The sequence below is a fragment of the Lissotriton vulgaris genome, chromosome 6 (assembly GCF_964263255.1).
Source record: "Lissotriton vulgaris chromosome 6, aLisVul1.2, whole genome shotgun sequence".
Lineage (NCBI taxonomy): Eukaryota > Metazoa > Chordata > Amphibia > Caudata > Salamandridae > Lissotriton > Lissotriton vulgaris.
In genome coordinates this window covers 1,881,228,161-1,881,300,249 of record NC_141694.1, presented here as the reverse complement: position 1 = coordinate 1,881,300,249, position 72,089 = coordinate 1,881,228,161, and positions in this window count along the sequence as shown.

Genomic DNA, 72,089 nt, shown 5'->3' with positions numbered 1-72,089 from the left:
ACTCAACACCCTAGAGGTGGTAGAATCTATCTTGCATAGCGGCACTTGGACTGCACAAACACCTATTAGTTTTATAATGGAGTGTGCACACATTGCCCTCACTGAAAACTTTTTTCAACACGACAAACATCTTTTCCATCAAAAGCAGGGTACCTCAATGGGGTGTACCTTCGCCCCTAGCCTGGCATGCCTTTACATGTCAGCCTTTGAGGGGGAACACATCCTCACTGACAATAACCCCTACGGCACCAACATCCTACTATGGCAATGTTACATCAACAACATCCTGATTTTCTGGAAAGGCCCAACTGACACCATTGCACTCTTCCAAGTATGGATCAACGGCCTGAATCCATTTCTGAACTTCACGATACATAGTTCAACGAGCGAAGTCCCTTTCCTAGACCTTACGATCACAAGGCAGCCCAACACACTAACAACAAGAACATAAAAAAAAAACACTGACAGTCACTGTCCCCTACTCTATCACAGTTTCCATCCCAAAGCTCTCAAAGAGAACCTTCCCTACGGCAATTTCTTAGGCTGAGGCAAAATTGTACTGAACTACAGGACTTCAAAAACCAAGCCCTAGAACTCAGTACTAGTCTAACCAACCAACAATACCCGCCCAGACAGGTCAATCAGGCCCGCAAAAGAGCACTTTATACTCACAGATTGGCGCTCTTAGAAAGACAAGAAAAACCCTCTGATGAAACCCTCACCTGTGTGACAACGTTCACCCAAGAATCCAATCTGATCAAAAAAGCAATTAACAAAAATTGGAATATTCTCCAAGTGGGAGAGAAATCCTTCCAAAAACCCAGATTCGCCTTCAAAAGAACATCTAATATCAAGGATATAGTGGTAACCACAAGACCCAAAACATCTAGCGCTCAGATGAACACTTTGTGGGACTTGCCCCCAGTTTCAGGCCACTACCCCTGTGGACAATGTGCAGTTTGCCGATTTACGAAAGCCACTAAAAGTATCCCCCTCACTGACTCCTGGGTTTGGACACAAAAGACACACTCCAATTGCAATACAGCCAACTGCACATACTTGCTAACATGCCCATGCCAACATCAATACTTTACCACAGTGAAGCGAGTAAGAAGCTGTAGCAAGTTGGAAAGAGTGCACGGACGTGAGAGCAACCCGAGGGGAACAACGTGACTGCCCGCAGGTATAAATATCGTGAACATGAAGTGAGACGCCCCTAAGTTATCGGCGGATCTATAAAGGTCACAAGGGATTCCGAGCCATAGGGGGACGCCCAGATACAGATAGAAACAGATCGCAGCTCAAAGACCCAGATTCAGACATAGGAGTGAAAATGGCTACACGAAAGATAAAAGTGACAAGGCCCTGAGGAGAACCCATAACTGTTGTATGGTGTTCGAAACGCGTCTGCAGAACGGAGATAAAAACTAGAACTATTCATAATTATTGATTCATAGAACTATTGCTTAATATCTCTGGTTGATTGTGACTTTGTTCACTACTGTTCTCATTATTGTAATCACTGATGGTTAACAAGGCGAAGAGCTGATATTTGCCTTTGGAACAGTTAGAAATAGTAAAGCATAAGTCATGCTGTGTACTTTGAATGTATAATTGTATATATATGTAATAATGTTTTTGGTTGGTAAATGTTTTGTATAAGCTGATTCATTTATATATGTGATATATGTGTTGTGTTGTCTTTCTGACATAAACCAATGATTTTTTTCAACAAAAAAAAAAAGGATTTAAAGAAAAGGTAAAAATAAATATACCTAACAGATCAAAAATAATATTGATGTGTTGCTTATGATTCATAGCAAACTAAACAGAGTGGGTTGGCATTTTCTCCTGTTCATAGAACATCAATACGTTGGTATGACCACCCGCATGATAAAAACCAGGCTCACTGAACACCGCAGCAACATCAGATGTGCAAAAACCACGACAAAACTGTATACACATTTTGTGGAAGCATCTCACACGCTAAATGACATCCAATGGACAATCTTGGAACATAATAAAAACATGACCATAGACTCCCTATTTAGGAAAGAACAACGCTGAGTCTTTAACTTTTCTGCTCACACACGCGGTCTCAATGATGAAATTCCATGGGCTTCTCTAAATTATTCCACGCCATGAGATAAGGCAATTTTAGTCCCTTCAGCCCCTGAATTACATCCATCATTTAACAACTGCAGGATTTATGTCCTTTGAACAGTAGCAGCCCCCTACTGTCTTTTCTTATTTTAATTATTTTATCTCGGATGCTTGTATCATATTGTTGAAACGCACATTAGACCTGGCCAAATGCCAGGGTGCTGTTTACTTACAACCTTTTTGATGCCCTAAAAAACGATACAATTGTTTCAATTACATCATCGGTTTTTACACATCATATTTTCCATAAAGGGCACAGCCATATCATCACACCCATACTATTGCCTAATTTCTCCCAGATCTTACTCACAGCGCAACTCCCTTACTAATGTATGGCCGCCTAACACTCTTAATGAAGTTCTAGTTTGTCCCATTCACACGATGGCGACGGAGGTTGTCAGTCTAGCCCCCGTGCGCCTCTTCCGCGATACGGGGTTGAAATAGTACCACCCCGGAAGTGTTCTGTATGGGGACCTGGAGCACGGGTAGGCCAGCCGGGGAGTTGCCTGAAAGTAAGCGATAGCTGTCTCTACAGTAAGTGATCCCCCCAGAGCATTCGGCTCCTTGACCTCTAGATAATGAGACTCTCAGTTTTTTCTTCACTTTAAGGTAAACGGAGCAACATCGTGCTCTTGCTTAACCCCCGTCAGGCTGTAGTTACTGTCACCGGGGGTAAGTGCAGTCGCTTTCATATCGAGTGATGAGGCTAACGGGCACTTAGTATATCCCACCTGGCCCAAGAGTCACGATCACGCCACATATATAGGGGAAGTAAAGCACCACCACAGTGAGCTTTGCGCTCGTAAATAGTGACGCCCAGTCCAATTTTGCAATAGCGCGAGTGTTCACATGTATGTTTTCCTTACTATCAGCGTAACCTATAAACCGGCTCCCTTACACAGTTAGCCAATAAGTAAGTTTTTCACTAACTAAGTACGTTTTTTCACTCAAAAAATTGGCATTATGGTTTCTGGGTGAGTGCGCCAGCATTTGTTTAATTACCAAGCACACTTCCTACCCTGATGTGTGCACACTACAATAACATTTTCGTAATCAGTAGAGTGTTCTAGGACCTTCTTGCCCTACCATGAAAATGCAGTGTGTTTGTGTGCAAGAGTGACTGATATTTATTCAAGCTTATTCCTCTCTGGCTATAAATAAAATTTGGCTCATTGTAGCGTGATGAAGTAGCTGGGTGCTGCTGGAATACCTAACGTACCAGCTTTTCTCCTCATCTAGTACTACTCGCACGCAGCAACACACCCCTCACCCATGGTGATCTCCCAATGAAGACTGCTCACAATGTAACAGGCTTCCCATGATCGTACGTAGTGTGCATGTTCTCCCCCAGGCGCTAACGCGTGCTACCAATTCCATTGTAGATATCTAACTGTTTAAAATCTTCATGCACCGTTTTTTCCTACTAGCTTTATTCACCACTTACAGTCTTGTGCTTTAAATGTCTTAACCTTGGATCATTGTCATGTCTTTTTCCACAGGTTGAATTTAGCCCGGTACAGGACTACTAGGCTACATTGCAGGTTATATCCAGAAAATTTCTTTTACCTGCCTTTCAATGTTTTGTCCATCCATATCCTGCACTTAATTATTATAATATTTCACTTATAGGTCCTGAAGAAGTGCCAACCGATTCTCTAGGAACATTGGGCACAAAACATGTCGACCCTACACCAGTGATAGCCCTGTCAGATCATTGCAATCCACTAGGGCTTCCTATATATTTTTAACCAGGCAAGTTCTACCTAATCAATTAAAATAGATTGCACCTAGGACTGACCCTGACCTTTTTTAAACCACATCTCCACGTGCACTATCTCCCACTCTGGCCCCTTACCCTCACGCACCAAACGGCTTCTACAAAAAAGATCTCCGATAAAGTGCCCTGGAAACGGTGAGCCCGTCGAGCATTGCAGCGCCGGCCCGACGAGGAGCAAGGCCCAATGATGAAGCATAGCACCTCTCGGGGTGTGTGAGGGCAACAAGACAAAAGAATTGTCTTTCCCATCCCTTCCCTAGGAACTGCTCACCCTTGCTGTACATGATCCTAAAAGGAAACATTCCATTCTTCCTAGCAGCCTGTAGAACTGCTTCCTTGGTTTTGTAGGAGTGGAATTTGGCGAGCACATCTCGTGGTTGCCGCCAGACTCCTGGGTGCCGACTCGGTGGACTCTGTCCAATTTTATCTTAACCGTCTGTGGACTGAGGATTTCCGTGGCTCCTTCCTCCAGGTCGCAAATGCATAGTTTCTCTCTTCGCACCCTGTTTTTGAGGTCCTCGGCCTTTAGTTCCGTCAGATGCAGTTGGGTCTGGATGGTACCCACATCGTCTCGCAAGCTGGAGGTGTGTTTGGTCAGATCTTGGGTTTGCACTTCCAGGTCTACGACTCTCGTGCCCACTGAGTCCACATCTTGTTAAGGATAGTGAGTTGACCAGTGAGATCAGACCGCAGTTGGTCGATTGAAGCCTTAAGATCGCGGCTCAGTTCGTCCCAGAGCTTTCGCTTAAAAGCCCGTAGTGTAGCTAGTAGGTCATCTTTAGTGAGAGCCATGGCGCTGGTGTCCTTGTCTTGTTCACTGGGCAGGCATTTCTTCGGTGTTGTGAAGAAGTCAGAGACCTTCTGCATTGCGACCTCCAATGCTGTGGCAGGTGGAAGGAGAAAATTTAGCATTTGATGGCACAGGGCTTCCCCTTATTGGGGGTTGAGCGGGGTTACCCTATGTCAGTGTCCGCTGCTACCCCTCGGGCAGAGTGCGGAATGGGCCCCGAGTCAAATCATGCGGTCAAAGGCAGATTGCACCATACTGCAGTAGCCTCTCTAGCATGTAACGTAATGACCTGGTGGCGCTTTTGTAGGTGCTCCAGGTCCTAGGGTGGTCTCTTCTGGTCGAGTGGGTGGATTGAAAAAGGATCCTGATTGAGAAACTAGTTTGTGGTAGAAAAAGGAAATTCCACTCTCGAGCCCAGTGACCTTCCCAGCTGCTAAATAACCCTTCGCCGGAGTCCTTTTGGCTTAACCCGGAACAGCTGACCGTGTTGGTCTATTAAGGAGTCGGCAGTGGAGAACACGCAATCAGACCTGAGTGCACCAGGTGAGTGAATTGTATTGTTTGTCTTTTGATGTCTTCGGAACAAGCACTTTGAAGAAGTGGCTTATTGAAACAGTTAACTGCATTTGGAATTTGGTAGTTAGTGAACCACAGGGAATTTGGGGGTCTGACGTCGCAGTGGAGTAACTGCACGGGCAGATGCCTCACAGACTTGTTTGGTGATTATTTGGGACAACATCGGACGCCTTAGTGTTGCACAGGGGGTGCTCACTCGGCCGGATATTCTTTGGAAAAGCCCTAGGAGCAACTGGGTAAGCTTGGGGTCTGGAGATACGCGCCCAGTCGTTCCGGCCCAACCAACGCAGGACTATGGGATGGTCTGTAAGAGGGTTCGTGGTTAGCCTGTCTGATGATCTCAGGGTAGTCTTTGGACTGTCTCTTTTTTGAATCTGTGTGGTCTGGCATCCGGCGTGATCAATTCCCCGAACAGGAGTCAACGGGCTCTGTTCGATTTGGAAGACATGTCATTTTGTATTTTGGAAATCGTTGCCTTGTATTAAGAACTGTGACTGAATTGCGTTTATCAATCGAAATTATGAAGTTTATGTATGAGTAGTGAGTGAGACTGGATGATTTAGGAGCGAATGAGTATGAAAGAAACAGGGCGTCCATGTGAGTAAGTCCAATTGAAACGGTATGAGTTATTGAATTTATAAACATGTTGTGTTTTAGTAAATTGTGTTTTGGATGTTGCTGTCGCCGAAGTGGACGTCTGGAAGAAAGACAGCCTGCTCCTCCAGAAGGCAGCCCCAGTTTTGATATGTATGTAAAACATGGTATCTCTCCCATTTTGTTTAATACACTTTGGAACAAGTATACCAAAGATAATTCGGAGCTACAATGGCCTTTAACGGGGTCTTTAGATAAAAGAAAAATTACCTATTTACAAAACAAATTGTTTATGAAGAAGAGCCGTCAAACTATGTTTGATTCCTTGAACCTATGGTTAAAGGAGGTGAAACAATGGCGAATAAGAGAAGAAAAGATGGAAAAAATTAAAGCAGGACAGACTGTTACCCAAAAAGCAGTAACGTATGAAAAAGAAAAAATATTGAACAAATGGAAAGACAATTTTGATTAAAAACAGATAAGAGTTATATGACATGAACTGAGGCAGAAGATGATATAGAAGAATTATTAGAAGCTCGTCCGCCACCTCCATATGCCCCTCAAGGTTTATATCCTGCGGTGCCAATAGCTAGAACGAGGATGGGTGGAGCCCCATCTCCCGAATCGGTGCCCCCAGTCGCTACCGCACCGGTAGCCGTGCACCCTCCGGCTCAGTTGTTTCCTCCTCCTACCCTTCGTCCAACTACCTCAGATTTGATTACTTTGGTACCTCGGCCGGTTGCTGCTTCCCCATTACCCCAGGTAGTTTTAACACCCCCAGCCATAGGATCAGCGGTCTCCCCTATAGGAATGACCACTGCCTCTTCAGATGCTATGCCACGGCGCCCCGTGGGGGGTTTGGAAGGCCGACAAGTTTTTACTTGTTCATCCTTAGGATCTAAAGAAAAACGGACAATAGTGATTCAGGCATCCCAATGGATGTGGAATCCAATTTCTACTTTAGAAGATATTTGGAGTACTATGAAAGATCTTGAGCCAGTTGCGCAACAATTTGCATTAGAACACATTGCAATCCGATTATTTCCTTATGGGAACAATGTTTTGAAGAGGGGCTGGCTCCTCAGATTCTATGTGATATCAGGGATCGAGCTTTTAAGTTTGAATTAACAGTCCAAGAAGTATTTCAGAATTTCGAGACACTGGTACATTATTGGTTGCGCATGCATAGGAAATGTCCAGACTGGGGGGCAAAACATCCTATGATAGAAGTGCATCCCCTCTTCCATCCTTAGATTCCCGAGCTAAAAGATGTTGGTGGAGCAGTGATTAGAAATCGTATAGAGTCGCGATTCCAAGAACAATGGGTTTATACCCCTTGCAAGCAAAGTAAGGTACTTACATTGAAAGCCCAACTTCCTGACCCATGTAAAAATACTACAGCCTATTATAAGGAATTAACCGAAGCCGCAAACTCGGCCGCCAATGACTTTAGCTGATATTGAGCTATTTTTTTGCCTTTTGATCCCAGTAGATATATGGAGACAGGTACATGGCTCAGATCATGCTGCAGAACTTGGAGGGACCTGGGATCAGAATAAAGTTTGGGATAAAGATCGGAATTCGGGTGATAAACCTAAAGATGAGATTTTAGCTATACCCGCCCGTATTATAACATACATGCAAACTCGTATTTCCCCAAGAAAAGTGGATTGGGATAAATTAATGGCTTGTAAACAGAAAAAGGATGAAAGTGTGTCTGATTTCTTCACCCCGTTCAAGAAGGTATTTATTGATTTTAGTGGGCAAGACTTATCCACAGAAGGTGGCATACGATTATTTGTGAATAGATTTGTCACTAATTTGTTGCCTGAAATAATGACACGATTACAGGCTGCTGAAAGTACATGGACCACTTCGACCCCTTCAGTATTCTTAGCATGGCCCAGTATTATGAACATCGGGAAAATGAGAGAAAGGACAAGTGTGATAAAAAGGTTAAAGAGTTAAAAACCTGAGTGCTGCTGCAACAGGTTAGCAGAGGACATAATGCTGGAAGGGGAGGAAGAGGTTTATTTCCAAGAAGGGCAATGATGGGACGAGGAACAGGAGCGGGTCCGGCTCCTGATATAGGGATAAATCAGTGTTCCAATTGTAGACAAGAGGGACACTGGCGAGCTCAGTGTCCATTATTACATGGACGAGGCGCTTTTAACAGAAGAAGAGGAAGAGGACGAGGTGGTATTAGTCAGAATAATATGAGACGCAGGGACATGTCCGGTGGTGAGTCAGGAAGGAACTATTTTGATGATCCTCAAGGGAGACAATACTACAATGAGGATTATTGGGAGGATGGGCATGAGACAGCCAGGGACAGAGCAGGGGCTACATATCAGTACCAGTTGACCAACAGGGGCCTTATGTAAAGGGGCAATTGATGGGGACATCTGAGAAGTTTTTTGGTGGATACTGGATCAATGAATAGTTCTGTTGCTCATTCACTGGTCCCAGGGGCTGCTCTGTCTGGGCAAAATAACATATCAGTGGTTTTCTCAGGAATCCCAGTAGTAAGCCCCATTTCTAAGACACTTCCATTTGCTATCAGCCCAATTACTGTGGACTCTCCATTTTTGCTTACTTCCAGTTGTGGCGAGAATCTGTTAGGACTGGATATATTGAAGAAATTGCATGCTCGTATATACACTTCTCCTGACGGTGTTTATTTAACCATGCAGCCTCCTACTAAATGATTGTGTCAATGTTTTGTCAAAAATGACCATCTTCCACCTGAATTTTCCAAAATTCCTCAGACCCAGGCAACAGGGGACACAGATGTGGGATTGTGAAAAAAAACCCTGTATCAATTACCTTCAAACCGAATGCACATTTGCCACGTATCCCGCAATATCGAATTTCACCAGAGGGTGAATAGGCCTTATTACAGATCATTTGTGACTTGATTAAGAAAGGAGTGGTAAGGGAAACAGCTGCTAATGTTTGTAATAGCCCCATTTTACCGATTTTGAAAAAGGCCCCACTGGATGGGGACCCTGATTATAAAAATACGGATCGTTTTGTGATTGACTTAAGAGAGGTTAATAAAATAGTGATTTCCCAATATCCTGTGGTTCCGGATATCACTGCAATTCTTTCTATGATTCCCCCTACTGCCCAAAATTTCTCTGTGATAGATTTGAAGAAGGCTTTCTTTGGCATTCAAATCCACCCTGACAGCCGTCATATTTTTGGATTCTTATTATCTGGCCGCAGCTTCAGATTTTGTCGTGCTCCTCAAGGCTATACAGAGAGCCCTAGTATTTATAGCCAAGCACTAAAAGCAGTATTGGATGAATTAGCCTGGTAATGTTCTTATCCAATATGTGGATGATATACTGGTGGCGTCAGACACGGCAGAAGGTTGCAAAGAGGCCACTGTCAAACTATTGACTCATGTAGCGGCTAATGGTAATAAAGTATCCTTATCTAAATTTCAGTATTGTCAACAGTAAGTGACCTACTTTGGTCATTTACTGTCGAAAGCAGGGAGAAGGCTAACTCCTGAACGAATAACTCAATTCAATTCAATTCAAAAAGTGCTTTATTCGAGTATTACTCATAAAAGCAAGACAAACATACATACAATTAAAAAAGCAATTAAATTTACATAATCAATCAAACAAACAAGCACATACATATTTTGACAATTTAAAAACAATGACACATCATATGTACAGGTGCAAAAATCGTTACCGTCGACAAATAGAGACCAGAGGGGAATGATCATAATAACAATGTAAATATCCCCAGGAGATCATACATTAAAAAAAGAATTCATTGCATTAAAAAATCAATATTAGGCCAATGACAGATTACATAAACAGAGAATAGACGAGTGTCTAGCAGTCTCTGGTCAGTTAAAAAATTTACAGAGAATAAACATTAGTTTAGCAGTCTCTGGCTATTTACTAAGCAGTTACAGAGAATAGACAAATGTCTAGCAGTCTCTGGGCGACTTGATGGCAGTATTTAACTTGCCAGCAGTCTCATCCTTAAAACCCACGCCCATCCCAGGTACTTTGCAATTGCAATATTGATCCATTCTTCAGTAGTAGATTTTACTATACGCAGTGCCACCATACTACTTTTTGTACCTAAATTCCTACACATAGGAGCCAACCAGGCTTGCCTTGGGGCAGAATATGCTGGGCAACAAAACAGAAAATGACCTAGGGTTTCTTTTCCTACCCCACAGGCTGGACATAGTACTGCCCCCCCCGATTTCCATTTAGCTGTTAAGTTACAGAGGGGGAGCGAACCTACCCTCATTTGAAATAACAATTTCCTGTCCAGGGGGTTCATTATGTAGTCCCAATACTTTTCATAAATGGGGAACATTTTAGTTTCTAAGTAGCCAGTGGTCATAGTCCCACTGTTGGTGTTAAGTAAGCTACTATTAGCTACGTGTTCCCAAAATATGTCTTTTAACACAGTCTTAGAGGGAAATAAAGCCCCAGCAGGATCTGTCCATAAGGCATGAAGTCCTAAATTGAACAGTACAGTCTTTAATGTTTTAAACCACCTGATTTTATTGTAATGATCAGCTTTAATGACATCAGAGAACCCCTCCGCATAATGAGAGAGTTCTGGTGTGGTCCAAAGTCTGCGCCAGAATAATATCGGGCGCAGTTTGGCCTTTTCCGTAAGCTCTCTTCTACCTAACTCGTAACGCAGGGGCAATAGTGGGCTGCTCTGTGGAGTACCCGTCAATGACCTCAAAAATTTATTTTCGGATAGTTGGAGTTCATGGAGGTTTTCATACCCCCATAGCTCCGCACCATACAAGGCAGACCCAATTGCTTTTGCCTCGTATATTATCAGTGGTGGTTTAATTGGTTTAGTCATTGACTTCCTATGCTCCTTAATTATAGCCCCAGATAGCTGCTTGTGCCTTAATGTAGCGATGTTAAGGTGTTTCTGCCACTTATTGTCATTGGAGATCAAGATCCCCAGATAGGTGAAGGATTTTACAACTTCGAGAATGCGGCCACTCATGGTAATATTCGATTTAAAATTTCTATGTGGGTTAAAAGCCATGAGTTTTGTCTTGGTCGCATTCACCTCAAGTCCGTGGTCAGTACAGAACCCGTCAAATATTGCCAATGCTTTTTGTAAGCCACTGGGGGTTTTTGATAAAATTAAAGTGTCATCGGTGAACATTAAAATGGGGACTTTCTCCCCAGCGAGAGAAGGGGCATCCACAGCCCGAGATTGCATGCGGGAAACAACACCATTAATAAAGAGGGTAAACAAAGTAGGGGCCATTGAACATCCCTGCCGAACCCCGCGCTCAACAGGAAATTCGGCAGTGTTGTTCCCGTATCCTCCCCATCTTATTTTGGCATAGTTGCCCTCATGCAGTCGCATAATTAAAATCAACAGATCCCCAGGGACCCCTAGTGTCTCAAGCACTTCCCACAGTTTCGCCCTCGGTACCAGGTCGAAGGCAGCCCGCAAATCAACAAATGCTGCATACAGGCTGCCTCCCCCTAGCACCACGGTCTTCCACTGTATTAGTTGAAAACGGAAGACTTGATCCACAGTGCTGGTTGCCCTGCGAAATCCGGCCTGAAAGGGGGATAAAATGTTGTGTTCATCAACCCAATCCAGCAACCTATTGACAACTACTCGGCCCACTATTTTCTGGATGGTATCTATTAAACTAATGGGGCGATAGTTACCGGGCTGTGCCCGATCTCCTTTTTTGTATATAGGGATGATTACAGCACCCCTCCAGGTCCCTGGGATATCTGCCCCCCTGGTAATCAAATTTATCAACAAAAGAATGTATCTGCACCATCTATCAGTGTCATTCAGGAAAACATCTGCCGGCACCCCGTCAATACCAGGAGCCCGCCCACTACGAACAGTTTTTAAGGCAGCGAGTATTTCATTCTTAGTGAAGATGTCATCCCCAGTTGGTAAACCATGCGTGCACCTTCTATCCACTGCCTGATCTCTAGAAGCATACTGCTCGCTAAAGAACTTAACCCAAGCATCCTGGGGGACATTATTAGTGCTTGCTTCTTCTATCCTATCATGTCCCCATTTAACTATATGCCAAAATAACCTGGAGTCCTTACGGTCACTAGCATTTTTTAGGTTGTTCCAGTGTGCCTCATCCCAATCTTTTTTCGCTCTTACTATACATTGTTTGTAATGCTTCCTGGCAGATCTAATTGCCTCTAAATTCTTGTTTTTAATAGCATCACCCAAGGAGGTTCTTGCCAGCCTACATTCGTGATTGTACCAACGTGCTGGTCTGTGGGCATGCATCTTTTTATTTGCCGGTTTCAGGAAATGGCCTCTAATTTCATCAAAGAGAGCTTCATGGACCTTAGTGGCATTATTTATACTAGGAAGAAGCCCAGTTTCACCCTCAAGGGCCATGATAGCCTTGTCAGTTGCCATGTTTATTTTTTCCATAACCAGCTGATCAGTTTTAACACTAGTCCACCTCAGCCTACGTAAATCGTTTGTAGGTACAATCAACGGGGGTAAGGGATCGATAGAAGCACTGGGGGCAATCACATCAGACAGCCACCATTTGTGGAGGACGCAAAGAGGATTATGGTCACTCTCAAGCCTTTCCTTAACCTCCATATCAATAATGGATGACCATAGGGCCATACAGCATATAACATAGTCAATACGACTCTTGGATCTTCCATTATCAAAGGTCATGGCTGGTACTCTGTCTGACTTAGTACGACCATTCAGAGCCCTTAACCCATATTCAAGGCACATAGCATTCAGGCTTAGGATATCCTCGGTCCAGCGAGTTATTGGGGTTAAATCAAGTGCAGGGATTTCCCACAAATTGTCTTCCTCCGCACCTAAAAAAGCCTCACCAGTATCAAGGGGTTCGAAAGTACGGTTTAGGTCTCCTGCCAGTATGATGTTATTCCCAGAAGAGTGAGTGTCTAGGTAACTGTACAGAGACGATAAGACCGCAGATTTACCAGCATTTCCCCCTCTAACATATAAGTTATAGATGTCAATGGGAGTAGAGGAGTCCCTCTCTAGTCTAATGAGCTGGATGTCTTTGTGATTTAGCTCTAGATTTTTTACTAGGATCTTCAGGGACTGACGGACCCATATAGTGAGACCTCCCATTGGTCTCCCCTTGGGACCTTTGATGGCCGGTACATAATAATTCAGATACCCCAATGCATAAACAGGATCACAGGCCCAAGTTTCTTGGAAAATACAGACGTCATACTTGCTAACGAATTCAAACCACTCTCCACAGTCCATTTTGGAACATAGCTCAGCTATATTCCAAGATAGTAGGTTCCCAAAGGCATGCTCCCCACATAAATCAGAACTGAGAACAGGCCTGTTCGTATTTACATCCACAGTGACATTACCTTCTACTATTAGATTTGTTAATCCTACTGAAACATCTGGAGTACATAACTCGTTTGGAGAGCCCATGGCTCGATTGTGCCCCCCTGTTGCACACAAGGATGAGGGTATTTGCAGCTGAGGCATACAATTAGTTATTTGTCAATCACAAGCATCTAGATTGGAAAGAGCAGAAAATCTGTTTTCTAAACCGAGTCCCCACTCAACGGAACCAAAATTCTTACTACCCCTTTTGGTTACAACGTTCCATTTTGTTCTTAAGGTGCTTGGATTGGGGCCTCTGCCTTTTCGAGGATAAAAGAAGTCAAGGGTCAGTGGTACGATAGAAGTGGAGCGTCTCTGTGGCGGAAAAATATTAGGCAGTATGTTTGGTAATGCATCAGGGTGTGAGAGATTAAGCACAACGCAATCGCCCTTGAACTTTTTTTCTCTGTTCCCAATCCACTCCACTCTTCTTGCATTTACCAGTTCCTCGGCCAGTTGCTGTTTCCCCCACGGAGATATGGCCATGTTGTTGGTTAGCCAAGATAAAGATTTATTTACAAGCGATGCTGTTGATTCAGCTTCACCGGAAGCCAGAGGGGGTACATTTGCTAATACAAGAACTAATGGCGAGGCTTCCACCACCAGCTCAAATGACCCTTTCGAGGTATTAGGTTCAACAATAGAATGGGCGGGGGTGCAACACCAGAGCTAATTTCCGGTAGGTTCATCAGAGGAGCCACTGGGGGGTTTGGAATAACAGTGGGTGGCAATTTATTTGCTAAAATGTCATTAACCAGAGGTTGTACATTGGACGTAATGACTTCAGGGAGTTTCCCTACTTCACCCAGCGTTTTACCAAGGAGACCTTCCAATTTAGTCACTTCAGCGGATAGCTTATCAATTTTGCTTATCAGAGGTTTGACTATACCTTTGATTTTTATGTCCATCAGACTGCAAATTTTCTGAAGTAGAATATTAGAGAAGGTTACATATGTTTCCCACGAGGGATCGTCCTCCTCCTCCTCACAAGAGGTTTTCCTTGGTGGTGTTGCAATTTTGTTTTTAGCTGACCTTAACCCCGGTCGTTTTTGTATAGCTTTTCTTTTAACCCCTGTAACCCTTGGTGCTGGAATTGGAACAATGGGAGGGGTAATAAGCTCACAGATCATAGGACTCAGAGGCACTACATCAATGTCGTTGTTATCTTCGGTGCTGGCCACTATGCCACTTGGTTGAATGGTGACAGTATCCTGTGAGGGAGCTTGTGCCACTCCAGAGAGGCTAGTATTTATCAGGTTAAAAGGATCCTCAGTTTCTATGTCTACTAGTGGGGATTGTGTGGATGAGTCCAAACCCAATGAGGACCTTCTATCACTGTTTATTTTCGCCACTACCTGGACTAAATAGTTCTCCATAGTGTTAGTTGCAGGCGTTGACTTTTTACCAGGCAAACCAGGCATGTGTGCAGATGGCTAGGTAACAGGACGTAATGTTTGAATGTTAAGAAGCTAATTACCCTATAGACGATGAATTTGCAGCTCAATGAACGTCTGTAGGCCTGTAGATGTTTGGGCAGAGTTCCTGGCCCAACCCAACCTTGTCCGACCTCGGGCGGCCCGCCCTTTGCCCGGGCTTCGCCCCGGGCGTCCCGCTCGCGTCCCGCGTAGCTGGCTCTTCGGCGCTTTTGTGCGCCTCCCCTGGCGCCCTCGCGGTGTCACAACGCGCGCCGCCACGTAGGCTGCCGGGAATCGTAGTCCCGGAGCGGCGGCGCGACCAGACTGCAGAGAAAGTGACTCTCGGCGGTGGCGGCGTGGGCTGACTGTCCTGGCGTGCTGCGACGTGAAGCAGGTAAGTTTTCTGTTTTCCCGAGGCTCCGCCGGCCCTTCTGCGCTTTTGTGCGCCTCCCCTGGCGCCCTCGCGGTGTCACAACTGAACGAATAACTGTTATTTCTAACATGTCTGATGTTCGTGCTTTTCTTGGCATAACCTCTTACTGTCGCCAATGGATTCCTAATTTTTCTCTGTTTGCTAAACCCTTGTTGCGTTTGACTACCAAAGATGTGCATGAACCCTTGCCCTGGACGGATGAATGTCAGGACACTTTTGATGCTTTGAAATCTGCTCTTTGCTCTGCACCCATCTTGGGTACTCCAGACTACCGAAAGCCTTTTGTACTCTACGTACATGAGGTGGACGGTTGTTCACTTTTAGTGCTAACACAGGGTTTTGGCTGAAAGCAACAACCTTGCGCATATTTTTCAGCAGTATTGGATAATGTTGCTAGAGCCATTCCTAGCTGTCTAAGGGCTACTTCTGCTGTGGCAGTGGCCATTCGACAGTCAGAGGGGATTGTGTTGTATACTGACCTCACAGTGATGGTACCGCATGCTGTGGATATATTATTGAATCAAGCAAAAACCCAGCACCTTACGAGTGCACGATTGACTGGTTACGAATTAACTCTATTTGCACCCCACATTACTATTAAACGATGTGCCACTCTGAATCCAGCCATGTTACTACCCCTCCCTTCGAGTGATCAAAAGGACGATGTCCATGATTGTATATTTCGGACGGAAGAAGAAACGAAGGGACAAGTAGACCTCACTGACACCCCTTTATCTGAACCCCAAGGGGAGTTGTATGTGGATGGCTCATGTTTTAAATTACCAGATTTCGCAACATAAATCAAGACTAAATAGAAAAATGGAGAATGCCCCATTGGTCAACCATTGGATACGGATGCAACATCAAACCAGCGATTTGAGGTGGACAGTAATATCTAAGGTCGAAAAAGATCCCAGTGGAGGTGACTGGAACCTCAAATTGTCCAAAAGAGAGGCATTTCTGATAGTCAAATTCGATACGGCCATGTCTGGCCTGAACGAATTGAGCGAAATCTATAAACTTTAAGGTGGCGGATCCTACCAGCCTTAATGGATTCTATCCATGCACTGTAATTTCCTGTGCCCTTGGATCCCTTATATGTTCAGCTATCCAAGCCAATAACTCCCTAGTTGGAATCATGCATAGGATCATTAGGCTTACCAGCGATCTGCCCTACCACTTATAGGTAGCTTATGTACTCTTTATTTCAAATAGGAACTTCCCCCCCCTACTGTGCCTCCCGACACCCTTGTGTCCTTTAGAATCTTTTTGAGATCCATACTCGTTCGGCCATCTAAGCCACCCACTTCAACAAATGTGGATTCATCGTCTTTTCACTGTTCAGGCTTCTGTTAGACCCGTTTACCTTAACGCCGGGCTGATTAGCTATATGCCACGCCCCTGCTGGGCGGTTCGTTCAGTCACTTTCTCCTTTAAAAAGGAACACTATTCCGAATACGTCTTTTCGACGCGTGCGCAAGTGAGAAGCGCTGAGTAGAACGCCACAGTTTTGTGCGGACGCCCAGACGAGAAGTAAGTTTGTCGACCCTGTTTGGCGTTAGTTTACGCCCCTGCCCCTTTGGTTAGTCACAGTTGTTTTGCTTTTATTTTAGATTACTTCAAGGCCCCCACTGGGTTGTTGTCCGATTCATCCTTTTATAGACGAGTACGGGCTGCAGTGGAATATTGAATTTATTCGGTAAGAATGTCTCAACTAGGCTTTGTTTTCTCCTAATTTGAATTTGAATTTAAAAACATTTGTACAGCGCACGTTTACCCAGCGGTTTCATGGCGCTAGTGTTGAACAGTGGACGGCAGCAGCTGAAAGAGTTTAGGTCAAAAAGGCTTGCATAAAAAGGAAGGTTTTGAGGTCCTTCCGAAACTGGGGGTAAGAAGGTGAGGTGCGCAGGATAATCAGGAGGGAGTTCCAGAAAGCTGGGGCCAGGACAGCGATTCTCACCCCACCCGCCTTCTGTTTTTTAAAACGGGGAATGGTTAGGAGGGCCAGATGAGTGGAGCGAAGTTCTCTGCCTGGGAGATAGGACTTGATGGCAGAACAAATGAATTCTGGAGCAGTGCCCGATCTAGCCTGGTAAGTGAGGCAGCCGAGTTTAAAAAGGGCACGCTCTTTCACAGGGAGCCAGTGTAATGTTTTGAGCAGTGGGGTGGCACAGTGGTATTTTGGCAGGCCATGGATCAGGCGAGCAGCCTGATTCTGTACCAGTTGTAGGCGATAAATCGCGTAGGCAGGGGCCCCATTATAGACTATGTTGCCATAGTCTATACGAGACAGTACCATGGCTAGCACAATTACTTTTAAAGCAGAGGGGGAGAAGAAACGGGAGACTTTCCTGATTATTCTAAGGGAAAAAAAACAGGAGGAAACCACGGAACCAACTTGGGAGTGAACAGTGAGTTGAGGGTTGAGGAAAATCCCAAGGGTTTTTACTTTGGGTACAGGGAGTGGAGGGGCACCAAGGGAAGGGGGCCAGAAAGAAGGGGACCAAGGACTGCAACCACCTCCGGTCAGGACCAGCTCGGTCTTGTCCGGATTGAGTTTGAGGTGGTTGCAGTTCATCCAATCTTGAATGAACGTCATTACTGACTGGACGTTCTGAGCGGATGAGGATGAATGGGACAAGTTGAAAATTAGCTGGAGGTCGTCCGCATAATTGAACATGGTTACCTCCAGCTGCTGTAACATAAAAATGAGGGGGAAGATGTATAGGTTGAACAAAAGAGGGGAAAGTGATGAGCCCTGGGGGACCCCACACTCTACCTTGCGGGAGGCCGCAGAGAAGCCAGCCAAACGGACCGCTTGAGTTCTCCCAGTGAGAAAAGACTCAAGCCATGAGAAGGCCAAGCCTTCTATGCCCGCCGCCCTGACACGGTTGAGGAGGATGGAGTGGTCCACCGTGTCAAAAGCGGCGGACAGGTCTAGGAGTATCAAACCTTGCGGAAGGTTGATGTCGATACCTTCACGCAGTTTGTCCATTACTGAGATGACCACTTTCTCTGTCGAGTGCAGGGGACGGAAACCGGCTTGACAGGGGGAAAGGCAATGGTTTGCCTCAACATGGGTGCTCAAAGTGGTGGTAACATGGGTTTCAAGAATTTCTGCAAGGTAAGGCAGGAGGGAAATGGGGCGATAATTGGAAGGGGAGGATGAGTCGGCGTCCGGTTTTTTAAGAATTGGGATGACAACCGCCGCTTTGTGTGGGCTGGGGACGGTACCGTGTGTAAGTGAATCGTTCAGTAGGGTCAAAGGAGGTGTGGGGCAAGCTGAATAAATTTCCTTGAGGATACGGGCCGGGACAAAATCCAGGGGAGAGCCTGATTTGACCCGGTGAAGCAAAGGGGGGAATGTATCATTAGTTAGTAACGGAATGTTGGTCAATTTGAGGGTAGTGGGGGGTGGGGAGGGGTTGACAAATGTGGGGGAGGGCAGGGGAATGTTGTGTTTGATTTTAACAACCTTGTCAATAAAAAACTCATTGAGCGAGTCACAGAGGGGCTGGGAAGGGGGAATAGTGACCGTGGCTCTGCTGGATGATGCTAGTTCATGGACGGTGGAGAAAATTTCCTTCGATTGGGACTCAGCTGTCATTATCCTGTTGGTGTAGTACTCAGTTTTTGCTTCAAGAATGCCCTTTTTATAAGTCTGTAAGACAGACAGATAGGTTAACTTTTGTTCGGGGGCATAAGTTCTTCTCCAAACTCGCTCGGCCCTCCTGGCGGCTAATTTCTTTGCTTTAAGTTCTCCTACTTATAAATAGGACTCCATTTCTGACATCTTCCCATTTTTTGTCTCCCCAGCTAGCCTGTTAGAAATGCCCCTCAAGTACGGTTATTAGCTGGTCTGTCGGACCTGCACATATGCTCCTCGATTTTTACTGGTATGAAGCTTTTGGTTTCTCCAAAAAAAAAAACCTGCATAATTACCCATTGTAAATAGGTAACGATTACTCTTTAATTCTTTCATTACAGCATTGAGTCCCATTCCGAGTGGCGGATGTATTGATCCATATTGCCTCTGGGTCTTCAAGTTTCGAAGACCGGTAAGACTCGTTAACCTCCTTTTGTAAACAGCTTGTCAATTAGGCTTTTCCCTTCTTGTATAACTAACCGGCTACGTTTTCGCCTTTGCTTTTAAGATCGGTACATTTTCATCGTCTTCCTTCCCCTCAGCCCCGAGATAACATTCAATTAACCTAGGAGTGAGATAATTTTGCCAGTCCTTCAGATTCATTTCTGGCATTTTTGGCTTGGTACATCAGTTTAAATCAGGACTTTCATTCTTTAAGCAGGCACCAGCTTTCGTCCCTCTACGTCTAAGAAGTCGCATTTCCCTTCTTTCTTCCCATGGGCCTGTCTGGTTAAGAATACATATCCTTGTTTATATCTTGAAATGGTGAGTACCATGAGACACCTAGAAAGTCGTCCAACCAACTTAAATATTTTTAGCCTACCCTTATGCCGAATATTCTTCTATTCTCAGATTTAGACTGCTCCCCCAAAGCCACTCTTCTTAATACACGTCCAGGACTCCCCATAAGTGGTAAGCCGATGTCGAGACTGATCGTTGTTTCGTAAACATGGTCTTCTATGGTGTCCGAAGTTGATTCAAAACCTGTTCAATATGTGTCACTTATGGTTTTGTTTTGTTTTTTTTCATTCCTCACAGAGATTTCAGTAGGCCCTGAAGAGAATCCCCAACAACCTGAGGTGGATTCGAAACGCGTAGGCCCTGCCACATTTGGTCTGCGTGAGCATCCGGGCATCGAAGTAGTTGAAACGGGAACTCAATCTTGTACATTACCTTGTAGTATTAATTTATAATGAGTTGCAACTAGTCTGTGAAAGATATAGGAATGTACTATGATGAAATAGTTCATCTGATTGTCATTGAAACATATTTGCAGACCGTGGCTGCTTTTTCTTTCTATTTTGTTTATATATTGCACTATAATCTTTTGTCTCACAAGTGTGTGAATGCGATATGGATGTTTGGGATATGTTTGCAATTTCGAATGAATGAGTAAATGCACAGTTGACACCGTAATGTCCCACGTGTTTTTTAAGAAAATCCTTTTTGTACTATGAATTTAAATCTTGAAATATCTCCCAAAAAACTGTTTTGAATAAAAAGCTATTAATTAGCAATTCCCATTCTGAAATCTCTTTTCTTGACATGGATGATCATTTGTTGCTTTAAATCATTCTTATCAGTATTGGCACCTCTGTTCTGTTTTATATTCCTTTGGCTCAGCCTTACTGATTAGAGCCAGCCCCCAGTTGTTTCTTGCTTAAATTACCAGATGGCACGACAACAGCTGCATATGCTATAACTACCCTTAGAACTGTAGTGGAGACCGTTCTGGTTTCCCATCACTCAGCGCAAGCAGCTGAACTAATAGCATTATTAAGAGCATGTGAACTGAGTGAAGGTTTAAGAGTAAATATTTTTACAGACAGCCAGTACGCCTTTGGCGTAGCCCATAGTTTTGGGCGGCTTTGGAGGGAACGAGGATTTCTTACCTCCCATGGTCAGAGGATACAACATCACCCTTTGATTGAAAGATTGTTGAATGCCTTAACCTTACCAGAGAAGGTGGCCATTATCAGGTGTAGCGCCCGCAAGAAAATTATTGATACCACAGGGGAGGGAAATGCCTTTGCTGATCAGGTAGCAAAGGATACAGCGCAAACTAAAATGCCTGCTATGTTCCCCAGTGTATCAGCAAGGTGGGTGGTGGAGACAACAGTGTTTGACAATACTATTGAAAGTGTTAGAGAACTACAGAAAGAAGCTACCCCTGATGAAATAACAACATTGGAACAGGAAATGGGGAAGTGGGATAAAAACAATTGTTGGATTGATTTGACTGAACAACAACGATGGCTTTTGCCCAATGCACTGGTATATGCAGTAGTTGTGATGGCCCATGGTCCCGCTCACATTGGTGCAAACGGCATTTGTGCATTATTAGACCCTATGTGGAATAACCCAAATATTTCAAAAATTGCTGCTCATGTGGTCAAGTATTGCATGGTCTGTTTACAGTATAATCCTGGAGGGAGGGAGACAATCCTTAGCGGAAATTTTATGCCTCCTTCTTTACCGTTTGAAGTAATACAAATGGATTATATTCAACTCGAAAGGGTAATTAACCTTAAATACATGCTAGTGGTGGTATGTGCTTTTAGTAAATGGGTTGAAGCATATCCTACCAAAGATAACACAGCTATGACCACTGCAAAAGTCCTATTCAAAGAGTTCCTGCCCCGGTTTGGTTTGCCTCAAGTCATTTGGATGGACAACGGGGTACATTTTAATGCAGACCTTGTCAAATATATTTGTAGTGGTTTACAGATGAAACAGAAATTTCATGCAGCATGACATCCACAGTCTGCAGGACTGGTTGAAAAATATAATGGTACACTGAAGTTAAAGATGGCAAATATTCAAGAAAGCACGGGCTTGATCTGGCCTGATGCTTTGCCCCAGCGTTAATGTCATTAAGAGTAACCCCCCATTCACGAGCCGGGCTGTTACCTTATGAGGTCGTTTTTGGTCGACCAGCTAATGTGTGGGGTGTCCCGAGACCTAGGTCCTTCCGTGATATTGATTACCCTATGATGACAGATTACCTGTACGCTTTAACTAAAGATTTGCGTTCCATTCATCAACAGGTGTCAGCTGTACTGCAGCCACTGCCGGAGGATCCCAGACACCGTTTGGAACCAGGACAGTGGGCCCTAGTCCAAAATTATCAGCGGAAATCGAGTTTGGAACCAAGGTGGAGCCGTCCCTACCAGATTCTATTGGCTACTCGGACAGCAGTGAAAGTGGACAGGAAGAAACACTGGATTCACGTCTCCCACATGAAAAAATTGCCCCTACCGCTCCCTTTTGACCAGCAGAACAAAGACGGAGTTCTAATGGAAGAAGGAGAGCGGAGGTTGAGTTTTGTGCCTTTCTCAGATGCCCTTGAAATCGAGAGAAAGGATTGTTGATACCGCAAGGAGACGAATCAGCCCTAGTCACTGAATCCTTTGAGAAGGCTGATTCCTCAGAGGCTTCTGAGGGCCTTGTTGCACCAAATGTCCCCGCTGCTGTGTTGTTTCATGACCAGGAACAACCTGGCCATCTTCGATACAATTTACGGCCCCGAAAACAACGCAGTACCCCAGTTTCGGATTCCAGGAGATAGGGACAGACTTGAGCTGAAGGGTTGAAGTTAGCTCTTTACTGGGGTACTGAGCAAGACACTGAACTGAACCAGTTGAGAGCCTGGAACTGTTACATTGCTCTGTTCAGAAAGAAAGACTGTGTTACCTTGGGGGCCTAAATTGCAATGGTGAAGTCAAAGTTTTGAAGTTGTTCTTTTTGATGAATGATAGGAGCCTGCCTGTGAGGCTCTAGACGGACACAGGAAGAAGAAACCCTCTGGCATCTCTTCCCGAGCTTAGTTTGGACTTTTTAGTTAGGATGTATCCCTTTGCCCGGTTTGCCCTTGAAGATGAATGACCCCTGGCTCCCCAACCTTTCTCTGAAAATATCCCCATGTTTTCCGGTTGGGCTATCAGAGTGAAGATAGCCTTTGTAATAATTATTGCAGTAATCATGATAATATTAATGAGTATGTTTGTGTATTTAGAATTTCAATATCCTATGCATAAGGTGTTAGGTACTACAACAGCTCTGCCTGAACATTTCTTTTATACTTTGCCTCCCCATAAGGAAAGACATCGAGAAACTTATGCAAAAAATGTGTTCATTGAAATGCTGCATCAAGCTCATAGTACCACAAATAAGACAAACTGTTGGGTATGTGGTCTTTTGCCATCTGTAATGCATCGTCATGATTTATTTATTTCTTTGCTATTATCACACTTAGCAAGTTGTGAGGCCTGGTTTCAATTGTTATCTCTGATGTATTTACATTATGTAGCCGAATCCAAAAGATATACTGACAAGGATTATGAAGCTGTGTTAAGATATATAGAACAACATCAGGGATTTGACGCTTTGGGAAACCAAGGAGAGGGATCTTTAGACCTAGATGCCTGTATGAATATGTATACCACTTATGAGAATGCTACTTGGTTAAAGGAAGAAATGTTAGATTTTGAACACTTTAACTCCACACAATATTTCCAGTATTTCCAAGATCGTAATGTCACAGATGATAAGGCAATGCCAGTTCCCATATTAAATAGTACTGCTTCATTTTGTATTAAAGGTACAGGTCATGTTAAGGTAGGAGACAGCCGATGTAATTACACCTACATTTTGCATACTAATAGCACCCCGCCTTTGATAACTCCGCCTAACGTGTATTTTGTATGCGGTGAAAACGCTTACACTTGGCTTCCCGGAGGATGGGCAGGACAGTGTTACCTGTCTTTCCTTTATCCTCCAGTATATATAACCCCTTTTAACTATCATAAGAATCACCAGCTGACTAAACAAAAGTCAGATTTTATACGAACTAGTAGAAGTATGGATACTGATAGTACAGATCAAACCTTGCAACAGTTTGTAGATATAGCGAAAGGTCTCTTTCCTATATGGGGTCCTATTTTTACCAGCAGAGATGTTAGATGCCTGTCCAGAGTAGTGGAAAATGTAGTTCAAACCACTGCTGGAATTTTGGCTAACCTGGCAGTAGAGACTCAAGCTACGAGGCTCGTTTCGCTTCAAAGTCGGATGGTGCGTGATGTCATCCTAGCTGATCGAGGAGGAGCATGCCGCGTGATCGGCAGCTCCTGCTGCGTGTATATACATGATTCTGCTCCAACTATACATTTGACCATTCAGAAATTGCAACCGCTTGGCAGCGGACGTTCATGCGGACACTGGTACTTAGTCCTTAACGGGGTGGTTCTGGAACCTCTTATCCACCTGGGGTTGGAAGCTCTTCATTATCCTTGCTGGAGTAATTGGGGTGGTATTTACGTGTTGCCTATGCCTGCATTGTGTGCACTATATCAACAATAGGAATGGCTCTAATCAGTAAGGCTGAGCCCATAAACACAACCAACAACTACAAATGTTACTACTGATAAACACTAAGCAAATTTTCAATGGCACCCCAGTCACCAGTCAAAGAAATGCCAGATTTAATTAATAAACATTTAATTTTACACAAATCAGATACTTTTTTATATACTTTTTTGTAACATCGCCACAGGTTAATACAAAAATACAAGAAAAACACAATTTTGAAACAAAAATGTATATACACCACTCACATAAAATACATTTGAACCTGTAAAACACTTCACATACACTCAACAGAAAATGTTTACACTCATACTACAAAAACACCCTCATACACACCAAAGTACCTTGAGTTCCGTTATTAAAGAACCTTTCTGTGTTAGATGAAAAACAGGGACACAATATCACAAACAATGTAATAGATATACACCAGGCTTGGTTATGTTTGACCCAAAAGGTTAAACTAGAGAGAATACATATCCACTTATTTTTGTTCCTAAACCAGCCGTAACTGTCTAAAGCAATACATTTGTTTGTTAAACACAAGAAAGGTGTGCGCGTTTCGAACCCTATTAGTCAATGGGTTTTCCTCAGGACCACCAGCAACTATAAAAAAAGAAAAAGGGAAAAAAATAATATGGTTTTACCACCTCTGATTGTCAAACTTAAAAGCGAACCTCCCCTAGAGGCTTCAACAAGTATCCAAATCTTACCTATTTTATTGATCCAACAGTGATCAATAAAGTTTTGAACCTGCACAGTGAGACAAGACAAACATAAAAAAATCTGTAAATAAATGAAACGCGCTGTCAGTAGTGTTGAGACTCTTGATGCCTTAACAAAAGGAAATATGTCTTACCGGAGACAGCAAAGTAACATGGAAAAACCAGGCAATGAGGATTCATATGTGGCGGACTCACGATGTCTAGAAAAGGAAAGTTAACATGATTAAAAGTTAGTTGTTCCTGAATTTGTTGTTGTACCGATGCGCAGCTGAGGGCATGCATACCTCATTTTAGGAGGTGATCATAATCCACTAGATTCAGTCGAAGGTGCGATTAGCGCCGTGCTGAAAATGCGCATAGTCCTAGAATGAAATAACAGTGTATGTCACCATTTCCGAAAAATGACGCAGAGTAAACATAAGCGAGGGTTTAGTAACACTGTCCCATGGGGTCTACCTTTCAAGAATCGGAGCTGAGTTTATTCCTTTGTTCCTTTTTTTTTGGGGGGGGTTCCGGACGTGAAGCAGCCAACTCAAAATCTTTGAATTTGCAGGTCACGGATTACTTTCTAAAGATGACAAAGATTTGATTTTTACAACAATGTCGAGGGAGTGACACAGTAGGACTTAGATCTATGCTTTGAATGTTGACACATACTTCACTGTCTAAGAGACGCCGGGAGGAAGTATCCGGGCATTTCTGGAGCAGCGTTTGCTTACAGCTGCTGCGTGAACGCCGCTTATGACTCGTGCGTGCAGTTTCTGAAATGAGATCAACCCGTGATGGTAATTACTTTGAGCCGTAACGGAGATGCAATTTCCAGAAGAATTCAAAAGCGTCTTACCTTAGTATTGAAACTGTTACTAGCAAGGCGGAGAATCATAAATTCATTTCGAAGTGGCTTGCATCACGCTGCCTTTAATCCGGAAGTGGTAAAGGTGAAAAGGATTATGGGTAAACCCCACCTAACTTAGTGGAGGATTCTGGTTATTGCAGTCCGGTATTAACATGGTGAATTTAAATGGTGCCAACCAACATCATTTTTGTTCTGGAGAGGAACAATATTTACAAATTAAACATTTCCGAGAGTTCATTGAGTCCTGTTGATACTGTGTCAAATTTAATGATTAGCATCGCCTCACGTTGAGTTAATCATAACTCGGGGTTGCCCCCTCTTTGGGTCATCTCAATCTTTGAGATAACTGTCCAGCGGAGATCTTGTTCCAAATGTGTTTTGTCGATCCAATGGTTGACCAGTGGAGCAGTTACCACCTTTCTCCTGATTCGTGATTTGTGTTGGATGATGCATTGCCGCACCTCCTGCTTGGTTTTTCCTTTGTACAGCAAAGAGCAGGGACACAGGACGCAATAAACTACCTTTTTGTGTCCTACAATTCGTAAAAGAATCGTGTTTCCAATGAATTCCATTGTGACTAAAAAGTGGGCCTTCTATTGTCTGTGAACAGCACACACAGGTACCACATTTGTGATGACCTGTGACCGGAGGTAACCCCACTATTTGTCTCAATGATGGTGGTTCAAAGTTTTGAAGGCTGCTCTCACAATATGATTGGCTACACTTTTTTCTTTCTTAAACGCAAAGAGTGGAGCATTAGAGAAACCAGGGTCCAAATTTTGAATCAAATGCCAGTTTTGTTTGACAATTCTTTTGAGGAGATTAGAATTAGGGCAAAAAGTTGTTACAAAAACTTGACGTTCTGTTGGCTTTTTGATAGTTCTCTGTAGCAATGTCTCTCTTGGTATCCACCTTGCTCTGTTTTTTGTGGATTTGAATATTTTCTTAGGGTAGCCCCGATCAATCAAGTTCTCACTCAAAATATTTGCATGTACATCGTACTCATCTGGAACTGTACAATTACGGTGAATCCGCAACATTTGTCCGTATGATAAATTCTCTTTAAGAGATCTTGGGTGATTGCTAGTAAACAGAAGCGCCTTATTTCTGTTTGTTGGTTTTTTATACAGCATTGTTACAAACCCCTGTTCGGATGGATATACTTCTACATCCAAAAATGCCATCCTGTATGATCATTTGTCCATACTGAATTTAATATCCGGAGATCTTTGGTTGAGCCAATCATAGAACTGTTGTAATTCTACAACCTCACCTGACCACACCATAACAATATCATCGATGTAGCGCATCCATGATTTGATATGCTGCCTGTAGGGATTGGTGTTGTAGATGAATCTTTCCTCACACAATGACATGAAAAGGAGAGCCAGCCCTGGGGAAAAAGGACACCCCATCGCTACTCCTTATGTTTGATAAAAAAAATTCCTTATCAAACATGAAGTAATTCCTTTTTAAAGCAAAAGTAGCCAATTTCAAAATCAATTCAGTAAGGACCCTCAATGGTTTAGATCTTTTCTCCAAATGGAATTCCAAAACTGCCAGACCCTCATCCTGCGGGATCTGAGTGTATAATGAAGTCACATGGAGTGTAACCATGATGTCTTTATTTTCTTCAAATTCCACATTCTCCAGCTTATTTATAAAATCAGTGGTATCCTGGAGGTAAGATTGAACACTCTCCATAAAGGGTTTCAGAAATAAGTCTAAATACTTCGATATTGGTTCTATCAATGAGTCACACCCAGACACAATTGGTTTGCCTGGCAGACAAGTCACACTTTTGTGCACTTTTTGAGATCACACAAAAGATAGGAATTCTTGGAAATGTATTCTGTAGAAAGTTGTATTCCTTTTTGCCTAGAAAACCTTTGTCGAATCCTGATTTTAAAGTGGCAAAGAGTTCGGCCAGGAGTTCCTTTGTTGGATCATTTGGGATACGTCTGTAACAGGTTTGGTCATTGAGTTGCTTCAATACCTCGTTTGAATATTCAGAAGAGCCCCACACCACGATGGAGCCCCCTTTGTCCGTCTTTTTGATGACAACTGTGGGGTCATCTTTCAGAGTGGTAATTGCTTCCAGTTCAGCCTTAGTGATATTATGCTTGACATATTTGGATTTACACTCCATGTTTGAAATTGCAGACAAGATGCTTTTCTCAAAAGTTTTAATCTCCTGCAGGGTTTTATTTGCTGGCGCACAGAAGTTACATTTCTTATGCAGTCCAGTGACTTCCAAAGCTGTTGTCGTTTCAGTTTCAGCAAAGACAATTTTTTGCCAGATTTTGCGACAGAATTCAATGGCTTCTGTCTTCATTTTGATGAAGTCTGTGTGTCTTGTAGGAACAAAAGATAGACCTTTATTAAGCAAGCTTGCTTCTGCAGCTGTAAGTATGCGCCCAGATAAGTTAAAAATTGATGATTTATTCAATTTTTGTAGTGTTGCCGTCGGGTTGTCATTTCCCACGGTTGGTTGTTGAATCTGGTTCGTCTCCTGGGTTTGGGTTGGCCTCTCCCTAAAAAAGACGACTGTCCTGGTTGTTGTTTGGCATTCCATCTTCTGTTTGGATTAGAACGTCCTTCGTTGCTGTCAGTGTCACCTCCAGATGATGAAGAAGTCTCCGAGAAAGATATAAATTGATTTTTGGACCTTCCTTGGAAGTCAGATAAATATCCGCGGGAGTCTGATCTAGTATAAAAATCTGCCTGTAGATACGGATAAACCGTATCCAATGAAACATTTCTTTTGTCCTTTTCAAACTTATTTTCTTTCTGATTAATAGTGTAATACTTGAACTCTAGGATCTCCTTGTCCACTTTTTCTAGTAGTGTTTTTGAATCAGTGATCAGCTGATTATTCTTTATCTCAGTCTCTAGATTTGCAATTTCGTCCAGTTGTTGTTGTTAAATCCTTAGTGCTGTTTTAACAGTAAGAACCAGCATGTTGCTCTTATTGTGCTGCCAAGCTTACTTCCTCATTGACAGTTTCGCGCCAAGCGAAAATAGAGAGGCAGTCAGTGCAAAAGGAAGTTACAGATCTGATGCAAATAGATGAAGGTGTGTTTTTGGATTAAAACCTGCTGTTTTCTTTTTGTATATATTGGCTACATCAGGCCAAAAGGGCGGTCCGAAGGAATATAAATCGATATTGTATAATGTTGACCTAATGTATCCAATATATTAACATGCCACCATAGGAAAACCCCTTGTAAATACACTCGAACCATGCATACATTAAGAATCGGGCCTCGACTGAACAAATGCCATCTTTGTCTAATTTCCCTGTACCTCTTCCTTTAGTTAGGAAAACACGTGACCTGCTACTCTGTAGAGAGCCTGAGAGGTCAGCCTGGGCTATGAATGGACCATTGATTCTAACTTAGGAAACTCAAGGTCGCATTTGTCTTTCTTGTAGGATGAGCACATTCTTGCAGGCGCCGAGCCTGTACTCCTGTGCCCCAGAACGAAAGGGAGGCACCTTCACTGACCTACCCCAGGAATAGTTTGAGCTGAGTTTCAAATCAATCAATTGTGCCTTATATGGGTTTTCCTGTTGGTTTCACGAGAAGTGGTACTTTTCCATATACGGGGTCTTCATGAGGTATGCTGAAAGTATATATGCACTGTTTTGAATGTAATCCAGCAGTTTCCTCTGGGCACCTTTGAGGGTGAGGACGAGAGAGAGGCTCCCCTATATAGGGCGCTTTCTCAAAATAAACGATCAAACCTTCTCCATTGCCGACTGAATTATTCTTGGTAAATAAGCTATATGGTAAGTATAGCTCTATGGTATATATTTTAGTACTTCAGCACAAGATACAACAGTCTTTTTGGGCACCCCTCCCCTATTTCCTCCTTCTCCATAAATGTCCTCACTACCACTCACCAACAATGCATCTCATGTCTCTATAAAACATTTTTGGCAAACATTTAATTTGTTTATAGTGCTGCTCATAGTTTACTCATACTCAGTTCTGTGATCTGTATGGCACACATTCTTTGTAGTAGGCACATTAACCCTCTTTGCTGTGTGGGTCGCAGGGGTGCCCATATGAGTGTACGGTGAGTGTGAGAGTAGGGTAAGAGGAGTGACTGCAGGGTGAGTGAGGTGACCATATGAATTTGGGTGCGGATGTAAGTGCATAGTGGGACGAATGAATGCATGGTTAGTAATGGGCTTTTTTGAGTGAGATTGCAGATTGAGCAGTGAGGGAAGTGTCACATAAGGGCAGGGTGAGAAGTGTGCTGGTGTGACTGCAGGGTAAGGTACTGGGTGAGCAGCACAGGTGCATTGTGAGTGCAGGGTGATCACTGTGAGTGCCGGATGAGCGGGTGAATGGTGTGAGTGCATTGTAAACAGTGTAAGTGCAAGGGTGGGTCCACCTATTCTTGAGGAGATGGTCCAGCCCTATAAGGCCTCTCGTTCCCTCCGCTCTGACCACCAACATCTCCTTCAGGTTGGCAGGGTGAAAAAGGCAAGAACTGGGGGCAGAAGGTTTTCAATAAATGTGGCCTCCTTGTGGAACTCACTGCCCCTACAACTGCGCTCCGAAGCCAGTCTCTTCAGGTTTCGTAAACTTTTAAAAACTTTTTTGTTCTCTGTTTAATCCTTGCATTCTTGTAGCTGTGTTATGTTCTGATAAGCGCGGGGATGCCTATTGGTAACCAGGCTCCATACAAAACTCGGAATAATAATAATAATAATTGTGCGCGCTGTGAGTGCTGGGTGAGCGTGAAACTGAAGGCCGAGAATGAGGAGTGAGCTGTCTGAATGTGGGGGCATTCCCAGACACTTGAAGTAACTCAGCATGTTATTGACAGCAGTGCAGGGTTTCAGATATAAGTTAAACTATTGATATTATGACATTAATCAGGGATTGAGGGGGGAGGAAATAAATAATGTGCTGATCCTGCAAAAAAATTGATTAGGGTTGCCAGCTCATTATTTTGATGTCTCAGATGGTACAAAAATAAACAGTCACTTAGAGCAGTATTTCAGCACTTATCTGTGCAGGGAAACAACCTTTACGACGCAACTTTTATACCGCACTACCATTACAACGAAACTTTTACAACGCAACATCCATTACAACGAATGCATTTACAACGCAACCATTACAACGCATGACACTACAACGCACACCACTACAACGCATGCCATTACAACGCAGTCATGACAACGCATAGCATTACAACACATAGTACCCTTAAACTATCCAACACTTACCCTACTGTTGCACCCCCTGGAGTTAGAATAGTAATTTTTACCCCTACACTATCCAACACTTACCTTACTGTTGCACCCCCTGAAGTTAGAATAGTAATTTTTACCCCTACACTATCCAACACTTACCCTACTGTTGCACCCCCTGGAGTTAGAATAGTAATTTTAACCCCTACACTATCCAACACTTACCTTACATGCAATGTAATGTTATGTGGTGTAATGGTATGCATTGGAAATGTAGTATGCGTTGTAGTGGAATGCGTTGTAAAGGTAGTTTCAAAGAATTCGTTGTAATGGCAATCATTGTAATGGTATGCCTTGTAATGGATGTTGCGGTGTAAAAATTGCGTTGTAAAGGTAAGCGGTGTAAAAGTATGCATTGTAACGTCATACATCCATCTGTTCATACTTCGAACAGCAAATTTAAATAGAAAGTACTTTTAATTGTGTCCTAGGGCTGCCTAAATGATCCAGGACTGATAATTAAAGGGAACAAAGACAGAAAAGTCACATTACATATGAATGCATACCTTCTGATTTATAACCCTATTTAGTGTCAAGACAAGGTCTTTGCAGGCTCTTTAAACAACACATGACTGGCATTTTTATTTTGGCAACCCTCCTTTATACTCCTTTTCATGAAATGCATTCTGACACTAGGGCAGTAAATGTAAGATACAAATGTAAGAAATAGGCAGAGTGGGGGCCCAGGAAGTACTGAAGCAGAGGAAAAAAACGAACCCTTGGTAACCAGTTTACAAAGGTATGTAAATATGCAAATGGTCTTTAAAGACCTGTGAACAACTTGGGCGTGCTGGAAATAAGCCTCAAGGCTGAGCCCACAGAAGCTCGAGCTGCAGCAGCCCGGGCTGAGACACACAAAGGGGGGAGTCGAAGCCCTTTTAGCCCTAGGGGCATTGCACGCCTGCTTGGTACAGTGTTTCAGAATTGCTGCATGCTGTACATTGTTTGACCTGTGAATTAACATTGCCATTGCATAATTGAACTAAAAACTTTAACTTTCCTGTCTTGATAATTAGCGTGTTATCTTGATATCAGGCCTACCTTACCTTCAAAAACATTGAAATGTGAGCTCCCAAAAAAACAATAAAAGTTTGCTTTCTAAAGTTTGTTTTTGCTAGCCTCAAGACAGGTGAATATGCGTGCTGCAAAGAACTGTAAAATGCAGATTACTGAACTGTATTTTATGTGGATAGCTCAGTGGGATACTGTCTTTGTCACAGAGATCCTTTTGTTACTTGCAGTTGATTGGATATAGCACAGTGACTAATGAACTGTCATCAAAGTGCTGCATGGTACAGGGTAGAACATTGTTTTCTCCACCAGTCTTTTCTTATCCTAATGATGCTAAAAAGGGTTCGTTCGGGTAGAAATACATTCTAATTAGTGAAGCCAACCCCTACCATCTGTTATGCTTTAAATCTCTAGACCAAAGGATCATACAATATTCTGCCTACTGGTATGGATAACATGTGATTCCTACATCTTCTACTCCTCATTGTGTTGCGTACCATTTCCTATAGTCTGAATTCCCCACATATGATTCATTATCTCTATATAATGCGTTTGTGATGTAGATTGCTCTGACACCCCACACTGGTACGAGCAGTGCCATAAGACAAATAAAATGTATGTGAGAATGGGGCTATGGAGAGATGAGGAGCAGTGTTGGAGGGTGGTAGTGAAAGAATCTCTGGAGCAAGACTGTCACAGCTGGCCCCACTAGAGCTAAAGCTGGTCCTGAATGTATAGAAAGTTTTCAATAGACAAGGGCTATTCATTGACTTGAATGTACATTATTATGTCTTTATTTAAAGTGTGAACATTGATACAATGGATCAGCTGCGCCTTCTGACTCTAATAATAGAATCCATTACATTTGCCTCCCTGTGACCCTGTACAATTGCAGAAAGCCTGAACTGAAGTGTGCAATACACACATCACATTATGTTTATTTCTGAGGATCCTTTCTTACTTGATGTGCATGTATCTCCTGCTGCAGCATAACAGCACTTTCTTTCCTTATAAATCAAAGGATTTCCAGCTTTTTCCCCATAGAGCACAGATCTGGCCACCACTGTAATGGATCTAACCTGACAGATTACTACCTTTCATGCATGCAACTACTAAGCCTAAATATATCCAAGATACACTGTCTCACGTGGGCCCCACTTCACGGAGAATGCCAGTTTCAGCCAGTCTCAACATTCTACTATAACACCACAAGCACTTGCTTGTCTGGCTGGTGATATGATCAGCAGTACCCTACTGAACCACTCCACATATTCACTCATATTCTTTTTTAAAAAAAGCCAAGGGTAGTGACCATCTATTTCTCAAACAAAGCACCACATAGCTAAACTACCCCAGGTAAGAAAGACAGCAAAGAAGCATAATATGAGGGGGTGGATCCCTATCTCCCTCATGGGATCTCTCTTCGTTTATGATAGGTTGTAAGCAGGATTGTTTTTTGTGCAGAATGCAGCACACAGAGGAAACAAGGAGATATTGTGTTACGCCTCCCTTGGTAAGGTGTTTAATTTTAGTGCAAGGATGGGTCAAAATCTGTAGGAGGTGCATCAAAACGCGCCTCGTAATGCCCATGATGTGTTTTTCCAGGGCAGAGTATCGCAACACGACAATTTGCGCTGTGTTGCATTACTCCTGATTTTTTAATCCACTCAGATCGCATCAAAATGGCTTTGCATGACATCAGAAATCTGACATAGAGGCATGGTGCACACAAGTTGCAACCCTCTCATAAATATGCCCTATGGGATTTTTTTATTGCTCAAGAACAGGCTATTGCTGTTTGCTCAGCCGATTTGTTGAGTATTTTCTCAATTCTTAGCCATTTTCCTGTGAATATTTTTCTGTGTTTCTAAAATACCATTCTAAGGTTTTATATACCACCCCAAGACCTGATATATCATCCCAAGATCTGATATACCATTCTAAGATCTTATATATCGCCCCAAAATCTGATACACCATTCTAAGATCTTATGTATAACCCCAAGATCTGATATACAATTCAAGATCTCATATTCCACCCCAAGATCTGATTTACCATTCTAAGATCTTGTACATCATCTCAAAATCTGATTTACCGACTTTGTTGACATTCATAAATTTGCTCCCTGAATTTCAGGAAGAAACTGAATTTGTATCTCTTAACACAACACTTATGAACCACGCAATAGGAACTCATTTTCCATCATAATGTAAGCTGCATTTAATTGTAACTGTAGACTTCAGTCAATTTTTTCAATTTCCTCCAGCTTGGGTGGTGCTTTAAAATAACCCCTACTTGCATAAATACATGATACACTGCACCGATAATAACACTCATTCGAGTTGCTTCATGTTTGCAGGACTGATTTTGCCATTTTGAGATGGGGTTGAAATAATCAGCATAGTCCAGGTCCTCTGTTGTAATAGGAGGGAGTGCCGAGTTAGTGATAAGTACTAAGAGGTTGTAATTCGAAGGCATTCACTTTTCAATTGCACACCATTCATCAAGAGGTGCACCTATGACAAATACATTCCACATATCAGAAATCAGAAGATGGGGTAAATGATGATCCTTGATCTCTGTGGTCAGATTTTCTCTGCTGAGATTGAGGTGAAATGTTTGAATCATCCAGCCCTACACAGTTGGATGCTCAAGGATTGAATTGTTAAAAAGTGTTCCTAATACAAGCAATTCAAAAAGCTCTACATGCTGTACAAATTAGGTTTATTCTCCTAATATGGCTTCCAATATCCATGGATGCAGGAATTAGAGAAAAACACTATTATCTTCATGTGCTAAATGATTTTTTCTTTTAATCTTATGTACTCGGTGGGCCACTAGCCACAACTGACCAACTTTCCAAAGGTCATATAGTCATTTTCGACAGGTTTCCCAGAGGAGCCTCCAGAATACTTGGAAGATGCACAGAGGCTATATTGAGAGCATCTAGGCAAGCTCCCATGGAGCAGGGAAGCCCTGCCCCCTTTTACACCACCCCCAGATAATCCACAGTATGAATGTTTACAAGAAAGGGACTTACCTTCACAGGCTGCTGCTAATTGTACTGTGTGATGGGAGATCTGTCTGCATGCTCCTTGCTATTTACAATAAGGTTACGGATGCTGGTGTAAGTGAATGAATGAGCCCAACTAAGAACCAGTGACAGCATCAAAGCCCTTTGACAATTGCAATTGTTCTCAATATATTTTCACATTTATTTCACATTGGATTCAACCTCCCTGTCCTTCTAGGTGCTCTCTTATAGTAAAGAGCTCAGAATCTCCTACATTGTAACCTTCATGTCAGAAGAGTGGCACAATATGTGCATCTTACAAGGAAATGGTCCCCCAGAGCCAACACAGCTCTGCACTGTCAGGGCAGCTCTGTATATAAAGGGTTTCTGAGTTAGAGCTCTCTTTCAGATACCCAGAGCTGGAGCTGATGTTTGATCCAGGGAGCTTCTCCCAGAGGAGCTGAAGACTCTTGGCAGTAAAAAACAATTAATCGTTGGATACAGAGAAGGTGGATTGAGCTTGAGAACTGTGCACGCACTGGGTTGATGTCAGACAAGCCACTTGTCCTCACTTGACACCCTGTGACCTCCCCCTCTCTGTTTGTCCTTACTGTTCAATTGGAATAGAACATGTGTACAAAATGTAAATCTATATGTGACAGGAGTGTTATGACACTGCGTTGTCCGACGGATAACATTAAGTGTTCTCGCATTTAGGGTGCCCGCAAAGGCTGCCTCTACTGTTTTATGTAATGGAGTAGATGGAGCATAGTCCTGCAATAGAGAGGAGATGTTAGTAACATTGAGGTATATTAGCAAGAACCTTGTTAAAATAATCGCCGTTTTAGCGGCAGGAAACTGCAGCTAAAACAGCTATAATGGGCTTGCTAATATGCGTTATAGAATTCCAATAGAGGACCAGGTTAGATGTGCAGGACATCTAACCTGGGCTTCTATTGAAATTCTATACCGCATATTAGCAAACCCATTATCGCTGTTTAAGCGTCATTTTCCTGCCGCTAAAACAGCAACGATTTTAATGAGGTTCTTGCTAATATGCTCAATACACTTTTGTGCTTAAGATCTCCATTGGACCACTGGAAGAGGTCGACAACAAAAAGAGAATTCAGGGTTTGAAGTTAGAAAAATTAAAACGTCATTGTAGATACCAATCTTTGTAGTAACATTCTGGATCTACAAGTCCTAATGAAATGGTGTATTAGGGGCATGATTGGATAGATGAATAGTTAGGATGTCTGCTACCAATGAAGAATTATAGGGAAATCATTAGTACCAATACGTGACAACACCAGAACTACAGGGAACCTAAGAAAAGCCCAGGGACACTATCATGAAAAAAGTTACAGGATGATGATCCACTGGAAACTGTTCAACAGAATTGATTACACAAGAACCTCTCTTGACAGGGGACCTCCATTCACCAGCAATGGAGACACACCTGAAGCAGCTGGTTTCAGAGCTCACCCTCAATGAGATATAGGTGGTAACAGTGATGAAAATCCAGGGGCATCAAGGTCACTGAATGGACTCCTTCAAGCTAAGAACAGTCTCTAAAGACCACAACAGAGAACCTAGACTTCAGGAAAGTCATTGTTTGAACAGGCAGCATATGTGTGAGTGGGTATTTCCCAAATTAGAGACTCCATTGGCAAAGAAGAGGGTGAATGGCATAGTTTTATATACAATTATATAGCTAGAGTGAAAACAAGAAAGAGTGTTTATGGCTATTTCATGACCCTAATAGAGGAGGAGTAATAGCCCTCTACCTTAAATAGCTAACTGAATAAGAATGAGTTACAACTTCGAGAGAACAATAGTAAGGGGCTCAATAATGAAGAAAGTGTGCATTGCAGCACTATGTGAAATGGAAAGGGCAATACAGCCCACTCCTGTCCTTTTCCATGTGCTGGCACTCATTACGCTGCCAGGCGCCAATGTAGGCACCCTTGCACCATGGTGGAAGGCTACCTGTGTTGCATGCAGCATTATTTTTGTGCAGGAAGTGGCATCTTCTTGTATAAAACCAATCCTCATAGGCATATACAATCAATCAATCAATCAGGGAATTGTAAGCATCCTACTCACTTGTGAGCGTCTCAAGTAGGGGTTGGCGGAATTTGCGTAGTTCCGCTATGCAAAGCTCCGCAAAACAGTCAAAATTCTCCACGACCATGCAAAAGTTCAGCGAACACACGGAATTGCTTGTTCCGCCCGTTCGCCATGCTTTTTCCTGTTTGCGAATGCTGTGTGCGTGCTCGGGAAGAAATATCTCACAAACACGCATTTTGCAAAAAAATTCACAAAGCCGGGGAATGTTTGGCAATTCCGCGTTCTCCGCTGACCGTGAAATTACCCAAATTCTGAAAATTCCAAAAGCAGAACGGAATGTACAGCCCAGTCCTAGTCTCAAGGTGCTGTGGGGTTGGGAGGGGGTCAGCAGTTCCGATCTGTCCAAGAGCCAGTTCTTGAGAGCCTTCCTGAAGGTGTTCAAGGAGGGCGCGTGTCTGATGTCGATTTGGAGTTCGTTGCAGGTCTTGGCTGCAATGAAGGGAAAACTCTTCCCCCTTTGTTGGCTCTGCAGATGTTTGGGTTTCAGCAACGATGAGGATGGTGGATCAGAGGTTTCTTTTGGGTATGTGGAGGGTGATTCTCCCATTGAGGTATTGTGGTCTTGTGTTGTCTAGGCATTTGTAAGCATGGGTGAGTATCTTGGAAGTGACTCACTTTTCGGCAGGGAGTCAGTGGAGCTTCCATAGGTGTTGGCGGATCCCGAGGACCAGTCTGGCGGCAGTGTTCTGTATCAGCTGGAGCTTGCGCAGTAGACACTTGCTTATGCCGGCATATCAGGCATTACTGTAGTCCAGCCTGCTGGTGATTTGTGAGTGGGTGACTGTTTTCCTTGACTCGAGGGGGATCCATTTGAAGGTCTAATGGAGGATGTAGAGGCTGTGGAAGTAGCTGGAGGTGACGGCATTGACCTGTCTGTTCATGGAGAGGGAGGTGGTGAGGTTTCTGGCGTGGTCCATGGGGGTCGGGGCTGCCGAGGGCAGTCGGCCAACAGGTGTTTTTCTATGCCTTTGGGGTGGATCCGAGGACAAGGACCTCTATCTTCTCCATGTTGAGTTTTAGGCAGCTGTTTCTCATCCAGGCTGTGGTGTACTGCATTCCTTACTGGAAGTTGAGTCTGGTGGTGGTGGGGTCCTTTGTGGGGGAGAGGATGAGTCGAGTGTCATCGGTGTAGGATATTATGCTGAGTCCGTGCTGACGGACAATGGCGGTGAGGGGGGCCATGTAGATGTTGAAGAAAGTTGGGCTGAGCGATGATTCCTGTGGGACTCCATAGTTCATTTCCCTGAGTTCGGACTGGAAGGGTGGCAGTGTGATCCTTTGGCTTCTACCGGTGAGGAATGATCGGATCCAGTTGAGTGTGGGTCCTTAATGCCAGTGTTGTGTATTGTCTGGCGGCGAGTGTACGGTGGAAGACGGTTTTGAATGCAGTTGACTGGTCAAGTAGAATCAGGGCTTCGGTATGGCCTTGGTTGAGGTGGATCCGAATGATATCTGTGGCAGTTAGTAGGGCAGTCTCGGTGCTGTGGTTGCAGTGGAATCCAGATTGAGGAAGAAAGAGGAAGAAACAAGTAGAAAAAGAGATATTTCTCGAAGTTATGCCTCCCGTGGGAAGCCAAAAGACATTGCCACATTCCCAGGTTCTTGAAAATATGTAACTGCTTCAAAAGCCATGGGAGTTGCATGGGAACACCCACACAATGCCCTATGTAACTCCTGCCCAGGGCAAACTAACACAACTCAGCAATTGCTGATGTATTACGTTAATCCAAATTAATTAAGCCACACAGTGGCTCTGTGTGGTTTAAAAAATCTGACTTAGAGGTTTGTGCCACTGATGTACTACGTTGTGGAGTGCAATGATGATGCGATCCTCTCATGAATATATCCCCATGTATCCCCCATCAAAGAAGGAAAAGTATGTTCCATCATCTCAATAGAGCAATAGAACTTTTCTTGTTCCCGGACCGCAATAGAAACATGTATTCGATTTGACTGAACACCTGCATTTTCCTTGAAAAAGCTGATGGCCTAAATAGGCCTCTTAGGGCGAAACACCTGTTGGCTGTCCTTGTTCACACAGATGTAACATGAAATAAAACTCACGCACGTAAACCTTTCAAAGAACGTTTGAATTTTCTTCTGGACCATTGCAGACAAATTGTGATGCCAAAATCCTCCATTTTCCTCTATATTGCATTATAAGACAAGTAAAGTATTAAGCTCTCAACCAAGGCATGCGCTTCTGTGTTTTTTTTCAAACCTACAATAGTGAACGTTTCAGACATGTTATTTAGCTGGTCCTGTAGCAGATACAGCTTTGCTCATTGTACTGTCTTCCTTGCTAACTTCCTGTGTGAAAACCTTAAAAGGGAGCAGCATCTGTGTCCAGCATTTGTCCATGGTCATAGCTTTCCCAAATGCATCCCATCCTCTTTGAATGACATTGTCATTGATCTATTTGTAGTTTTCACAAAGATGTTACTACATGTAATAGGTCAATGTTGGCACCTCCTATATCAAGGCTTTAACTGGTACCCTGTCAGCAGCTGAATTATCTGCAACTCCTTCCCAGCTTTAAAAGAAAGGCTGAAATGAGTGCACATTCTTCTGCAGGGGTTCAGTATATTGCTGACTATGTAGAAAGTCTTGCACCACCAGGCTGATGCACTGCGCCAAACACAGGACCTTGAAATATCTACAATCTGCCATGGCCTTGACTATGTTACTGCAATTTTCATTGGCAACAAATCTTATTTTGAGACCTTTGGGCTTTCGCCATTTATACACTTTGCTGTTAAATTCATCCAAGATTTTTGCATCTGTATGCCATTTTTTCCATTGTGAACATCGCTACTGTTGCATGTCGACAAACGCATTTAAGACTTTCTTCATAGCCAAGACCTGTAGATAGCTTTTGCTTTTTTTTTGCACGGTTTTATATAGCGCAAACTTGTCCTGAATCGGGTATCAGAGCTCTTTACATAGCACCATTTCCTTACATGAGGACAGAGATTCATTTTTGTTAGGCAAGGGGAGATTAAGTGATTTGCCCAGAATAGCAGGATGTTCAGTGTTGTTGCCAAGACTCAAACCCAGTTCCCCATATTCGAGGTCGACCGCCCTAGCCGTTAGGCCAACTCCTCTCCCCACTAATGCACATGTAATCTGTTGCCTGACAACTTGTCCATGTTTCTGTCATCAGGTGGATGGTGTTAGCAAAACTTTGCTGCAAAGCTTGTCCAACCTTTGTAGAACATCGTGGCGCAGAGCTAGAAAAGCAACTCTGCCAAATAGGTCCAACTTGGAATTATGCACAAATTCTAACAATCCCACTACTTCCACAAAAGAAAAAGGGAGGAGGTCCATTGCTAACATTTTTGTCAGCTTCCCATTATGCAAATGTGCCATTGACTGGTTGCTGTTGTAAGGCTCCTCATGCCAGTAATAGTAGCCTGTATTTTTGTCTTCTTTTCTGGGGCACTATGTCTCCATCTCAGTTGCTTTGCTTGAGGATGTCACAACTTCTTCCTCATCTTCACCTCCCACCATGATTGGACTGATGGCTGATATTCCCTGTTCTTCCCACCTTTACCTCCACCACCACTTCCAGCATTTTTCAAGCTGCTCCTCCCACTGGATCGTGTGATATTTTTTCATATGGATCATTTGATGAACATAGGAGTTGCAAATAGTGCATCTTAACAAACTGTAAAAAAGTCAGAAACCCTGGAGAAGTACCTTTCTTTTGTGCCACTGACAATACCTGAACAAGAAGTGGAAGTAGGTAGGCATGTCGTCAATAGCCTCTCTGCAGTTACTGCTTCTACTGAGGTAGGGGTTGGTGTGATGTCTCAGTTTTGGCTTTGCAAATATGGGCGCTGGCAGTGCTACCTGTTCCACATTCCTTGGAGAAGGTTGAATAGCAATATTCGTCTCCTCTGTTTCGCCTTCCACAATGACTAGCTCATTGTCATCATCCTCCTCATCATCCCCTTCTTCAAGTCTAATGCTTTCAGGAACTTTTCTTTTCTCTTGCCTCTCCTGGCATCTCCCAGACTCTGGTGTGAGTGGAACCGTTCCTTATCCTTGTGGGAGATCCGGGAGCCAAAGATTAAGTTGAGGTTCATGCTTGGTAGGTGGATCTACTTCCTGTTCTACTATAACATCAATAAGATCTACTATTGCTGCCTGCGGCTGCTGTCCACGTTGCTCTGTTTCCTGAAATTATTGGGTATTACTTTGTGAAAGGGTAAAATCCAATTAAAGATCACTGCTCGTCTGTATTACCAAGAGTGCACTGGCCATGTCACTGACAGACATAGGTTGGAGCTTAGGTTGGGGTGGTGCTGTTGATGCTGGAGTTCTGCTCCCAGCTTGCTCCCCAGAGGCCGGTGAGGCAGGCACCGAACATTGTCCACACAATGTTTTGACCGAAAACTGCTTCTTCTCACTGATCACTGTCTTTTGAGCAACTCTCTTTAGGGCCATATTATAATTCCCAGTATGCAGTGGCACTAAGTTACACAAGCAAAAGAGATTGGAGGACTGACCTCACTGTACAGGCCTTATGTTTGGCAGTACAGTACTGTATGGTGGTGTGCTTTTAGTTTAAAACGGTTGGTTTATTTTTTCCTAAGTAACCAGCCAATGCTAATCATGCCTTTGTCTGTACTAAATCAAACTGCAACAGTGCAACGTTTCACCAAATTTTTGTTTGTAGTTTGCTTTTAGATGCATACTACCATACCATAAAATTTGATTTCCCATTAGGATAACATAAGATATAGCTACTGCTCTCTGCATTATGTCCATATATTCTAAAAGAGTAGCATGTGGTAGTCAGGGAACTGCATGGGTAAATGGATGAATACATTCTTTAAAAAAATATAGGTTAGTGTGCACCCATGACAGACAATTTGGTCCAGAGAGAAACTGAAAAATAATTTTAAAAAATGAATGATGCTGATAGTAAGTAGTAAGTAAGTAAATGCTTTATTGTACAGTTAATAAAAACCATTACAAATAGCTTTTAGCAATAAAAGAAATGGTCAGTTAAAAGAAGAAGGAAACAAATTAAAAAGGTCGGTATAAAACCATAAAAGGTTGGACAATGTTCATCCAGCATTAAGTACAGATAAATTTCTGTTTTAAGTAGGAATTTGTACTTCTGTCCAAGCGCTTGCTTCCGGCAAATGGGTTATTCTTTCCCCACCGGGGACTGACCGGCTATCTCCCATGATGATCGTGCCTCTTGTGGGAAATGATTTAATGTTCTTGGTCTATATGGGTCTCTTGCCCAGTCTGAGGGCTGGAGGCAGATGATGTTATGTAGGTGGTATCGGTGTCCACTTGTGGTCCCGTCGTTTTGAGCCTGGATTCTGCCACTCCGAGATATTTTACCAGTCGGCAGGCCATCTGCACGTCGTCTCCTCTAAAGCAGCTCAAAACTGCTTCTCTGCAAGACCTGATTCCCTTATTTAAAAATAAGGGTCTCAGTAAGTTCTTCCGGTCTTGCTGCAGCTCTTTACAAATGGTTATGAGGTGTGTGATGTTTTCCTCATATATTCCGCACAGGCGGCATTTTGCTGGTTTTGGTGGCCGCAGCCAGGGGGCCATATGGTCCGCTGCTGGTAGCACTCCAAGTCGTAGTTTTAAAAACGATTCTTTTGTTGTTTTGGAGAAGCTGTTCACCAGGTACGACTGTGGAGTAAGTTTATTGTATGTTTGCATGGTCAGCCAGCCGTGTGCTCTCTTTGCTAGTGAAGCTTTGTCTTGCAGGAGGGTTTCTTTCTTGACGATTTTGTTTATGATTTTTTTGAAGCCTGATGGGCTCCCTTGGAGGTCCCATAGCTGCCTTGCCCCTAGATGATTGATGGCATCCTCCAGGAAATGTCTTGCTGGACTGTTGCTTTTACTTTGTAGCTCTTTCCAGAGGAGTGCGTTAAGGGTGTTTTCTTCTCTGCTTATTTTGTACCAGGTCTTAAGGTAAGTTCCCTTTCGTGCAAGTTCTTCTTTGGCCATCCCAAATTCTAGGCGGATCTGCGCCGGTGAGATGTATTTCGGAAGACCGAACATGATGCGTATTGCTTTTGAGACTACTCTGTTCAGAGTTCCCGTGTCCCTCCCTCTCATTGCTTCACTTCCATATGTGATAGATGGAATCAGCTTGGCTTGGATTACTTGTAGGAAGGGGGCGAGGTTTAGGCCAACGATTTTGTTTTTGAGGTTCCTAAGTGATGCTGCTATCATTAAGCCTCTCCTCTTGATCTCCTCCAGTTGTGGTTTAAAGCTACCCCTATCGTCTATAATCACTCCCAGGTAACAATATTTGTTTGTGGTCACCAGTTTGTTCGAGTCCAAGTGCCATCTAAATGGTAGATTTTTCTTACGATAATTAAGGGGCAAGATTTTTGTTTTACTGTAGTTAATACAGAGTTTATTGGCTTTGGAGTATTCCGCAGTGATATCGAGGAGCCTTTGTAGCCCAATCTGTGTCGGGCTGATCAGCACCAGGTCATCGGCGTAGAATAGGGAAGAAAGCTGTTTGCCCCCTAATTTTGGAGCATGTGAGTTGTTTGCGTTTAATTTTGTGGATAATTCAGCCATAAAAAGGTTGAATAGGGTTGGCGCTAAAACGCAGCCTTGTTTTACACCTGTGTGGGTTTGAATTTTCTTGGTTAAGAATTCTCCAGGGCCTAGTTTGACCTGCACCCACGTGTCACTGTGCAGGAGAATTAGCTGGTTCAGTAGATCGTCTGGGATGTTCATTCTTTTCAGTTTTTTCCACAGGAGGTTTCGGTCTACCCGGTCGAATGCAGCGCTATAGTCTATGAAGCACAGGTACAAGGGATAATTCCCTTCTTGCGCTGAGTCGATCAGTAATGACAGGGCTAGGATATTGGTAGATGTCCCCATGTTTTTCCTGAAGCCGGTTTGGTTAAACGGGATTGTTGAGGTTTCTTCTACCCATAGAGTTAGTTCCTGAAGTAAGAGGCCTGCGTAGTACTTGGCCTCGTTGTCTAGAAGGGCTATTAGCCGATAACTTTTAGTATCCTTTCTATCTCCTTTTTTGTATATTGGGGATATAATTGCCCCCCTCCAAGATTGTGGGATTGTGGATGTTTGCCAGATTTTTTCGAACATTGGTTTGAGATTAATTGCCCAATATTTTGGGTCCTGCTTAAATATTATTGGTGGTATGCCATTAGGGCCGGGGGCTCCGTCTCTTCTGCCTTTTGTAATTCTTTTAATGATTTGTTCCGTCGTGATTATTACAGCTTCGTTCGTTCTCCAATGTTCTTGGTGTGGAGACGGGTATTCGTCCGTCTTTCCATTGTCAGCGCCTGTTTCTTTCCCCCTTCCTTTATTCTCACTAAAGTGAGTGCTGAAATAGATTATCCAGTCATCCTCTGTCACCTGTGAGTCAATCCCTCGATTTTTTCCATTGATCTGTGCATTGATCTTTTGCCAGAACTGCGCACTGCGATTTGTTTTGGCGTCATGTAGGAGTTTTCCCCAAAAAGCCTCTTCCTCTTCCCTTTTTTGCTGCCATATTAATTTCTTACGCTCTCCTTTTAGCTGTCTGAGCTGATGGAGGAGGGACGGATCTGTTGTAGCTCTTCGTAGAGTCCGATTAATCATTGTCTTAAGTGTTTTTAGCCTGCTGCTGTTTCGAAAGTTGTTGCATCTTTTCTGTGTCTTGTTACAGCAGTTTCTTGTTCGTGTTTCAAGCTCTTTTCTCTGCGCGGTGTCTCTCATTTGTTTTACAAACACTTCCCAGCTTGTTATCGGGTTGTGCGTAATGCGTTGAGCTTCGTTGAGAGAGCGTATCGCTTGCTCTAGTAGTTGTTCTGGGTTGGAGACTTTACATTGTACCCGTCTTTCATTTGATGTAAAGTCTGTACCTACGTTGTTCGAGTTGGGAGGCTTTAGTGTCGCTGATATGTGCATTACTGTTTCCTGAGGCAGGTGGTCACTACAGTCAGTAAGACCAATTCTAAAGTCTACAACTCTATGGTATAGACTACGGGATACAAAAGTAAAGTCTATGGTGGAGCTTGCCTGGGTACTGTGAAATGTTGCTGACTGCGGTTGATCCCCTGGAAATCTTCCGTTAAGTGCCCTAAGTCCTAGCTCCTCTAGTGTAGCCAGCAGGGTCCTTGTAGTTTTTGTACTTCTGCCCCCTGCGGTGCGGTCTTGCCGATTAGATTCCCAGGCGAATGGGTCCTCATCATATTTAGTGCCCGTGGCTGCTTCGCTCAGCAAATTTAGGTTAAAATCCCCTGAGATAATGATGTTATTCGTGAGCTCAGCCTTCACCAATTTCACAAGTTCTTCCTTCAGTTGTCGAGCTCCCTTCATTTTCTCCCTGGGGTGCAGATAGAGGTTTATAAGGATTATATCCTCGTTTGGGTCTTGCACGCGGGGTGACAGTCGTAGAGCTAACATTGCGTTTGGGGCAGATAAGTTGTAATTTAGCTGGTCTACTTTTAATATCGCTGTTAATGCACTGTAAGTAGCAAGGCCTCCTTTCTTGTGGCCGAAAAGCGAGCTCTGGGTGGGCGGTAAGAAGTTCAGTGTATACCCTGGCAGAATTGGAGGTGATTCGGTCCAAGTTTCTTGTATGGCGATGATGTCGAATTTTGTCAGGTGATTGCCTAAGTCAATGTCTGTGAACTTGTCCCCGGTGCCGTTGATGTTCCATGAACATATGCTTAGGGTATTAGGTTTGTTGGCTCTTTTTGTTTTTGTTTGTCATTGGCTTGTCTCTTTCGCATTTAGAGACTTTGCGAGCCAGTTCCAATTGGGTGAAGCCCTCTTGTCGTTAGTCAGTGATCTTGTTTCTTCCAGATTCAGGTGCAGTTGTCTCTCTGGCGTTTTGCTTCTGGCTCCTCTTAAGACAGTTCCTTTGAGAGTCGGCTCCTTGGACTTATTTTGGAAGCTGTCGTATAAGAAGGGCTCCGGGTATCTTGTGGGCGAGAAAGTTTGAAGTTCTATGCCCCAAGAGCCAAATCTTTCCTTTTCTTTTAGTATTCTTTCAGGGAATTCTCCTGTGGTCCATGTGGTTTTTGTCGACTCTGCCCCAGGATGGCTCTGAGATTCGATAAATTCAACGGATTCCAAGTCTGCTGATGTAATGGTTTTAAGGGTCTCTATTGTTTTTAATAGCCGCAAGATGTTTCCCCTGTTTTAGAAGTCCATTGGACCTCTGGAGTGGTATTTAGGGTGGAATATTACTATCGTTGTTGAACCGTCTGGCCCCTTCTCTCTTGCCTTGGTGTTTTCTTCGTCGGCGGGTTTGGATTCCCCTGGGATAAAGGTTGCCTTTGGAACAGTTTTTTTGAGTTGGTCAGTCTTTATGATACTTTCTCGCAGGTTGCGGCCTGAGAGATTTAGTCTTGTCGTTATAATCAACTTGGGACTTCCTATGATTTGCATTTCAGCCCGATTTTCAGGGCTGTTATTGGCAAGATGCGCCGTATTTTGTTTTGTGCTTTCTTGAGTGTCACTGTCAGATGGGTCTGAAGTTTTTTGTTGGTTATGCCCCACGTTGTTCTCCACGGGCCCTATGTTATTGCCCCTTTCTGGCATACTCCGCGTGTCTTTCTGGGTTTTAGGCACGGGGCTGGTGGTTGAGCCACTAGGTGGGGTAGGGCCGATACCAGATTTGTCCACTGGGCTCGTATTTTCCCTGTTGGCGGTCGTGGGGTTTATTTCTTCCTTTTCTCTGGTTGCACTTGTTTGTAAGGAGTTGGTCGCTGTTTGATCACTGTTGTGGGCCTTGCCCCAGGCTATACACCCTGTCAGTTTCCTTTGGTTTCTTCCCTTTCTTTTCTGTTTTCTTCTGACTTTTCCTTGGGATTGTTGGTGGGAGGTTGCTTCCCCTTTTGGATTACTTTTATCTGAGTCTGATGTGGATGCTGCGGGGTTTTGCACTCGACCAGTTTGGTAGCTACTGATGATCAGTGTCTTCATTTGAGTTATTTTGTCCCTTGTCGGGTGTGAATTAGAGGGAGTCTTTGGGGGCGAGTTGGTTGGAGTCTTTGGGGGCTTATGCTGTGTTGGTTGAGGATCATCTTGCCCGGTAGTTGTGTTTAGTTGTTTCTCCTCGGTTTGCCTGAGAGGATGGCTGTTTTTGACTACCGTCCTGAAATCAGATAGGAGGTTTCCCAGTGCTGTTGGTAGTGTTGCTAGTTTATCCACTATGGTGATACAGGAGCAGTTAGATGCTGTAAGCTGTGTCTCAGCTTGTGCCCTTTTTATCAGATCGTTCAGGTCTGCTAGTTTACCGTCAATATTTGCCACGTATGTGGCCAGGGTGTTGAGGACAGAAAGTTGCAGATCCATCTTGTCAGATTGGTACTGGATGGCATTTACTGATAGTTGCATTGTCTGCAAGAGAGATGCCCAGATGTCTGCGTTCTTCTTGGTCCTTTCTTTTTCCGGGCTGTCGCAGGAGCCGTTTCTTTGCTTTCCCTGTTCCGGTTCCTCTGGGTTAGATGCTGCCAGTTCTACCCATTCTTCCGGAGTGAAGTACGAGGTGTTCAGGTCAAGCAGCATGGGGATTGTGGGACCTATGCTAGGCGGTGAAGACATGTCTGGTTGAGTCCGAGTTTTTGTGCCTAGGTGTTGTAGTACTGGCTCTTCAACCGCCCTTTTTGGATTCATTTCTTCGAGTTGTTCCGGATCTGTGGTGTGCAGAGGACTACCACCATAGTCCCGTTGCTCCTGTATGGATTTGCCCTTTGCTTGCCAGGCCTTGTCGGCAACCTCTGCTGTGCTCGGACCGTGCTTGTTGCCAGGATCAGGGGTCGCTTGTGCCCTCATTTCCAATTTCCATGTGTACTTGGGGGGTGATGATTCTTTTTGTCCCTCTTGAGTTTTTGTCGTTTGGGCTTTGTTTGTCCTGGCCCAGGAGGGTTCTTCCACTGGCCCCCTATTTATTGCCTGGTCTGCCATCATATCTTGTCCGCGACGAGCCTCACGGGGTCCTTTTCGGCCCTGGGGACTCGGCTGGAGTGCTGGAGGGTCGCATTTCTCTGCCTCCTTCCCGTTATAGTTATCTCTTGAACTTGCTGGACTTCTGGGGGTTGTGTGGTTTGTGTTGTAGCCCTCCTTGATTCCTGTTGCTTCGTGGTTTACAGTTCGAATCCCCGGGTTCTCCGAGTTCTCCGTTGAGCCCACCATTGGGTCCTCCTTGTCTTCGTTTTTTTGGTTAGTACTCTCATCTTCCATTATGGTGGCTTCTTGGCTCCCCCTCTCTGATTTTCTTCTGTTCTCTGGTGCTTGTTCTAGTTCCATTTGGCTTTCCTGGGATCCCGGGGTTGATTCTGGGGATCCCGGTGAGGCCCCTTTCTGTGAATTCTGGGTATATATCGCCTCTGATGCTGCGCTTTCTGGACCCTGCTCCATGAGGGTTGTCCTGTGTGTTTTGGTTGGGTTGAGTGGGCTTGGTAGGTTAGGTTTATTGACATTGTTGTTCAAATAGAGGAGCATGCTGGGATCTTTAATAAATGCGAATTTTGTGTAGATTTTGGGTTGAACAGATGGTTTACTACTAGTTTCGTTGTGTCGGTGTCCTTGTGCCTCCGAACCTCCCGGGCTGGCGAGTCCCGGGAGCAAGGGAGACAACTGAGAGGGCTCCTCGTCTCCTTTTTTTTCCTCCCTGTCCCCCCTGCTCTCCCAGCTTGCATCGCTCGTGTCCATCAGGTCCTTCTTTAGCTTCTTTTTTGTCTGCCTGGGCTTTCTCATGAGGTTCGGGGGTGCATTATGTTCTGTGTTGTCCCTTATCCTCCCTGACCTCATCCTGCATCTCCTTTGCTTTCTTTGCTTTCTTTTCTTTCCTTTTTAAATTTGATTTTCCTGGCGTCCTGGGGTCTGCTGGATTTAGTGTCTGGTCCCTTCTAAGCCTTCCCTGTTTTCCACTTGTTGCCTTGTTGCCTTTGGTAGCCACGTTGCCTCGTGTTGTGTCGCTTAACACCCCTCTGCTAGCCTTCTTGCTATCACCACACCTTGGTCCCTGTGTTATGTCACTTTGCCCTTTACCCTTTGCCCCACTTTGCGCCTTGTGGATAGGGTTAGGGCAAGTGGGGAGTAGAGATTTGTGGCACCAATGGCTACTCTGCCGGTGGTGGTGGCAGAGGATAGAGGTCAGTATGGGCCCCTTCAGTGTCTGTGGCAGGCTCTATGACTCTATGGCAGGCTCCGGTTGACACTGATTTAGGCTTAGGTTAGAGTCTCGCCTAGGGTCTGCAGGTCGGAGGGAGATCTGATAATGTGAGCAGTAGTCCACAGATGCTGCGTTATTTCCTGTTACATTCTGTGGGACTATAGCTCTGTGTGGGGCTGTAACCCGAGCAGGGTGGGGTGATGAGGTGGTGAGGAGGTCGCCAGTCCTGCGCTGCTGGTTCCCCCTGGCTCCCCCTAGCTCCCTGCTACCCCCCCTGCCCCTGCCTTCTGCCTCTTACCTCATGCCTGCACCACTGCTCCTCGCTGCCACCGTCCTCTTAAACGCCTGCCACTTGGCGCTGCCTGGTGCTGGTGCAGGTGCTGGGCGGCCGCAACTGGAGGCTTGAGGCTTTTTTTGAGTTTTGGGGGTCAGGGGTGGAGTTGTGGCTTCGGCTCGATCTGCCGGCTGTCAGGCTCCGTTGTCTCCGTTGACTTTACTCGCGGCACCTCCTCAGCTCTCCCGGCACTCTGCCGGCACTCACCCTGCTGCGCTCGTCCTGCTCATGTCCCCAGCAGCTCGGCGTCCGCTTTGGCACTTGGTACGCCTAGGCTGTGCAGGGTCTAGGGTGCAGGGTCTACTGGTGCCACGGGTCAAGTGTCCCTGCCACCGCGGGTGGGGTGAGCTGTGCGGCGGTGGGGGCGGCTGGTGGGGGCGGCCGGTAGTGAACCCGATTCTTGCCGGCTGGCGTGCTTTCCGCTAACCGCTAACTACTGCCTGTTGCGGTGTGCGGTATTGTCTGGCGTCTCCGTCAGCTCTCTGACTCTCTGGCGCTCTCTCGTGGTTAGAGCACGTTTGTTCACAGGAGTAGAAATGCGGAGTCAGACATCAACATCAAGCACCACAGAAAGCTGCCGTTCAATGCTGATAGGTCTGCAATGCACCACAGCAAGTGTGTTCAGGAGGAAATGAAATTATATTAAAAAAAACTGAATGCTGTTGTGCTTATGGTGGATGGATGGATACATATGTGGATGGATGAACAGAGGAAAAATGTCCAACAAAATCAAAAAATAAATGAAGAAAAACATAAAAAAGAATAATAACAAATACATTAAAATTATTAAAAATAAAATATTAAAAACAAATTATTTAAAAAAATCTAAATTTAAATAAAAAATAAATATACATTTAAAAAGTAAAATGCTGAATTGCAAATTAAAATAAAGAAGAAAATTAAAAGATGAAGGAAGTAAAAAAAATGAGGGTTAAAAAATAAAATACAAAAATGATCAAAAATTGCTGGTTTTGTATGGGAGGAGGATAAGAAACCTGTTATAATGCAAGGAGGTGCAAAATAAAAAAAAATGTATGTGATATATAATCACTGTTCATCAAAATCATATTTTTAATATACATATATACTTCAATGATCCTCAAGCATATTATTAAAGTGATATCACATCCATCCATGCAAGTTGATGGCAAAAGCACACTGGCTGGCTGCACAAAGTAGCTGCTAGCCCATGCCCTATGCTCAAACTACATCAGCAAGCAAGGAGGCATGGGGAACAATGAACACATGCAAGCCTGTGGCACAAGCACACTGTCTAGATGTACAACATGACTGCCCGCCAGTGCCACATGGTCAAAAAACAAAAGCAAGCAAGGAGGCATGTGTGACAAAGAATACATACAAGTCTATGGCAAAAGCACACTAGCTGGATGCACACAATGGCTTTCAGCCACATGTTCAAACAACAACAGCAATCAAGAAGGTGTGGGGAACAACTACCACATTCAGGCCTATGGACACAGGCTCCACAAAATGGACCCTAGTCAAATGGCATGTGAAACAAAGACAAATATTAGCACTGTAGAAAACACCACCATTAATTTAGCAATGCCAAAAACAAAATTTACTGAGCTATCAAAGTTTTAAAACACACATACGCTCAAGGCATCAAATATATAAATGTACACGTTTTGTACATAAATACATGTGAAATACAACCCCCCAAAGTTTTTAATGTCATACAATGCCAATCTAGCCCTAAATGGTGTTTTAAAACAACATATACCACAGAAACAGTTGATTCATGCACCCATTGGCCTCAGCTTACTGATTGGATGGCCCATTAGCAGACTAGGCCATATAGTAAAATAATTAAATATTGCAAATTTAACAAACATGGAGAAAATGTCCTGAACTTTGCAACATTGTTCCTTTACAATAGAGGAAAAATGTAATGCAAAAATGTTATTAGGCTCCTACTTAAACTGTAGGTCACCCACCACAATACATTTGAAAATCTGAATAAAAGTACAAATACATGCTAGTGCATGCCCAATAAATCCCCTTAAACAAGAGTTTTTGCACTTTCTTGTGAAATGTCAAGTACAAAGTCCTTAAATCCAATTGTATATATGCAGAAGGCAAAGAGAGTGATCCTTCCAGCTCCAAATCCAAATGGAAAGTGAGCAGCTGATTGACAAAGCACTGGGAGGAGTCTGCTGGACAGAAACAGGAGGTTGGAGTCTCTTCGGGACACTCCATCCTGTAGGAAAAAAAAGTTTAATAAAGGCTTCTCAAAATAAAAAGCAACTCAAACTGTCAGCTGGAGAAGATAATCCAGTTATAAATCCTCTTTATGTACATTTATGAGTACAAATGCTCCTCGAGTGATACGTTCACAATCATTATCAGCATTACATTGGCATTGTTGCACAAGGAAGCCGTGCAAGCGGGCTCAAAGTTTGGCACATGCTCTCTAGCAGCCCGAGAATATTGTTGCGCTTGCTCTCCAATGCCAAAACAAATGTCAAGCATGTGAACAGTAAAAAAATCACCCTCACTCCCGAGAAGTGGAATCCAGGGAACTGCACACTGAGTCGCAGAGTACGACAAGCCCGAATTCCGCAAACTCCATGAGAGGAGTTTACCACCTAGGTCTAACTATAGTACAAATATTATTAAAAAATTGTACTAACAATTCTAACACTGAAACTTAATATTTTAACTAATATGTATTAATGGCAATTAAAGTGATTTTCATGTGAGAGATATTGAAAAAACTAAAATATTTAACACCTTCAGCGCGGCGCGAATTCTCGCGCTGTGCTGAAGGTTCTAATGAGCCAACTGGCTCATGACGGAACGGTTCCGTCATGAGCACAGGCCAACCAACGCTCATGATGGAACCGTTCCGTCATGAGCACAGGCCAACCAACGCTCATGATGGAACCGTTCCGTCATGAGCATCGAAGGGGTTAAAACCATATTATATACAAAAATCAATATTCTTGGAAACAATATTCTGTGCTACAATATTTCTGTACTAATAATATTTTTGACACAATATTTATATATCACAACACTAAAAATTCAATATTTTGTCCAAAAAACCCAGAACATCAGCAACACACATGTAAGTTAGCATCATGACATTTTGCTCAATTATGCAATGTAGTTCTCCAGCAAGGCAAGAGAGAAGTTTACCACATGCTGATTGCTACTTTCTGTAACATGACTTCCTGTCCTATTATTATCTTGCCTTAGACCATATACAGTGATCTTCTGCCTTTAGGCGAAGTTTGCAGTATAAATATAACATACAACCATACATATAAATTAGTCACTGGCTATTAAATATGTTCAGATAGTTCTGTTGTTACAGTTCAATCCAGATCACTTAAAGCAAGAGTAGAAACCATGACCAGTCCCTCCCCTTTTCCACTGTACAGTCCAAACTTGGAGATTCGACATCGTTCAGCGTTCATTGTATTTTATTAAGAGCCAACCTGTGTGCATCTCTGCCCCATGTGAGGTTCTTTACAATAACATCTAGTTTTTAAAAAATCCTGACAAACCTACAAGGGATGGTAGTAATAAGGAAAAAGAGCCAGTGCAGAATAGACATTTTTACCTGGGAAAATCTGCCCATGGCTAACAAAGCCAAATACTTCTACAATTGTGCACACACCTTAAAGGACAACATTGTTGTGTCAAGGATTTCCATTACTCAATACTTTCTCTGAATGGTAGACTCTCACTCCTATATAACAGAGTGCACATTGCTCCCATATAAAGTTGTGCATTACAGCTAAATGTCAAGAGTCCATTCCCTCCTTTGTTGATGGACAGGTGTAGGTTTTCACTCAGTTCACCTTTAAAGCTGATATATTGTCAACATTCCAAAAATATTGTGCTGTGATACAAAAAAAGCAGCATGTCAGCAGTGATATTGTGTGTTTTCTGTCTATCAAATGTACATCACTCTCACTCCTCTCCCATATCAGTATCTCTGCAAAGGGTTCCAGGACAAGGAACATGGGAGACAGAAGGCAAAGCTACCTGTCCCCCTCATCATTCTGCACATACTGCATACCACTTACCGGTTCACACTCTGCTAGATGGTTCCCCAAAAAAATAAGGGCATCAATGTCAACCATTCTTGTCCTCTCCCCCATCTGATTTAAAATGGCTATCGAGTATCTCCAGCATGTGTCATATATATTACTTTTTTAAGTCAATTGACACTGCCATAGCACTCCAATATATTTACTACCAAACTCTATCCATCAGCCTAAACAATCTCCTGTTATTTAACAGAATTTTTCTTGTGAGGATGAAACCATTTTGATCTCCATGTACTACAAAGAGAAGGTAAGGGTACCATATAGCTGTTTCAATAGTGCTTTATTCGGGATCTTATATCGTACAAAGCCTCTAAAAGGCCATGTTCAGGGGGCACTTGTTTGGTTTTAGCAAAGAGGCTTTTAAAGCCTATCTGGTTGTATTTGGTGGTTGTTCCTGTTCCTTCACAGCTTCATACTTTATAGCAAGCGGTGGGACTAATGTTGTCACACAAGTCTGATAAAATTGTATCTGGGGTCTTGCCCCAGGCCATTTCTTGAAAGACTTCCTTTATCTCGCCCTACCTCACAGGGGCATTCAATGCTCTCAGGGTTCCATTCAGGGTTGTCCTTAGTATGACACTTTCAAGCTAGGGTTCAATTATATCTGCATCTATCTCCTCTATTTCCCTGTATAAGCTGAGTATTGTTCTAAGACAGCACTTTTATTGTCAACTTGCATGGAGACTGACCAGACATTTTCTTGATTTGTATCACTGGTGAGCCACTCAACTCAGGTTTAATTAACCAGGCTAACAGTTTTCCAGTTGCATCACCTCTACTATGAATTCTAGCTTACAATTCTCTTACTGCTTTGAGAGTGGGCTCTCTTGTACCCTGTGCCACCCCCAGCTATATTTCATGTAATGCACCATCCAAAGTGATGCATTCCATGTGTAGTGTTTTCATGAACCCCCCACCATCTCCTAGGTGCAATGACCTCACCCTACAACCTTTAATGACTCCCATTCTGTTAGTACAATTGTATTTTGCAACCTTCACCTGTACCTGTGACCACCCACCAGCAAGGGGATCTCTAATCCCCTTCAAAAAGTGCAGTCTGAAAACTCAGAGCGGCTGTGAAGCAGCTGCTCCAAATTTCACAGGAATGCACTGCCCCAAGGCAGCACGTGTTCGCAGCTGCCCTGGGGGCAGCGCATTCATGGTAATAGGGTGCATTTTCTGTTTGCGCCCAATGCAAACAATGAAAATGCACATTTACTTTAATCCAGCCCCTGGTGACGGAATTTTAAAATATGAACACAGATAACCTGGAAACCATACTAGCTTCGCTACGTGTACGAAGTGTGTGAGCCTAAGCAAACATTTTATGTCATGGAGTCACCTTTATATGAAAGTACTGTTAAATACTTGAGCTCAGGATGTGCAGTGTACAGCCACTGTTCAAGCACTCTTATGCTTGATTTAAGCAACTATAATGTTGTTTCATCTATAATAAAAAATCTAGGCCATGTTTAGGCTTTATATGATGACTGACTTGCTTTTTTAGTTCAATAACGTCATTGCCATGGGGGGATGAGTCGTTAATGAAAGTAAGGTATTGTTTAACTGCTATCATGTTTTATAAACTTCTGTGAACCACTTTCACGTGCTAAAAACGTACACTTTCTTTAAATTCTGAAGAGAATGTATCATATTTTGACATTATTTTTGTAGTATGATGTAAATGCCAAATGTTTTCATGGCTTACCTCATGAAAGACATGTGAGAAAAGTAAGCCAAATCCTTGGCTCGGCTCTCCCTTCTAGTTTGTTGGTGCCGACAAATGAGGTATTGAAAAGTAGGCAGGAGTAGAGGGGCATTGAGTTCACGTCTGCTCCAGGTTTGTTTAAAAGAGTATAGCAACTCTTGGCCTTATACACTTTAGTGGCTTAGACTAATTCCCCCCTCAAATAAAATGTGTCCCTCCCATCCATCCAGGAAAGCAAAAACTTCTAAAATTACTTTGGGAAAACAGAAGGGATAGATAGGTGCCAGACCATTGGGACCTTGCCTCTTGGCCCAGTTAAAAAGGGGGCTCAAGAGACAATACACTGCTAATTACATGTTACATCACTCATCATATGTGTTGGCATCATTGGTAGTATCACTGCAACATTTTTAATTACATTATTTATGAGAATCCTGTACATGGCAGGGGTGCAGTTTATAGTTACCTCGGGATTCGAGCTACAGGTACTTAAGATACCTATAACTGGTGAATTTCTGTGGTTTTTAGAGTTTAGGTTATATTTTTACTCAGCATTTTACAAAACTCTAGCATTACTTTAAACTTTGTTTTTTAGTGTTTTGTTTAGGCTGCACATGCAAATTGTAGTTTCAGGCTATTTTGTTGTTGAAATGCATCTCTGGTGGCCTTTTTACCATGAGGCACCAGGGATGCATTTTGCATAATAATGTGTAATTTTGAGTCATTTCTTTGAAACTTCATCTATTTTCACACACCCCTACCATACAGAGATGTCTCTCTAGGCACAAAACAGATGTCAGGATCATAAACGGGATGAACATAGTAAAAAGGTGACTTTCCTTACAACAGCATTGCAGAATTATCTTCAGGAAGCACAGCTATGATTAGAATTAGTCAATGTGGGCACATGGCAAACTTTGTTAAGACTTTGTGTGATGGTCTCCCTTGCTATGGCATGCCACCTACTTGTTTTGTACAGACTTAGTCCTGGATACCTGTGCAGACATAGCTACTACTGAATTTTTAAATGTTCCTTGATCTCTTTAGATCTCTATAGAGGTACCATTTTGGATTGCTGAAACTGGCAAAAATAAGCTATTACATTTGCTTAATACTCAATACTAAGCCCCAGTGATGACAGTTCATGACACATCATGGGAAGCTGGTGGAAGTTGAGTGCTACGATAACCTTAGCTTATGCCTTACTCTATAAGTGATCTGGAAAAACAGATCAGCAAAAGTACATCAGTACTAACATTGTGTCTGCATGCTTTAATTTCATTCAACAAGATTTTTGTTTTTTTGAAGAGGGACCTATCCTGTACATTAGACTTTCAAAGCCAAGAATGGAGCTGAAATTACTGTAGCTAGGAATATGAATCCCCTCCAATTGCTTGTCTCCTTTATAACAAACCTTCCACTACATTGTTAGCTCTTTATATCTCTAGCCTATTGAGAAACTGAGGCACCAATTTAACTTCCTAGGTATTTAAATACCTTATCTGTTCAGCCGTTTTAAATATATACATACCTTCATACTTTATCTTAGCAACATGTTTCAGCCAGGTGCCATATCCTGTCAGTTCATTGAGCTCATTGAGTAGAGTGTTTTCAATTTACATTGGCAATGAGTTTCATCCCACCAAAAGAAGTAATTTTTGGGGGCTGAGTCTAGCACCTGAGAAGATGGAGGCTTTTCTTTAGAGCTCTGCTGTAGCCCACTACCACAAGGTTGATGTGATATGAGTGAGCAAACTGCTTTTAGTTAGAGCAGGGAAGAAAAGGAATGTCACCCAGAAATGGCAGGTATTATTGAGCCTTGAGACCCTCCGGGTGAGTAGCGCGCTATACAAATGCTTTGATTGATTGATTGATTGTTGGGGCAGTAATTAGACAAATGGTGAAAATCCAAGGAAAGGGAGCAAGGCAGGGGTATATTCTCAAGAACGCGTGATAATTACCGCAAATCCAGCTTAACACAACTCTCCACATCACAGTCTATTGAGGGAAAATAACGCTGTGTAAATGTTGCATTCTCAACACGGCAGAATCATGTGCTAGGCTCACGATATCACGTCAAATGTCCAGGATAAAGTCAACGCAACGCACCAAAAATGCGAAACACAAACGCAAATAAAGTTGAGATGAGGCCAATCACAATACAAAAATGGCTGAAAACCAGCGACAGGCATGCAATTCTTCCCGTCATGCGGGAAAAGGCACCATAAAAGCAGAGTAAAAAAATTGTGAGATTACAATGTACAAGCACAACCCCACATCCGTGACGTAGAACAAATGACCATTATCCAGCATCAAATAGGCATCTCCACATAAACAGCCACAATGTACATTGACATGCAGTCTGCATGTGAATTGCGCGTACATGGAACACATTTGAAACTGCATCTCCCCTTCACATTGCAGAGGGACAATAAACACCACCTGCACACAGACGTGTCATGTCCATGATCAATCAATATTGTACGCATGGACGAATGTAGGGGCAGTGACTCTATGTTGTCCATGTTGTGGGACTTGAGTCACAGGGTGCATCCCTGCATTATGGTGGTACAAATCTGACCCCAAAAGGAGCCCTGTATCACTTGTAGATCGCAAATGACAGCCAAAATGGAATGATTTGGGGCACTTGTGAAATGCCAAAGAGTGGGATTCCGCACTAACTGTGACACACAGAACTGGCAGGTCGAATACGTGTCACCCTAAATCGCCTCACTGCCCAGAGGTGACACACCCACCATCCATTAACAAATGAATAAAATTGTTAGCACTACATGTTGCACTCACACAAGTCTGAGTGATGTGCTCGTACAGATGAGTGACATGCACTGAGGTAATGTGTCTAGGAATGCATTTATTTGCACATGGTGTGCCTGTGGTTATTTTGTACTGTCCCATGATTGCTAAGGATTGTCACAATGTGACCTTCTCATGTGAAGAAATTGTCAATGATGGTGTTCTTACGGGCTATTCTGCTGCCGCTGCAGTGGGGTGGGGTCCACCTGCCTCATCTTCATCATCATCGTCCGATGCATCTGGCACTTCTTTTATTACCAGGGTCACATGTCCAGTGACGCCTGTTTTGCATGGGTGTTGGGTAGTGTAAGCCACCCTTCATGGGTTAGTGGGTGCTGGCAACAACTACAACAGTGATCAGATAATCAGAAGTTCAAAGTACAAACAGCAAAGGTCAATGACTTGAGCTGCACATAGTTAGTAACCCTGGATGCACTGCGGCCAGCACAGGAACACCTCCACGGGACGGTCACTTGTGATGCACTGAGGTAGGGCCACGAGAGCTGAGTGGGTCCTCGTTGATGTCCAAGGAGAATGTCGCAGAGTGGAACGGGGAACAGTGGAAGGTGTCCTTCCAGGGCATGATGCAGAGTGCAGAAGCAACCACAAACAGGCACATGGAGGAGTTGAATGCTACAGACATCTTTTTCCACCATGTCAGTATCAACTCCATGATGATGTAGACAACCCCCAGGCCATAGCCTCAGATGCAACCAAAGCTCAACCAGAGAGTGTCCATGACTTTTGTGGCACAGAGTCATTGGCATCAGTGCTGGAGGGGATGCAGTCTGCGATGATGCTTGCACAATGATATGAACTCTTCCATGAGGAGATAAAGACTCAGTTCCAATTGAGTGACCTGCTCCATGGCAGTGTGTGCCAAAAACAGTGTTCAGCAGTGGCCCACAGCCATGTGTCATCAGCTTTTGAGGAACAGAGGTAGTGGCACCAGTGCAGGTGTTGGTTGTGTTTGATCACCTCCGTAACAGGGATCCTTTTTTTCCCCCAGACTGAACCGTGTCTTCCTCTTACTCCTCTCCTTGTGTACTGTGATATGTACTCTGCCATGAAGAAATCAAGACTCAGTTCCAAATGTGTGACTTACTTGACTGCAGTTTTGGCCGGAGGCAACGGCTAGCGTGGGTCAACCACTGTTCAGCCAGCTCCTCCTGGATCTCTAACACAAGACGTTGAAATGGCATGTGGAGATGATTTGTGTTTGACGGAGGTACAGGCATCAGAGCTGAGCGGGTGTGCAGCCTGTGATAATCCTGTATCCTGCCTGGTATGGATTTTAATGGATTGGTGTGGGGCCTGCTGGACCACAGCATAGGCCGAAGGCAGAAGTCTGCAAGGGCCCACTAACACGTGTGGTTGGAATGCTATGCATGGTGTTGGTGGCACCACATCGAAGGGAATATAGTGATATAAACTCTTCCATTAAATATGTACTTTGCCATAGTGTAATCAAGACTCAGTTCCAAATGTGTGACCTACTTGTTCGCTCTGAATGCCAGTGGAGTACATCAACAAGAAAGGAGTACTGCAGGACTGTGTCGCGGAGGCCGTGATGGTCTGAGGAGGTTGCCAAGGCTGCGGGCCTCCGGCTTGGAGCTTGCACCGGCATGTGGTGAGCCCTCTTTGACACACGCCGGAGTTGGCAGGTGAGCAGTGAGGTCTGGGTAGTCAGGGCGGGCAAGACGGTTTGGGGACCAGCAGCCCAGGGTGCAGCATGCGCACAGGATCGCAGGCAACACCGCTCACTGCGACCGCCTCGTGGCGGGTGAAAGGTGGCAGAGACATTGGGCATTCGAGAAGAGAACCACGCCCAGAGGTATGTGCTTTTTATTCACATCCCTATTGGGCTATTAGCACCAGTTTGTGAATGGGGCGATATATTCATAGTGACTGGCTGCGATAAAGTGCCGATAACTCAGTGATGAGTCCTTGAGAATATGCCCTGCAGAGTGAAATCCACCTGACTGGTCCTGCTGGACACCACACACAAGTACACAGCAGGATCCAGGAGAGGGCCGGCTACCACTGTAGTACATATCCCCTTTTTAACCTCTCCATATATCTGGGTGTGCAGAATCCACATGGAATACACTTTTCATGACAGATGCGGCCTAAAGGCCTGCAGGAGAAATAGGTTTGATGCACTACAGAAGCTGCCATATTGCTTCCAAGAACCTTCCTATGGAGCAGTGGCCTAGAGTGCCTTCTGATGATTAGAGAGAGGGGACAGCACTCCAGCAGGCACCCGGGCCCACCTCACTGAAAGTACATGCACTGGTCCAAAGGAATGGCTGTAGTCTAGATAATCACTAATTCATTTAGGCTCTGTTCACAGATGCCAGCTTACAGTCATTTACTCTGAGTGCGACAAGATACAAGAGAAAAGGACCCATAGATTTAATAGAGACACTTCCTAATTTACATAGGAGCACAAGCACTGCTCCTCCTTTCATTGAAGAGAAGAAATAGTTGCAAATGATTTAGCAAAGATATTGTTGTACTGTTCCTGAGCTGGTACACTTTGGAAGTTAAAAGTGGAGGCAGAACTGTCATGGTCACTTTAGCAGTCCACAAGCTATATGCATTTAGTAAGTCAGATGCGAGGTGGAACGACCCCCAAGGAGCCGCCTGGAACATACCCTAATGGCTATCTACAACGAAGGGCATAAGTATTCTACTCCCCACAGCACACAGAGATTTTGGAAAATGTCCAATCGGATTAACATTGCACCCCTATGCACGTTGCTGTGATGCTATGTCTAAGCCAGTGACATAATCATTGTTCATTGAAGGTGTTTCAGGGGAAATAAGCAAACCTACCATGACTTAAGATACCATCCTATATAACCAATGGAGGGCAATACGGCCAACTCTTCTATGGAGATACTATCTATAAGTTTGGATATAGCCTCTGCACACAAATCCATTCAACAGGGGATAGACTGTCCCAAGTGGAAAGTAATTTAGATATGTCAATAGATTGGGCAGCAGAAGATCACAGAGCAGGAGGGCAAGAGCCACCTTGACAAGCTACCCTTCCAAGGGATACAGGTGAAAATGGATGGAGAAAATATGATCACCTTCATAATCCATGTAATAGTGGAAATCCCCGAACTGTAATTTGACCCATCCCAGGACTGCAAAGAGCGCATCAGCTACTGTCCAGAAGATCCACCAACAATTAAGGCCCTAGCCAAGTAATATTATTATTCTTAAGACATGGAACAATTCATCAAAGCATACTGGAGGCAGAGAAGCATGGGCCATACTTTCACTGTGATAATCGTATCACAATAACTCAAGACTTTTTCTACAATACCATACATTGCAGAAAGCGGTTCCTACATTGAGACCTGTCCTGAAGAAGTTAGTTACTGGATACAAATTTCTTGAAGCAGTGGTCATGTTGATGATGCATAAAAACAAAACCACATACTACAATGCTCTATGTTAACTAGAGGGACACCTAACTTCTTTGTAAGACATAAATGTGGACAAAGCCAAGAGTCTGCTTCTGCAGCCACAACTTCAGACGGAAAAATGATTAAAAAGGGAGCCTCTGGATGAACTGGAGGGACTGAATGAAACCACAGCTACAGAGGGAAAAATCAGTGTCACCAATGAAACCTTCCTAAGGACTGCTAGCAGACAGTAAGACTTTCTTAATGTTTTATTAAAACACTTATCAACCTTTCAGACTGCCGTTCCCACCTTACAGCATTTCATTGGTTTATTGTTTAGCTATTTCATTGTATGGTTGTTCAATGTGTAATTTCTAAAGTGAAACATAACTTATAAGTCAGAGGGATATACTTATGGATTGGAGGACAATTTTATCATAAGGCGCCAGTGATGTCACAGTAACGTGGTATGGGAGAGAGGGGCCTCCTTTTATATCCATGCACCTATGCATGCAATGCACACTGCAAAATGATATTTCATACAATGTCGTGGTTCCAAAATCTAACTTAACGTACTATGATTCTTCCACACACCCTCTACCAGCATGAACTGAATGAATGCTTAATTCATTATTTTTTTGCATGTGCTGTTTTTCAGTGGTGGTGGGAATTGCCTTGAATTGCAGACTATCTTCCCAGCCAATTGGGACTCCTTAGGCATCATGTTGATCCAGTTTGTTCTTATTAGCTGCCCTCATTGACACTAGATGACAGGTCAGACTGTTCCTCCTATGGGCAATCCCTTATCAATCATACAGTTGAGTAAGACATATAGGATAGAACCTAGACATTCCATACTGCCCCCTCTCCCATATGAGCTACGACTGGTCACCTTTGTGATGCACACATTTTTCGGTGCTCCATTCTACTTGTAGAGCTATTACAATCATATCATTACTGAGATACAGTCTCATCAGAAAACCCATATGCTGAATAACCTTACAACAATATCCCTCAATGTCAATGGGCTGACACACTTTATTAAAAAATGAGTCAATTCTAACTTACCTACATACACTATGCCTAAACACTGCAGTGATTCAAGAAACTCAACCCTCTGATCCGGAAAGCCAAAAGCTATGCAGAGACTGGGTGGGTAGGTAGAGTATACTATGCCAGTATAAAGGGCCCTTTTATTGTCACTTCAACACCATTCGGCAAAGGTGAAGTGGACATACTTGTGCAGAACGGCCTCTCAGTTCGAGTACACAAAACACAGACTGACCTGTAAGGATGCTATGTCTTTACAAAAGACACACTATAAGACCAATCTTTCTTCTGAGGTTCGATGCATGGGCATGATCCTGAAAAAGGGACACATTCAGAGGCAACACTGGAATACTGCTACAATACCCACATTCTCAATCTCAAAATAACATTATTCTGAATATTTTTATATATCTAAAAAAGTACATAAAAAGAGCATTATAGAATCTAATAATAAACAGGATTCCACATGTAATATGTTAAAAACTCATTCAATAAAATAATTAATAAAAAACATTATTAAAAGAAACCTCCTAAGACCCATATCCGAAACCACCAGGTAAGATTAGACTAGGACCTTACACCTATGATAAGATAAATCAGATCACCCAGTCAAAAGACATCTCACTGAAAGATAGTTGCTACAGGACCTTTAAGCAGATTTTATACTCAGTGACCCTTGGAGATTATTACATTTTAAAGCCAGATAATATACATTCACTTCATGTGAGCATAATACTTCCATTTTTTTGGACCTATGTATACTTTTCTGGTTTTTGTAATGAACTGAATAAAGTATTTTGACTGACTAACTGACTTCCACATGCATATATTTCTTACTAACCTCATCATTACTGCTAAGTCAGGTAACAAAGATAGTTATAACTCCTAATGGTGTCTCCGGCCATGACTTGATCCTGTTTTGTATTGACTTAGATCTAGTGAGACCACCTACAGATCACTGTAAAATTGAGACCTGATTTAGAGTTTGAAAGATGGCTTACTCTGTCACTAATGGAGCCTGCTGTGTTACAAGTGCACTATATCCAATGGCACTTCTAATATGGTGGACGGGATATCTGTCATGTTTGAGATGCAATAACTCGATCTCTGAACTCTAAATGAGGCTCACAATAAGTTCCACTACAACAAGCCACAGGACAAACGATGATTATGTTCCATGCTACTCATCTATCTGAGAGAGAATGATCACACAGTTTCTTCTGGACAAATGGTCGGGGTGGCTGGGAAGGACATTCTTAGAGTGCAATTTATTCACCATCTTATCTTTCACTCCACAGAGCACTTTCTCTCTTGTAGACTTTTTATATATCTTCTGTTATGGCATTTAGTCCCAGATTATACCCTTGGTGGTTGGACCGTTAGGCTGCAGCTTCAGCAGATGTGAGAATGCCGCCAAGCTAGCAGCATCCTCACAGCCGCATTTAGAGGTTAATGCCAGTGCTGGAGGTGTCCTGTGGTGGTCTTGCGGCGGGATGCTTCTACTCACAGAGAGAGACTGAAGGCAATGTAGCTGCATTGTCAACCTTTACATGGCAGGGTCTCCAGCATGAAAATGTCAGTGGAAAGGTCAGTCATATGGTCAGCATGGTGGTGCAGGCATCCACACTGCCTCCATGGCATGCCGCTTTCCCCACCACCACCCACACAGGATCCAGATGTACGACCATAGCATTTCTTGATTTGCAAATCACGCCAAATTGCGTGTCGCAATTTGCGAGTCACCAAATGCTATGTACAAAAGTGTCTGAGACACTGTGATTCCCAATGGGGTCGCAAATTGCATGCCTCATGAATTTTAATGATGTTGTTGCAGTTTGTGACTCCATTAAGAATGGCTGGCCTTCCAAAGAAAGGCGGTCTGCTGTAGTCAGCAGGCCACCATGTCTGGGACTACTTTTAAATAAAGAAGTTCTTTTTTTTAAATGCAGCCCATTTTCCTTGAAGGAAAACGGGATGCATTAAAAAAAGAAATTAAACTTTTCAGTTTAATTTTTTAAGTGCAGGCAGTGGTCCCTGGGACTACTGCCTGCCCCTAAAAAATAATTGCACAAGCATTTCCAAATGGGAAGGGGTCCCCTGGGGACCCCTTCTCGTTTGCAAGTGCCTTACCACCCTTCTGGGAAGGGAAGTAAACTGCATGTGTTTTGTGACTGCGATTGCAAAACATTCCACATAGGTGTCGCTATTAGGAAGGGATGCCCTTGGAATGCCTCTTCCTAATAGAGAGCTGCTAAACCTATTTTGCAAGTCGCTACTCACAATATAGGTTAGTACATGGCCTACAGGTTTTTTGCTGTCCGAAATGGGCCTAAAAGCCCTTTGCGACTGTAGAAAACTCTTGTACATCTGGTCCCAAGATCCAGGCAGTGGTGGTGGTCTCTCGGCAGTCTTACCGCAATGCTAATAATTGTGTGGTCATCCCACTGAAGATGTGGTGGTCTGACCGCCATAGACGGTACAGCGGTCTTGGGACGGCCTTACTCATAATCAGCCACTTAATGTTTCCAAATGCCTCCTTTGCATATATGTCTTTAAAAAAGGTCAATAAACTATTAGGGGCCGATTCCGATCTCCCTCGGAAGGCCCTCTGAGAGCCGTCCGTAGCGTTACCTTCTGACTGACCAACCAATGCGCAAATGTCTCCAATTCCCGAATAACTTGTACGCTCCGAATCCAGGACCATTTTCCATACGAACAGGCTCCGTAAAAGCCAAATGGAGTAATTGTGAGGCATTTCCAAAGCAGTTTATAGCCGGCAAAGTACAATGTACACTTCCTACGCGCTGAACAGGTCGCCACCTCCAGCACCTCAGAGCATCTGGAAGAGCCGTATTTCATCTCCGATTCACACCACAGCACAATCACTGTGTACAGGACGAAGCAGCCATGTATCCGATCGTGCATGTCATCCCTATCCTGTACGCCTATGGTCGATTCAACAACCACAACCAATGCATTTGTCACAAAGTGTAAGTCAGACACCTACCACACACAAAAACGTCACAACCCCGCAAGTGGCAACAGAATACATAGCTTTTGACAAACCACAGTTAATATTGGGGTGGTGGGAATTATTGCAGAAATGTAGAGGCAAGGGGGTGGTGGATGCAAAAACTCCTAGCCTTGTCCACCCTACGGGAGGGTGGATGCCTATCACTCACACCATTGTCCACTCTATAGTGGGGTGGATGTCTATCACTCCCACCATTGTCCACCCCATAGGGGGGTGGATGGTTAATGCTCCCCCCATTCTCTACCACATAGGAGGTGGATGTTAAACACTACCAGCATCCTCTACCTATAGGAGTGTGGATGGCTAACACTACCAGCATTCTCTACCTATAGGGGTTTGGATATTTAACTCTAACAGAATGTTCTGCCCATACGGGGTGGATGTTTAACCCTAACAACAATTTTCTTCCTATAGAGGGGTGGATGTCTATCACTTCCACCATTGTCCACCCCATAGGGTGGTGGATGCCTAACACTCCCCCAATGTTGTCATGCCACAAATGTGTTTTGTGTGCAAACTGCCTGCAAAATTGACACATAAAGTGATATGCTTGACAAAACCCCTATCTCCGTAGGGACAAAAGGTGAATGTGGGGTTAAAACCTCCTGCATTTTCAAGCATATAGGAGTTTTGGGGTATAACCCCACCATCACTGTAGTGACAAAAAGGTAAATGTGGGATTCAAGCCCCCAGCATTTTCAAGCATCTAGGGGTTTTGAGGTATAACCCACCCATCACTGTAGTGACAAAAAGGTGTATGTGTGATTCAGGCCCGAGCATTTTCAAGCATATAGGGGTTTTGGGGTATAACCCCACAATCACTGTAGTGACAAAAAGGTGAACGTAGGTCTCACACCCCCAGCATGGCCAAGCAAGTATGTATTTTGGGGGCCAAAACCCACAAGCAATGTAGTGATAAAGAAGTCGTTGTGTGCCAAACAACAACTGAAATGTTGAGGTAAACATTGTTGTGTGTTACATACCCTCAGACATGGGCTGACAATCAGTGCTTTAGGGGGCTAACACTGCCAGCAATGTTCAATTGGACAATATAACATGTGACCATCCAAAATGCATAAACACACATTTCTGTCACGAGCAGACACAAGTACAAAAGATTCAATCTGAAACTACAGTTTTGATGAGATCCAGTTCCACACTGCGGCAGCAACATTAAATGCTAAACCTAAGGAATGTGCAGAATTAGGATGTAGGAGTCCCAGGGCCAGTAGATGAAGAAACAAAACAAAACATCCACTCAATGCCCTTCAAAGACAGTTGAAATACATTGGTGAAGATGCACAAAGACAACCAACCAGCCAAATACTGCAGAACAAACACAACATGAGTGTGAATGTGGAAGTCTTTCTAGCCTGGGCCAACACACGTGATGTGGGGCTGAACGGCACTGAGACATATCTGTGTTGTGTTAGATCAGGAAGTATTCCATATAAAGTTTAGATAGTGAATGTAGACAATCAGGCATTGTTAGATGAGCTGGTGTACCGGAGTCACATGTGGAATAAGCTTGGTGGAACACCAACAAATAAATCAAGATACTGACTCTCTACCGCAGTACCATCAAGGCTACAGCACTGTGGTGACAGTATCCTGTCTGCTGAGCCTCTGTGATGCTAAATGAGAATGGGGCCATCCTTTTAATCACCCTCACTATTGCACACTGTGTCATCTGCCTTGAGAGAACCACTGTCATCTCACATACCCAAACATTACTCCTAGGGTATGGCCGATAATGTGAGGCCACATTGTACGTAGGGGCCTTACCAGGAGCCAAGTCACATTTGGCCAGTCTAAAGACCACCAACATTGATCAGCAGCACTGTGCCTCATCTAATCCTCCCTTGATGGGTGACATTGCACAGGCATCCATGACAGTGTGGACCACTGGCTGTATGATGAGGAATCCATTATTGACCACACATCATTGTGATTACAATACAAACATGAGTCCATGCACTGTTGTATATGACCAATGTGGCAATCTCGGTATCAGGAAAGTACACCCAGCATACCACATACTAGGACACACACATGTGATGGTTGAACAAGAGGAGCCAGACACACATATGTATGGGACACACATTCACAGCATCTCTCCAACACAACATATACTCAAACCCTGCAGGGCAAGAGGAGTACACACACTCACAGAAGGATAACATTGTGATGAGTTGGTATACTATGAAGCACAAAGGAGACCTCCCACGACACCACACTGGTCCAAAGACACACAAAATATAATCATAAACCTTGCACTACAACAACATGAAGTAATAGTCTCACAGCTGTCAATGCTACATGTGGAGACCGTATTCCTACTTGCTGAGTAGAAAAGCATGTACCAATGTATGAGAAAGTCACCGTGTGTGGCATTTGTGCGTTGCACACAAATCAAGATAAGACCAACTACACTATCAACTTGTTTGCATGTCTATCACAGCAACTATGTATCTTGCTACAATTCCTGCATTATGGGAAGCTTATCGCTAATGTCAAATTGCCAATGCTGAGTGTGTACTGCAGAAGACTTGCTCACCAGATAGAGGGTATAAATCTCTGTTAGTAGGCTCCAATGCACAGGCAAATGTGTAAACTAATATTCCTGCACTGTTAACAATGCCAGTGGTGGTGGTGAGATCTGTGTCTCACAAACACAATACACATAGCTAGAAATATCACATGATAAATGTGTACATCCATTTAGGATTGAGTACATGTGAATCATGGAATATCCATTGGTCATATTTGGGACTTTAACACTGTGTCAGAATCCTGTAATCCGTCAAGGAGACCCACAAATAAGACACAGTGTGATCAGGTTACAGGGCAGGATAGAATGTGCTGATTGTGAGCAGTCATTGACATATACAAGTGCCACACTTGCAAAACAAGGTGACAGATTCTAAACATGCTGATGATGCTAACACAAAAGAAACTTGGTAAATTTATGATGTGTCACATGTGATTTTTTTCACAGTGCATGCTCTTGTCTCAACACAACCAGGAATTCATTATAATGACTCCACTTGACTGGTGCACCCACACCTTGTCCACTCAAAGTCAAGTATGTAATGAAAGCACTGGACTAGTCAGCCCAAAGAAAGCTTCTCACACAGGAACATCTGCAGGGACTATAGTCCTGGTAGGAAAGGTGGTTTGGAGACAGAGATTCCTGCTCATCTCAGACACACCATGGGGTCAGGATATGGCACAGATTAACACACCGCCATGGGGTGATTTCCCTACAGAGGAAGGTCAGCAGTGGCAAGCTTGTTCTTGTCAGGAGTCTACCATTGCATAATGAGACTCAGACATGGCTCCAACAATTTCAATGTACAGAATACTTTTTTCCATCAGCCTGTGTACATGGGTGAATCCAATGCCATATGCACTCATTCAAACTTCATGTGTACCCAGTTGTAATGATGAGACAGATGACTTGTTGCTCATTACAGCACTATTCTGAATGTCCATCCTAGACGGTTGCACTTTGAAAGACTTGTACAATGTGTACAAATGTCAGCACGACCTATGTGCAAAAGTGTAAGTAAAAGATGGTAGGTTGTTAAAAACATGTCACGGTGATGGTCTAAAATGACAAGCGTGGAGAATCACGACGCGCGCACTTAGGACCCGGCCTCTCCGGACCCCGCCCGCTCTTGGCCTCCAGTGGTTGGTCGGGCGGACGGCCCAATCGGCGTCCGGCTGACCCATTTCCGCTCTGGCGATATCGCGTGACCCGAGGGTCAGGGGGTGGAGACTCTGGGCCTATTTAGGGTCAACTCTCTGTGGTCTCTGTTCCCGCTATCACTCCTGGATACCTGACTGCTCACGCCGGCTCCTGGCCATTCTCGTGATCCAGGCCGGCTTTCCGAAATTCTAGAAGCAGAAGGACTGAGCATTGTTCGTGTGGCCAGGTAAGGGGTCGAGTGCCTCGGGGGCCTTTTGGGCAGCCGTGAGTCATGGTGGGTGCAGGGAAGGGCTTGGAGTGTCGCTGCCTTACGGGGCTTACGGGTGTGTGCGAGGGTCTTCGTGGTGCGGGCTCCTGCCGGGCGGCGTGAACGGTGCTTAGGGGTGTGGGAACAGGGAACTCAGGGCGCGTTAGGTGCTATAGCGAGGCAGTGCGAAGCGTGCGATAGTTAGCATGGCGCCAAAAAAGGGTGGACAAAAGCGTAAGGACTCTGAACCTGAATTAGCGCAGATTATGAAATTGCTGCTAAAAAAGTTGAGCAAGGAGACCCCCGATAGCGGGGACGAGAGTGATTCTTTCCGGGGGGAGAAGCCCGAAGCAGTAGAACGGCCACGCAGGGGGATGCGACCGAAGGCTGCTTGCCCGCCATTGAAGAAGAAGGCCAAGGTGCAGCCAAAAAGGAAAGGGGCGAAGAGTAGGCCTAGCCCTGCCGGGGGGAAACAGGACGAGGGATCAGTAGGTCCCGTCCCCACTCCTCCTTTAGATGCAGAGCAGGTTCTTCCTTCTGATCCTGAACCAGGAGTGGTCACACCAGTAGACCCAGTGGGGTCAGTTTTGTCTGAGATTAGGGAGGCACTGAGGGCATTGGCTCCGGGAGGCGTGGTAGCATTAGTCACGGTCCCTCCGGCACCACTCCCACCGCAACCGGTGGCCGCAGTGGCAGCCGCTGGCGATCTGTTCGATAGCTTGCTGGCATCAGTTTCCACTCTAGTGGGCCAGTTATCAGTTCCGGAAAGGATATTAGAGAGAGAGGGTGCTGGGGCGGCAGCACCGTGGGTGCCCCCGCAGGTCACAGAACAGGGCGCATTGCAGGATATTCAGAGGCAGTTGGCGCTTTTAGTCGAGTCGCGCAGCGCATCGCCCAGCGTAGCGATTGGAGCACAGACCCCCGCTACAGTGATAGCGGTGCCACCTACAGGAGGTAAGCCTGTTGACACTACGCCAAGGAGCAGCGAGGTGGGAACTAGTCAGGGGAACGTGTTGTCCCAGTCAGGGATGTTAGCTACGCATGTTAGTACGGAAATGCGAGAGAAGATTTGGAGAGATGCCTATGTAGATATATTCTCCCTTATCAGGCCGAAGAGGCGAGAAGAGGATTACAAGGACAGGGATGGGAAGGATCATTCCTTCCGGGATCGGAGACCCAGGATAGAGGAGACGATAACCAATTGGTTGTTTGGCTTTCACGTCTATGTTACGGTGTTGTTGGAGAAAAGGCCAGAGTTGGCGATTCCGCTGGTTTTTTATACTAATAAGATTGTAAAGGCGCATGCCACTCAGGGCGGTTCTGCCTGGCTGACATACGATAGGGAGTTTCGCTGGGCGAAGGAAGAAAACCCCTCCATTTGTTGGGATCAGGTCGAAGTCAATGCTTGGTTAGAGAGCGTAAGCAATAGGGAGCACCCGGCTAGGCAGCCCTTTCGGACTTCCCAGGGAGGGCCGGGCGAGAAGAAAGGTACATGCTGGGCGTTCAATGGTAAAGGGTGCACGTGGCCCCCTGGGCAGTGCAAGTTCAAGCACGCATGCGCCTACTGCAGTCACCAGTCCCATCCTGAGTCACAGTGCAATAAGAAATCCAAAGAACGGGGGGGCAACACCCCTAAGGATATCAAGCCTCCCCAAGTCTAATCTGCCTACTCCTGTTGACATTGAGAAATTGATCTTTTGGTTGGGCAGGTATCCGGATAGGGCAGCTGCCAGGATGTTGTTTGAGGGTTTTTCCAGCGGTTTTCGTATACCAGCATCGCATGTCCCTCCTATTACTCAGTGTAGGAACCAAGTTTCAGCAAGAACCCATCCCTCAGTGGTGGCCACAAAGTTAGAGAAAGAGCGGGCCTTAGGCCGAGTAGCAGGCCCGTTCCCGGCTCCTCCCTGGGAGAACTTTGTCTGCTCCCCTTTGGGAGTGGTGCCCAAAAAGGAGCCGGGACAGTTCAGAATGATCCATAACTTATCCGCACAGAAAGGTGCATCGGTAAACGATACCATCGACCCGGCAGTTTGCTCAGTGACCTACTCATCCTTTGCTGCCACTGTTCAGAAAGTGAGGGAGCTAGGCCGAGGGGCGTTACTGGCAAAAACCGGCATTGAGTCAGCATTCCGCTTGTTACCGGTACACCCTGAAGATTACCATTTGTTAGGCTTTCAGGTCCAGCAGCAATTTTACTATGACAGATGTATGCCTATGGGTTGTGCGGTCTCCTGCAAATACTTTGAGACCTTTAGCTCCATGCTGCAATGGGTGTTTTCCAAAAGTCAGGATGTACGGATGTGGTGCATTACTTAGATGATTTCATGGTAATGGGTCCCGCATCGTCGGATGCCTGCGCATTGGCCCTACGCCAGCTGGTGGCGATGTTAAAG